The 72089-nt window shown below is 46.2% G+C and overlaps 2 protein-coding genes and 2 pseudogenes across 2 annotated transcripts; 3 read left to right on the top strand and 1 right to left on the bottom strand.

Moving 5' to 3' along the window:
* Positions 1 to 10901: 10901 nt before the first annotated feature.
* LOC136518844 (uncharacterized) lies at positions 10902 to 12685 on the top strand (annotated as a pseudogene).
* A 9659-nt stretch (positions 12686 to 22344) lies between these two features.
* LOC136518093 (uncharacterized) lies at positions 22345 to 24542 on the top strand. Its single transcript, XM_066511752.1, has 4 exons — positions 22345 to 22652; positions 22741 to 22844; positions 23991 to 24120; positions 24205 to 24542. Exons 1-4 carry the CDS (start codon positions 22512 to 22514, stop codon positions 24241 to 24243), a joined length of 414 nt encoding a protein of 137 aa, XP_066367849.1. The 5' UTR covers positions 22345 to 22511; the 3' UTR covers positions 24244 to 24542.
* A 21339-nt stretch (positions 24543 to 45881) lies between these two features.
* LOC136514826 (scarecrow-like protein 9) lies at positions 45882 to 47984 on the top strand (annotated as a pseudogene).
* Positions 47985 to 49336: 1352 nt separating this feature from the next.
* On the bottom strand, positions 49337 to 54268 carry LOC136515147 (uncharacterized protein At5g02240-like). The gene is made up of 8 exons (XM_066508827.1): positions 54097 to 54268; positions 53671 to 53942; positions 53534 to 53570; positions 53249 to 53346; positions 50438 to 50510; positions 49950 to 50007; positions 49742 to 49865; positions 49337 to 49635 (listed from the first exon to the last, which is right to left on the bottom strand). Exons 1-8 carry the CDS (start codon positions 54266 to 54268, stop codon positions 49516 to 49518), a joined length of 954 nt encoding a protein of 317 aa, XP_066364924.1. The 3' UTR covers positions 49337 to 49515.
* Between the last annotated feature and the right edge of the window lie 17821 nt (positions 54269 to 72089).

Genomic DNA, 72089 nt, shown 5'->3' with positions numbered 1-72089 from the left:
GATCATGACTATTATCTTCCAAGGGTAAGATATGCAAAATTTGAACTCATTTGGTTAAGACTATGAGATCAAGAAAGTGGTGCTATGAATAAGCTTAAGGAACAAAACATGTTGAGTTAATCTGGTTGGATTAAGCAAAATTGTAACTGAAACATGTTTGTTTCTTCATTTATGTGCATACCAAGGTCAAGAGGAAAATGATAACCACTTACCTTAAGATGTTACCTTCATTATTGGAGCGTGATGACACCATATAATGAAGGGTAGATGACTTGTGGTGATCTTCTCTTCCTGCTTGAAGGTTTCCTTGCTTGATCTATTCATGATCATTTTGTCTCATATGTCCCACTCCTTCTTTCTTATTCTTTTGTCATGCCATCTTTTTGTCCTTTCTTTTGTGGATCTTGGCATTGTGTTAGACCTTCTGCTCTACTCATTGTTTCTTCTCTGCAAAGGATTAGTGGACAACACGTACCTGAAAGAATATACAAATGATTCAAAGCAAGGATAGTGATGTCATAGAGCCAAAGGTTACCTTCTATGCTACAGAAAAGTTGGTTTTAACATTTTAATTTGCATAGAATCTTTATCCCATATTTTAAATAGTGTACCTTGATTGTTCACCACTACTTCAAATTTTCAACAAGGTTAAGGCAAAGATGTGTAAAATCATTTTGAAAAATACCTCAAACCTTGGTCTATTTCTATGAATGATCTCCTAATATTCCCAACAAAATTTGAATATTTTCCTGCAAGGGTTAGTCCATATATACAACCAAATTCTATACAAGTATATTTTGATTCAATAATCATGTATGAATAATATTCCAAAACATACTTGTAATAGAACAAGGAAGCTTAAAAGACTAAAGAGATTCATTCAAGTAAAAACAACAATATGTATGATGAACTAAGGGAGCATGATTATTTAGATTTTTATTTGTTAGTGATTTAGCAAATCAAGCACATCATGAAGGTAAAGATGATCAAGGCAAATTAACAACATGGCATAAGATGTTTTAAAGAACTCCATCCCCCAGACTTGAATTTTGCATAATGCAAAATCTAGCTTGGATGATAGAATTCTCCTATGACTGTGATTCTATATTGCATAATACTTGGTTGAATATACCTTATGTTTCCCTTCTTTTTGTTGAAATGATTAGTGACAAACATACCTGAAGGAAACTCGCCCGATGTACCTATCAGTGAGGGCTTCATGGCTTTAGGTCCATTGAGCCAGACCTCTTCTTGTCTTTAGCTTTTCTTTGCACCATCCAATTGCATGCTCTTCTTCCATCAACCTTTCTTGATTTTTGTTGATCCTTGGTTGACGAGTTGGGGTTCATTGGAGATGCAAACTCAAGTTCCTCCTTATCGTCTAACGGTAGCGATATACCAGCCGTCTAGATGATCACAGAAAGATCCTCATTGGTACTCACATGGAAGCTTCATCTTCAATGACTAGGGGATGTCTTTGGGCGACCATGGTCGTTTGTAGCCTTATGAGACATAGTCGTCAATGAACCATTGATTGATGATGCTTGTTGACACAATGATGCACGCCATGATGTAGTGGCATCTTGTTGTCTTGGTCCTTGTTGCTAACGCGTGAGCTAGTCCCTTTTAAGATGATGAAGGCAGGCATATGATTCCCGCATGACATGTGAAGTATGTGGCAATACTGGGCATTTAGGGAATAGTTGTCTTGAAACCCAAGACGATGTGAACTTTATCAACAACAACAACTACTATCATCCTCAACAGAATCAATGATGGAACCAGCAACAGAGGCCAAACTACCAATGTAACTATCAAGGTAATAATTATAATAACTTCAAGCAACCACCTTTGAGAGAATTAATTGCTGGCCAATCTAGACTTATGGAAGGATTATCTAAGAAGGTAGCTACCAATGATAAAATCCTAGAAAATATAAATAATAGAATGGATAACTTTGCTTCTGCCATTAAGAACCATAAAAGAAAGGGCAAAAACAAATATAGAACAATATGGTGGTACTAGGTGCAAATGATAGAGTTAGATTTTAGATAAAATTTAGAGGTGGTTTCATGTAAAAAGGAGTTAGGGTTTAAAAGTTATATAATTTAGAAGTTTATTCTATATCTATTTTACTAGGTAGAAATTTATATGCATTTTCTGGTGCATGAAAATATGTGCAAACTACATGATTAAATTCCCTAATGCATCTAGTTTATTTACAAATTTTCTAGGAATTTTTCTAAGCTAGGAAGATGTGTTTTTAGCTCTCTGTGTACACTAGCCGGGTGTACTAAGCGTTTTCTAGAGCATACCCCGCGTTGTGTGTGTGGTGTGTGTGTGGATGATAGGTGGGCCATCTCGCCACATCAGCGAAGACAGCGCTAGTGGCGTTATGTCCATGGGCCCATGTGTTAGTGAGAGAGAGAGGGAGAGACGGACGGGAGCCAACGATAACGACGACACCGTTCCACGCCTGGCCTGCCTGGCAGAGATAGAGAAGGGGAGAGAGGGAGACAGCGATGGACAGGGGTGACCGCTGTGATGCTGGAATAGGTGAGGGAAGGCCCGGGCTCATTGGAGTTGGTCACGCCAGCGGCGTCGGCCCTCGGTGGTGACAGGTGATGGGTGCACGGTGCTCGTAGGGTCACAAAGCGACCGATGGTGGGGTTGCCGTCAGTAGCGGGTGCCCACGGTGGCAGCGGTGGCTCGCCGAAGGGAACGTGTCAGCGCTGTATAGCGAACCCAGCCATATGAGCCTATACCATCGCAACCAATAGCATGTATGTGAGTGCGGGTGAGTGTTGAGTGTGGTGGGGGTAGTGTGGTGCCCTGGGTGGCCTTGCCCGCGATGGCCGATAGCCATGGCGGCTCGGTGAAGCTGGGTGCACGGTGGCAGCGCAACACAAAGAGGGCAATGACTAACTACCTAGCTTGCAATGGAGATAGAGGAGGGGCTATGGAACTCACCGGTCACTCCAATCAGCCAAGGACGCAGCGGGAAAGAAGAACAGGGGAGGTGGCACCAATGGCGCCGGTGAACTCCCGATTTGGGGGAAATTGGAAGAAGGTGGAGAGGAGGAGGGGAGTGGGGAAGCGGATAGGGAGATGGTGTGTTCCTGTCCTCGGTGGAGCTGATGGTGGAGAGGGCGAGGGGAGACTGTCGCCGGCCGGGCCTATTTATAGGCCAGCTAGGTCAGTTCCCGGCGGCGAGATATTTTCTCATGGCCGCTCTTATCCACCATGCGCACTCGTGGTCGACCTTGTCAGGTCGGTTCACCATAGCTAGTGCTTGCCCACGCGCATGGCAAGGTACCTTGGTGGCTACTCTGGTGGCTTGGCGCGGAGGCGACCATGGCATCAACGTTGACAAGCTCACAATGAGGGAGGAGAGGGGAGAAGAGGTGAAAAGAGGGGCGCCGTGGGGTCCTGTTGTCTCATCGTGTCTCCGTTTACCTTCGCTAGTACCAAGGTGGAGCGGGGTGGGGCGTTGACGCGTAGCTATGCCGTGTACGGCTGCTGGCCACGAGGTGGACGAAGGAGATGATAGGTGGGGCCCGGGCATCAGTGAGAGAGAGGGAGAAGGGAGGTGCCCGGGCGAGCCAGGCTGAGCGCTGGGTTGTGGCTGCTGCTACGCTAGCTGGGCTGGCCCACACGTGGAGAGAAGGAGAGGGGGAGGAGTAGAGTGGGCTGCTGCGGGCCGAAAGGGGAGAGGGAGAATGGGCCCGTGGGGCTTTTATCTATTTCTATTTCCTTTTCTTTTCCCAGCCTTCCTATGCATTGTTTAAATTAGCTTTTGAATTCAAATTTGAAATGCAAGTATGCAGTGAGTACCACCATATGTCCAGCAAGTCAAGCAAACATTTTCACACAAGGTTTCACACATGATATTTTTTTCCTATGTTGATTTATTTATAAATATTACCAATGTTGATTATATATTCTAGTTCCTATGCAAAGTTTTAAAAAGTTCAGATTTTTAGTGATTTTTAAACTAGGTCAAATTTTAGGGTGTTATACACGGCCTCGGGGCATCGGACCATCCGGCGGTCGGGTCCGACGCCAGTCTCAACCAGCCATGAGCTGCCACGCGTCCTCATTCAAATTCAGTTGACCGTTGTCGCCAATGGTCACACGATCGTGCTTACAACTCCATCGTCGGACTTAGCATCGGACACATCGAAGGCCAGGGTCCGACACACATGATTTTTACACAGAGAGGGTCCAGAACGTGTTTTTTTGGTTGGACCCCAGTCTAACACCAACCGTCGGACACAACCCTTGGTCCGATGCCTCCACTTGTCAGGCCAGTGTGTGCCGAGCCAGTTCCCGCATAGAGGAACAGTGCGCGCATGCCGTCCGACACCACCGTGCTGTAGGGTCCGACACTCCCACGCCCGAGCCCCTGCGCAAGGGTTAGCCGTCGAACCCAGCTAGAGGCCGGTCCGACACTCCAATGATCAGGGTCTGACGCCCCTAGATCAACTCCAACTTCACCACCCTTGATCAAATGTGCTAACCACCAAGTGTATCACCCTGTGCATGCGTGTTAGCATATTTTCACAAACATTGTCAAGGGTGTTAGCACTCACTAGAATCTAAATGCATATGCAATGAGTTAGAACATCTAGTGGGACTTTAATAACCGCATTTCACGATGAGTTTCACCCCTCTTAATAGTATGGCTATCTATCCTAAATGTGATCACACCCACTAGGTGTCTTGATCACCAAAACAAAATGGCTCTATCAAATTCACCTTTTCCTTGAGCCCATTTTGTTTTTCTCTTTCTTTTTTTCGAAGCCCGAGCTCTTGATCATCACCAAGGCTATCACCACCATCATCATGATCTTCATCATTTGGTCCACCACTTGGAATGTGCTACCCTATCACATGATCACTAGAGCAAATAGGTTAGCACTTAGGGTTTCATCAATTTACCAAAACTAAACTAGAGCTTTTAGCTCGTCGGAGCCGCCGCCGTTGTCCGATGGGGAGGAGCAGGAACTGGGTCACTAGGGAGCGTGGGGTAGCAATGGAGGTCACAGAGGGGGAGGGGAGGAAGGGGGAAGGCAGGGAGGGAGCGCCTATGTGTGGGCGGGGTGGGTGCGATGTCCATCGAGCGTGTCACGATAGTTAGCCGGAGTGTGGAGATGGGGGAGCAAGCGGCACAGTGGGGATGAGGATGAGGGAGTGCGGAGTAGGAGCGGATGAGGGCGGCCAAGTCATTCCATGTGCGGTGGGTCCATCCAAATGGAACGGACACCCACTGTATATCATTATTATCATTTATATTTAGACTTGGATATTGCCAGATGTGTTGAATACAGATACATACGGATAGTTTGTGTAACAACCCGAGTTCGTTACAACATAGGCAGTCAATTTTGGTCATCCGAGTGAGCAATCTTTCAAGATCTTATATAGATTCCTAATGCCTTGAGCTAGATCAATCATCAAGAGCCGACCAAAAAGGAACCCGTAACCATCTCCGGATAGCCATGATCAGGTTCATACCCTGAGCGATGGAGAGGAACCCAAATGGATTAAGAGATATCCTATTGACATAAAAACACCAACTCAACCTCAGAGAGCACATCAAAATATGGTAACTTAGTCTACAATACCTAGCCAACTAATGACAGAACCATTTGGGCAAAGACAGCAATCTACCGGATAGTCCAACAATGCCATCAGACCATCCGACAGATCATAGTGCAGCAGCAGTAAGTGGGAAATGAGTTGTTTGTCACTTAAGTGGGTGGGACCCACTTGTCAGCATGAATTGGGATAGATATTCCTCAGCTAAAGCCACTCTCTCTCACTCATCCTCCCATTTGCAACACTCACTCTCTCTCTACTCACTCAAGAATAAGCAAGAACCCTAAAAGCTAGAGAGGGGATAGATTGGAGAAGGGATTGAAGAAGATGAAGGAGAGGAAGAAGGGAAGCATCAGCAGCAACCCATGGACACCCTTCACCTCTCAACCCCTTCATGATGAGCTCAAGGAGAACCATCCTCTTTTCTTGGATTTTTCACCCAATGATCTAATCCATGGACTTTGATGCAAGACTGAAGACTTCTTGCTAGTGGTAGTTCCATCATGTGTAAGTAAGCTCAAGGAGTTCTTATCTAGTTCAATCATCCAATGATTTTGTGGATAGTCCTTTGAACCATCTTTTTGGTATATTGCAAGAGAGTTCATTTGGAGCCAAGCAAACTTGTGGATAAAGAAGCAAGAGTAGAGAAGGTTTGGATCTTCAACCTTTTCACTATGGAAGCTCTCAAATCTTAGAGCTAAGGCTTTTATCTTAATCTCATGGTTCATTCTCTAGTTCTTGTATCTCTAAGTTTGATCCTTAACCTATAGCCACACTAAGTAAAACAAGCTGCAAACCAAGCTATCTTGAGCCTAGTAAACTACCTAAACTATCCTAGAGATATCTTGCACATGCATAGATCATAGCTGAGCACATCTAGGCTTGGAACCCAAGATAACCAAAGAACATAGGTTCTATCGATAGTTTGATGGAGTGTCCGTCATATCGACGGAGTGTCCGATATCTCCAAAAAATTAGTCACCATAACCTTATATTCTATTGACATGAACCAGCATAGCATCCGCGGTATCCCACGGAGTGTCCGTTGAATCATAAAGACTTATAGCCAGTGAACCCAAAAGCACCAAGCCTATACCGGAGCGTCCGTCACCCACGATGGAGCGTCCAATGATTTATAGAGGACAGCAACCTAGCAACCCGAGGCCTTCTAGTTCCTACTAGAGTGTCCATTACCTCCGACGGAGTGTCCGTCAACCCAAGCAGAGTTCAACTAGAGCCAAGTCACGCCAAAACCCTAACCCTATGGAGCGTCTACCACCTAGGTCAGAGTGTCCGTCAAGTTAACAGTAAGGATGAAGTTGTCTAGCAAGCTTACCCAAGAGGTCAACAATACTAGGTTAAGCATAATTTCAAGAAGGGCAATAGTAGAGCCATTGGTAGAAGCCTATATCCTAAGTCCTAAGCCAAGTCTTGTTCCTAAGCGTTCCTCGGTTATCTTCAGCCTCGATCCTTGTTTTCTTTCAGGACCCGAGTAGCGTAAGGGATGTGTGTGAGTTGTCGTCTACAACTTTGAATTCATTCGAGCAACAAAACTAGGAAGGCACCCCACTACTATAAACCCTATTTTGGGTACTTATGAAGTCCCATTATGAGTTATGCATTTCATGTAGGTTTTGATAGTAATCTTGTTCACTCTACACTTAGAGTCACTCATTAATCTATTAGAAGCCTCTCATCTAAACAATGGGAATGGAAACTCGAGATGTCAATGGGGAATTCCCCGTCGGGGGTTACTGCCCTATCCCCATCCCCACAGGGGCAATTTTCCCCTGTCCCCGTCCCCGTGAAGGCTCATGGGGAGCCCTTCTTCCCCATCCCCGTCCCCACCTGGGGATTTAATCCCCGTGGGGATCCCCATCCCCACATCGAAGCCACGCTCGTAGAGAGGCTGGAGGCTAGCGTACGCGGATAGCACGGCGGAGATGACATGGGGCCTGAGGCGGAACTGATGGCGTGAGCCCGAGAAGACGGAGAATGCAAGGTTCGGGTGCGGCCGCGCGAGGGTGGAGGTGAGGATAGTGTAGGTGTGGAGGTTGGTGCTGGGTAGGTGGGCACAGAAGGCATAGAGCGCGTCGGCGAGGCAGCCCGTGGTGGCGTAGAGGGAGACGAGTTGTGTGAGGAGGACTGGGTGCGAGTGAGGGCACGCGCCAACAGAGATGAGGAGGCGGGCGTTGAGCTGCATGGCCACGCGAGGGTGGAGACGAGGACGGCGTAGGTGTGGAGGTTGGCGTTGGGTAGGTGGGCGCGGAAGGCGCGGAGCGCGTCAGCGAGGAGGCCCGTGGCAGCGTAGAGGGAGACGAGCTGCATGAGGAGGACTGGGTATGGGTGAGGGCGCATGCCAGCAGAGGCGAGGAGGTGGGCGTGGAGCTGCGCGGCATGAGCGCATGCGGCGCAGCACGGAGAGGAGGGCCGTTAGCTCACGGACGCTGCCGCCTCCCATGCTCATCTCAGCTGGAGGACGGGATGATCGGATGGGGAATTAGGGATTGAGGAATTAGGGTTAGGATGGTGCATTATATACCTCCGTGACTTACTGGGCCTTTACATGGGCTAGTACCGCTGCCTGCTGCATGCTTCGCGGGGCGAGTTGGCGGGGATCGGGGTCGGGGACCAGGCAACCATCCCCGTCCCTACCATCCCCGACGGGGACAACCTTCCTACCAAATGTTTCCCCATGGGGATTAATTCTCCTCCATCCCCATCCCCTAATGGAAGAATTCACCTCGGGGAATCAGGGATCAGGTCCCCATTGACATCTTTAATGGAAACGATTAATCGCTTATTGCTTAGTTGCTTAACAACGGTAGAAGATGAGCATGAGAAGGGAACTCATTCTCGCACGTGTACGATGCTTCACTTGGATAACTAATTACTAAAAATAATGAGGGTACAACTTGACTTACTTTACTAATTTGGCTAAGGAATAATATCACTAAAGGTTATGAACTTGAACACCACCTTGATAACTTCGCTCATGCGAGGGGTAGATCACTATGACTGTGGGATCTCAAGTGACATAGCTCATGGAGCAGTTAAGGACCGTTTATTAGGATACGTGAGTCCAAGTAACCACTTGTACAGACCACATGTCGTGGATGGGGTCGACAAGCCAAGTTACTAATTGCGACCAGTTTATCCATGAAACTGGCAAGGGGGTGGCGCTGGTCGGGAATGTCCGGGACATTGACCGGGCACCAGTCAAACCTTTCATAGGATACTCAGGCCGGTTTAGGGAAAGGTTGGAAGACGTGAGGCAACCCATATCTTGTGCACAAGCTATGGTGGTTAGTCCCATTCTTCCGTGTGGGTACAGTTGTACACCTCTATAGAGTTTGAAAGCCTGAACTCCTTTGGGACAGAACCATTTCATTGTTGGTAGTGTAAAGATGGAACATGGTGATGTTGCAGCTTATATGTGCTAATCACTCTTTGGATATCATACCTGGTTAATGCTAATGCCTTAAAATGAATAATGAGCATGTCATCTAAGAAACGCCATGTACTCTTCGCAAATGTACAAATACCTAATAATATTCTTTGGGGTTAATTGGATCCGTGCCATTATAATTATCACGTTTTTGAAGCATGCCATTACTATTCATCTAACTATGCCAGTGCCATTATAATTCCTTAGTTGTTTGAGACATGCCACTATGTACGTCCGACACCATCTTGGACCCACTATCAGGCATACAGGAGGGAGCCGTATTTTCGTATGGACCATTTTGCCCTCCCGCAAAAGGATAAGGGTACTGACGCTCGCCTTGTCTGTCCATTCTCTGTCCCCATTCCCCACTCCCTTCCCCAATCCCTAACCCTAGAATTGAGCGGCGACAATCTTCTTCACCGGCGGCGGTGCACTTGATCTCGGTGAAGTGGGCATCCTCGATCCATGAAGGTCGATGTCGTTGTGGCCCCGGTCTAGTAGGGTTGCAGCGGCCATGAAGAGCGGCGACATGCCGCCTGTGTCGGCGGCAGCGACGCCAGAAGACGCTGACCCTGGATCCAAGTATGTTCTCGTGATGTGGAACACTAACTCATGGTTGACTGTGGTGTGGGCTAACTCGGGACGATTATGCACTATAAGTAGATTTCAAAGTAGTCTTTTTCGCTGTTCTAATTTAGCTTAGACTGTTATCGTTCTCATTTATATTGTGCTAGGATTTCTATGTTTTCGTTAGAGATAAAAGTTGAAGCCTTTATGATGAAAGACAGTGATGGGAAAAATCATACTATAAGGGAAAGGTTGTTAAATGGGTTGTGGAGGTAGGCACGATTACATTTGATTTGCTGCTTTCTAGCCTATCTAGTGAGGTTAGTTGGAGCTCTAACCAGAAGGCCATAGTTTGGTTTTTTGACAAGACTATGGGTAAGGATGTAATGATTGTTAATGAAGTGTAGTTCCAAAACTTGTTTGAAATGTATAAGTTAGAGATGCATTGCCAAGTCATCTTAGTTGTGGTGGAAAAAACTATGTTGGAATAGCATGAGTTTGATGATTTAGAACCCTTGTGTGTTATTCCACCTAACTTAGATCCACACCTACCACATCCCACTGGTCTAGAACCACAGCCTAATCCACCAATGCAGCCTGAACCACAACAACGTAATCATCCAGAACCACAAGCTGATCCATCGATGTAGCCTGATCCATCAATGCAGCCCACTACTATAGAGCCTAAACAATCCAAAGGTGTTGCTGATGAAGTGCCTGACATCTTTGATAATGAAGAAGAGTATGTTGGTGTCAATGATGAGCATATGTACATTTCAATTGCACCTGCACAGCCATCTATGAATGCTACTACTGATTCATTTGTGCCTACTTATGATGCCAATGAATATGTTGCTGCTGAAGGAGCTATACCTCCTAAGGAAGAGATTACTGATGCAGATCCTGATGAGATAAGGGTCCTCCATGATCCAGAGAACCCAATAATAGAGAAGGGTGCCTTATTTCCTGACATAACAACCTTCAGGAAAGTAGTGAGGCACTATGCAGTGAAGATAGGTTTTGAGTTTGCTCGTGGCATCAAGACTGACCCTACCAGGTTTATTGCAAGGTGTAAACACCCTGATTGTCCTTGGCGTATTCATGCTTCAAGGATTCATGATTAGAAAACTATTCAGGTACATACTACTTAGTCATTCAGTTTGCTCCTGTACCCTTGTATTCATTCAGTTTGCTCCTGTACCCTTGTATTGATGGTTGCCTATTTTAGATTAAGGTTCTACCAGCACAACACAATTGTCCAACCACAAAGCTTGTTGAAGGTAAAATGGCTTCTCAAAGCTAGGTGGCAGATAGACTGATAGACTGGTTGAAGAAGAATCCAAGCAAGGGGCCCAAGGCAGCAAAGGAGAAGGTTGAGGGAGATTATGGAATAAAGCTCAAGTACAGCAAGGTGTATTCAGGCATGTAGCTAGCACTATAGAAAATTCATGGTAAATATGAAGAGTCATTCAAAATGCTATTTAATTGGAAAGCTCAGATGGAGATAACTTGTCCTGGTAGCATTGTAGAGATAGATGTGCAGAAAGTAGGCAAGAAAAGAAGGTTTAAGAGGATATTTATAGCTCTCAAACCATGTGTAGATGGGTTCTTAGCTGGTTGTAGGCCATTCATTGGTGTTGATGCCTCTAGTCTAACTGGTAAATACACTAGACAGTTGGGATCTGCTACAGGAGTTGATGGACATAACTGGTTGTATTACATTACATATGCTATTTTTGACTGTGAAAATGAGGACAACTTGAAGTGGTTTATGCAGCAGTTGAGAAGGGATGTTGGGAGCCCTCAAGGACTAGTGATTTGTACTGATGCATGTAAGGGCTTGGAGAAGGCAGTTGGTGTTGCGTTTCCTAAGGCTGAGTACAGGGAGTGCATGAGACATCTATATTCCAACTTCATGAAGCATTACATAGGAGATGTTTTCACAACTCATCTCTATCCAACTGCTAGGAGCTACACTAAAGGGCAGTTCAGGTGGCACATGCAGAAGATATATGAGTTTGCTCCTGATGCAATTCAGTACTTATAGGATCACCACAACCGAATCTGGTATAGGTGTGGGTTCTCAGAGGACAGTAAATGTGACTACCTGACAAATAATGTATCAGAGAGCTTCAATAGTCAGGTGAAGGACATGAAAGGGCTGCTCATATATGAGTTAGTTGATGGGCTCAGGGAGATGGTGATAGAGAAGAGGTTTCTTAGGAGAAAGGTTGGTAGGGAAATGAGTGAAGGCATTTTGCCAAGTGTTATAAAGGAGCTGAACCTAATTAGCAAGCACTTGAAGATAGTTAAAGTTGTAGTAAGTGATGATGATTTTGCTGAGGTAACCCTGATTGATGAATGGAACAACACCAAAAGGCACACTATGGACCTTATCAACCATAAATGTAGCTGCAGGGTATGGTAGATCACAGGAAAACCTTGCAGGCATGCACTGGCTTGGATCTTGTCCAACAGAGGCTTGCAAATCAAGGATTTTGTGCATGAATACTACTATGTTGATAGGTTCAGAGCAGCATATGCACATAGAGTTCCACCCATGCCTAATAGGGCTGACTGGCCTAAGGTGGAACTAGGATACAAACTATACCCACCTCAGCAGAGGAGAGCGGTAGTAGACCTTGAGTGGTCAGGATCAGAGGGAGTATGGAACAAAGGGCAAACAGAAAGAAAGTGAAATGTAGAAGGTGCAAAGTCTTTGGGCACTTTGAGAAGACCTACAAATTTGCTAAACCAACAGAAGATGATGATGGTATTGATCCGGCATCTACAGAGGCATCACTTAAAAGGTACATGTCTTAGTCCTGATTTGCTTGTGAATATACATAGGCAAGGATTGTTTAACTGATAGGCATCTGTTACAGGGTGAGAGAAGAAGATGAAGGGCCGATCAAGACACCAAAAAAGAAGAAGCAGAAGACAAGTGCAAATAAGCAGGAGCCAAAGAAGAAGAAGAAGACTCCTGTAAAGAGGAAGCTAAAGAAGGCTGCAAGTGCTCCTGAAGCAAGAGTGGTGAGAAGCCTCAAGAGCTGACTCGGCATGGAGTAGATGATGTGTTTTCTGTGCTTTTGCTAGTCTAAGACACCTGATGTGTGCTTTTGCTGCTCTTAAGTAGGATTGGTTGCTCGTAGATGAGTTTGGGAACTACGCACCTGGAATGGTGTCCTCTGTATGGATGTTAAGTAGGATGTTTTGGAACTATGCATCTGTAATGGTCGAATGTTGCCATGTTTACTTCTGGAAAGTTGCATCTATAATGGTCGAATGTTGCCATGTTTACTTATGGAATGTTGCATCTGTAATGGATGTTAAGTAAGATGAAAATGTTCAGTTCAGATAAATACATGTTCTGGGAACTAATATTTTTTCTCTACTTGACATGTTGCCATGTTTCTATTAGTTGAGTAGTGTGCCTGTAATTAGATAGGACTACATGTTTTGCTTTCTGTTCTGCATGCACGAGCACTAAATTTGTGGTCGTCGTGCACATAGGAGGTACAAGGCCATCATCTACTATAGCTTGTAGTGGTTCTCATAACTCAAAACTTGCAGCTCATTTCCCTCACTAAGTCACTTCTTAGTTGGTCTAAATTTTATTTACATGCTCACATGTACCATCAGAGCTCACAAACTTCAGATGCTTTGAAGCCCTTAGCAAAGTTAAAAGATTTCAAACTATCTGGGTACTAAAATTGATGGATTTGAGGCATATTCATAAACAAACTGAACAAAAGCATGGCAAACACAAGTGCTTCAGTTCAGATAATAGCCAGCTACATTCAAGGTCAACCGGAGTACATTCAGTTCAACACACTGCCAACTAACCTACACATAACTAAGGTCACAAGTAAACACTGCTGGAGACTTTCCCTTAGCAATCTCTTCTATAATTTCTTCCTTGGCTTCCATGAGCTTCAGCATCACTTCACCAAGCTCACCCTTCATCTCAGACACCTGGAGCTTCAACTAACACATCTGGAGTTTCAGGTCGCCATTGACCTCTGTAAGGAAAATGGACCCTAGGCCCATTTACTTTGGATTTTGGTGTTTGATGACCAACACAACCAAATTGGACTAATGAATTTGCAAATGTTTGTTTTATAGTCCAATAGGGTGCAAGACATGACTTGGACGAAGGTGACGTGATGATCCAATGATCAACACCTTAAGCAAGACCTTAGGAGCACAAGAAAAGACCCAAGATATCAAGCAAAGTCCAAGCATGAAGATAGGAACCAAGACGTACGCAAGATCGCGAAGAAACAAGCTCGCAGAGGTGACCGAACGCTGGACCAGACACTGGAAGCATGACCGGATGCTAGACCGGTGGCTCGGTAGACAGGTGACCGGACGCAAGGACCGGACGCTAGCAGCAACCGACCGGACGTAGGAACGCAGCGTCCGATCGAGTACAGAGAGGTTCCAGAGCGGCATATCTACGATCGGACGCGTCCGATGGCAGGCGACCGGACACTGGCCAGCGTTCGATCAGTGTTTTGCCGGCTCAACGGTCAGGATGACCGAACGCGTCCGGTCAGGACGATTCAGCGTCCGGTCAGTAGCAGAATTGCGGGAGTTCGACCCCAACGGCTACTTTCTCAGTGGGGCTTATAAATACAATCCCCAACCGGCCATTTGAGTAGTGTGGAGCTGAGGAAACATACCAAGGGTGTTGATACACCATTTTAGTGATCTCTACTTGCATAGTGCTTAGTGTTTCATCAGGTGATTAGCGTAGGTGCTTTGCGAAGTACTTAGGTTGATTAGACCACCGCTTATGCGCTTGCTCTAGGTTTAAGCCTAGTGTTTAGTGAGGTTTGCATACCTCTTACCACCCAGTGCTTGCGAGCATCATTGTTGTACATCGGAGGGGCTTGAAGTCTTGCGAGATCACACCAACCGCGTTTGTGGTGTGGCCGCCACCGTGTACCGGAGGGAACAAGGCCCGCGGCATTTTGGCCGGAAGCTTGATAGTAAAGACGGCGGGGAGCATCCGGGAGAGGCTTGCCGGAAGGCACGTCGGAGACCCACTTGCGGGTGGGGAAGGCCCGAGGCTATCCACAGAGTTACCCGACCAGGAGCTTGGCCCTTGCGAGGGATTCCTTGCGAGGGGCTCCAACGAGGACTAGGGGGAAGCTTGCGTGCTTCTCGATACCTCGGTAAAAATACCGGAGTCATCGATGGGAGTTTGCATATCTCTACCTTGCTCTTTAGCTTTCGCATTTACATTGATTACTTTACTACGTTTGCGGTAGAGATAGCAACACACTAGCAAAACCGTAGTTGCACATTTAGATATTTTATCTTTTGCATAGGTTTTGCTAAGGTTAGAAAAAGAGGCCATAGTTTATAGTTAGATTTTTAAGTTGCCTAATTCACCCCCCCCCCTCTTAGGCGTCATGGTCCCTTCAATTGGTATCAGAGCCGGTTGGCTCAATTTGGACCTTTGGCTTAACCGTCGTTGAGCCGATGCTATTTAGAGTGGTTGGGATGGATATCGCTAGGCCTCCGCACTTTGACGGCACTAACTTCCCATACTATAAAGCTAGAATGGCTTGTCACCTAGAGGCGGTTGATTTGGATGTATGGAGAGTTACTCGTGACGGGATGAAACCCATCAAGAATCCCAAAAAACCCACAAAGAGTGATGAAAAAGAAATGCACTTCAATGCTAGAGCTAAAAATTGCTTGTTTGAATCACTTAGTATGGATGTTTTTAACCAAGTATTCACTTTAAATACGGCACATGGAATTTGGTTAAAACTCCAAGAGCTCCATGACGGCACAAGCAATGTCTGTGAGCAAAAACATTGTCTAGCAAAGCAAAACTATGATTCATTTACTATGAATGATGATGAGCTTGTTCATGATATGTATTCTCGTTTGAATCTAATTATCAATGAGCTCCATTCTATAGGATTATTAAAGCTAGATGATGCGGACATCATGAGGAAGATCATCTCTGTACTACCACAAAAGAAATATGCAAGCATCATCACCATCCTTCACAACATGGAGGACTTGAGCAACATGACCCCAAGCATAGTCATTGGCAAGTTAGTGGCATTTGAAATGTCACGTAAGATGGGTCAAGAAGAAGCCTCTTCATCAAGCAAAGGCAAGGCTCTCGCATATAGCGAGAAAAAGAAGATGAAGGGCAAGCAAGTTGAGACAAGCTCAAACTCAAGCTCCTCAAGTGAAGATGAAGAAGAAGAAGATGAAGAAGAAGATGACAATGATGATGATGATGATGATGATTCAAGTGATGATGATCAATCTTCCTCCTCCACCTCCGACCTTGATGAAGAATCAATCAAACTTATCAACAAGGTAGAGAAGATGATCCAAAGGCTAAATGTCAAGGGTGTGCCCATCCAAATCCAAGATTTCATTTTCACAAATCAAAGAAATGAGTAAAGAAAGAGAGGATGCTATGGATGCGGCGAGTTGGGGCACTTTGTGGAAGTTTGTCCAAATAAGCCCACACCCAAGACAAAGAAGAAGGCATGCAAGAATCAAGCTCTCACGTCAATAAGGTCATGGGATGATTCTTCAAGTGAAGAAGAACCCCATCACAAGAGGTGAGGCCACAAGCACTCATCATCAAGCTCTTCTCGTGTGTGCCTTATGGCACGAGGTAATGGAAGCTCTTCCTCTAGTGAGAGTGATAGTGATGATGATATGCCTTCTTATCATGAAATTGTGCAAGAAAATCTTAATTATGCTAAAGCTTGCATTAGTCAACAAAAGAAGCTCAAAAGTTTAAAAGAAAAGCTAGATAGTTCACAAAAAGCATACAAAACCTTGCTTGAACAATATAAGAACTTTGCTAATCTTAATGTTGAGCTATCTACTAAAATTGAGAAACTTGAGGCTAGTGCAACAACAAATGCATGCACAATCAATGATGAGCAACTTGTAAAGAAAAATGAAAAATTAAAAGAAAAGTTAGCTATCTCACAAGAAGCATATAATAGTTTGCTTGCTAAAATGGAAACCATGTGCAAACATTGTGATGAGCTAACTAATAAAGTTACCAATCTTGAAGCCGTTAGCACAACCCCCACCAAGGCATCTAAAAAGAAAAGTTCTATCTTTAACTTGTCTAAAAAGGATGCTTCTACTTCTTGTAATGATTTATGTTTAGACTCACCTTTGTGCAACCAAGTTTGTATTGAGAAAGTTGTTGTAGATACATGCACACAAGAGGTTGCAAAGGAGAATGAGCAACTCAAGCAAGAAGTAGCTCGCCTCACCAAGGACTTGACTTAAGTGAAAGGCAAGGCGAAGCAAACCCAACTTTATCAAGATAACACCGTCAAGGGAGTGAAGAAGCTTGATGAAGGACAAACCGTGGTTTGTTACGTGTGCCACAAGGAAGGTCACAAGTCCTATGAGTGCAAGGTGAAGAATGGGGGAGGAGCAAAGAAGAAGGAGAAAAAGCAAACAAGCAAGCTCTCCAACACCTACACCAATAAGGTGGACAAGAAGGCCTCCACACCTTATCTCTTGAAGAAGAAGAAAAATGATAAGGTGGTAGCCATCAAGGTGAACAAGCAAGCCAACATTGGGGTCAAACGCTTTTGGGTGCCAAAGGAAATCATTTCCAACATGAAGAGCACCAAGAAGGTTTGCATCCCGAAAGGGAAGTGAGAAGTCCGTTGGATTTTGGGGAATTTGGAGACTTGGCAAAGTATGGGTGCATTTCATGGGGTGCATCATGATGGACAAAACCATTGCCAAGTAGGTTAGTGAACACTATGGACCCAAATTCCCCTTCCCATGTTAGGTAACTAGATTCAATTTACTTCATTGTGGTATTAGATTTTCCTACAATTGATATCTTTAAGCATCTAGTTACTCTTCATGCCTAGGTTTGCATTTGCATACTTACATCTTTTGTCATGCTTACACTAGGTATATCTTATGGTAGGCTTGCTCGGTTTCATACTTAACCCTTGGAGCAAACCTACATGGTTTAAAATTATTTAAAAGCACGACACATAGCTTGTCTTTCAAATTGTTCATCTAATATGTGCCAAAGTCTAAATTGTAGATAATCTCTCCCAAATATCATCTTTGAAAATGATCCTCGCATTCATGTGATGTCATCTTTCAAGTGGTATTTGATTCTAAAAACAATGTGCATGATTCCTACAAGTATTCCACGCTTGTGTGCACAAATTTAGGGGGAGGTTACTCTACAAGTTGGGTGCTTTGAGACTAACACCTTTTTCAAGCTTATCATGTGTGTAGTAGTCTCATTGCAAGGAAAATTGAGTCCCCGGAGCAAAGCATTATACTTCAAGTATCCACCACTTATTGCAAGTGGTAGAAATCAAAGTGGTTTCCACATGTGGTATTTCTAAACTAATTTCATCATGTTGATTTCATTTTGATATTTATATGCTTTCTCCATGCATTATATAGATTAAAATTCCCTTGTGCAATAAATTGCTAATCATGCATATACTTTCCCTTCTATCATATGTATGCATATATTTAGGGGGAGCTTAAACTATATAATGTGAGAGTCAAATTTTGTGATCTATTCCACTCTACATGCAAAGGATCACAAAGTTTGACCCTCCCTTGTGCTTAATGTCTTCCTTTTCGGTGTTTGATTCCAAAGGGGGAGAAATTTAGAGGACCAAAAGCAAGCATTACTTTGTATACAAGTAGTAATGGTCCGAAAAAAGGGAGGTTAGTGGATTATGGATTAGTCTAAGTAATGGGGAGATCTTATAGGAAACTAGACTTTAATCCATAATGGCACATGGGGACATTTGCAAGGGTAAGATGGTCTTCAATTGATATCTAAGTAGAATTTTTTAGCATCATATAACCTTGCCCCTTGCATTGCATCCTAGCAAGTAGGTAGTTTTTATTTTTCAAAATTTTATTATTTGCTTGCTTTGGTCGTGTTGTCATCAATCACCAAAAAGGGGGAGATTGTAAGGAAAATGGGCCCTAGGCCCATTTACTTTGGATTTTGGTGTTTGATGACCAACACAACTAAATTGGACTAATGAATTTACAAGTGTTTGTTTTGTAGTCCAATAGGGTGCAAGACATGACTTGGACGAAGGCGACGTGATGATCCGATGATCAACACCTTAAGCAAGACCTTAGGAGCACAAGAAAAGACCCAAGATATCAAGCAAAGTCCAAGCATGAAGATAGGAACCAAGCCGTACGCAAGATCACGAAGAAACAAGCTCGCAGAGGCGACCGGACGCTGGACCGGACGCTGGAAGCACGACCGGACGCTAGACCGGTGGCTCGGCAGACAGGCGACCGGACGCAAGGACCGGATGCTGGCGGCAACCGACCGGACACAGGAATGCAGCGTTCGATCGAGTACAGAGAGGTTCTAGAGTGGCATATCTATGACCGAACGCGTCCGGTGGCAGGTGACCGAACACTGGCCAGCGTCCGATCAGTGTTTTGCTGGCTCAATGGTCGGGACGACCGGACGAGTCCGGTCAGGACGATTCAGCGTCCGGTCAGTAGCAGAATTGCGGGAGTTCGACCCCAACGGCTACTTTCTCAGTGGGGCTTATAAATACAACCCCCAACCGGCCATTTGAGTAGTGTGGAGCTAAGGAAACATACCAAGGGTGTTGATACACCATTTTAGTGATCTCTACTTGCATAGTGCTTAGTGTTTCATCAGGTGATTAGCGTAGGTGCTTTGCGAAGTACTTAGGTTGATTAGACCACCGCTTATGCGCTTGCTCTAGGTTTAAGCCTAGTGTTTAGTGAGGTTTGCATACCTCTTACTACCCAGTGCTTGCGAGCACCATTGTTGTACATCGGAGGGGCTTGAAGTCTTGCGAGATCATACCAACCGTGTTTGTGGTGTGGCCGCCACCGTGTACCGGAGGGAACAAGGCCCGCGGCGTTTTGGCCGGAAGCTTGATAGTGAAGACGGCGGGGAGCATCCGGGAGAGGCTTGCCGGAAGGCACGTCGGAGACCCACTTGCGCGTGGGGAAGGCCCGAGGCTATCCACGGAGTTACCCGACCGGGAGCTTGGCCCTTACGAGGGATTCCTTACGAGGGGCTCCAACGAGGACTAGGGGGAAGCTTGCGTGCTTCTCGATACCTCGGTAAAAATACCGGAGTCGTCAACGGGAGTTTGCATATTTCTACCTTACTCTTTAGCTTCCGCATTTACATTGATTACTTTACTACGTTTGCGGTAGAGATAGCAACACACTAGCAAAACCGTAGTTGCACATTTAGATAGTTTATCTTTTGCATAGGTTTTGCTAAGGTTAGAAAAAGAGGCCATAGTTTAGAGTTAGATTTTTTAAGTTGCCTAATTCACCCCCCTCTTAGGCGTCACGGTCCCTTCAACCTCTTCTGCAATGGTTTCTGCAACTGATTTCTCTTCTTTTGTAGGACCTGAATTCAGCAGCTTAGGGTGATTGCAGCGCAAGTATTCTAGATGGGGTTCCTCATACCAGTAGTATGGACAGCTGCTGTTATTCTGCTTGAACAAACAATCTTTCTCAATTCGACAAGAAAAATAGATAACCCACAGATGAAGCTAAAGCCAATCAACCAACATACCGGGAAATGGTTAGGGCACTTGTAGTACGCATCATTGTTCTTGCTCCTGCATTTAATCACCTTTAGATGGCACTTGGGGCAGTCGATCCTAGGGAGGTCACCCTTCTAGGCCGAGTTGGAGGATGTGGCGCTCGTCATCTCCAGACAGCAATGGGAAGGGGAGAAGAGGCGCGCCTACTGCAGAGGATTGCTGCCGCTGTTCTAGGGTTAGGGATTAGGGAAGACAGTGGGGAACGGGGATGGCGATTGCAAACAGAAGGCGGGCGTCGGCGTCCTTATCATCTCGCGGGAGGGCAAAACAGACCATATGAAAATATGGCTCCCTCATGTACGCCTGACAGTGGGTCCAAGACGGCGTCGGGCATACATAGTGGCGTGTCTCAAACAATCGCGGAATTATAATGGCACTAGCGTAGTTAGACGAATAGTAATGGTGCGCTTCAAAAACGTGACAATTATAATGGCACAGATCCAATTAACCCTATTCTTTGCATCCACCAAATATCTATGTATTGGAATTAAGTCCTGCGAGTACGAAATATACTCACGGCGCTGCTGTTAAGTTGTTTTGCAGGTATTGTTGCCCCGGTAGATGCGAGGTAGCGCTCTATTCACCACTGCATAGTAGATCTTGGATTGGGCGAATCCAAGATGAGTTGCAAGTTAACTCTGATAAGAATTCGAGCGAGAGATTGAAGAGTTGAGCTAGAGGGAGAAACTAAAACTGTATAAACTATGTGAATCATGTATTTTCCTATAAGCATAATAACCTGGATAGTTGGGTATGATGTTAGATGTTATGTGTGTTGGTTTGCCACATGGCGTGTTCCGTGTCACTCGACCGTTACAAAGATCCTGAAGCTGTCACGTGCGGATCGGCAACGGCACGCACGGTAGTTTGCGTCTAGTTTGGTCAACGGATAGTCGGGTATACTAATAAAATAATATAGATCCATATAAGATATTTGACTTTGAGTATTCAGAATTAGATATGATATCATATATTAAATATTCAGTTTTGGATAGTACAAATCTGAAAAAGAAGTTGGATACGTAGGCTCAGATAAGAACGGGCCCAAACCTTCGTACCTCTAATGATTAGAAACTAAAAACGAGATCTTGATGTAATTTAGACAATTTTGATTATCATTTATTTGTACTTATGAGTTACTTCTACCGGATGGAGCTTAGAAATTGAAAGTAATAATTTCTTGGTTGATTGTATCCTTAACCATTTCTCTATCTTTTTTTTACACAAGGAACTCGCCATGAATCCACTAATTGCTGCCGCTTCCGTTGTTGCTGCTGGATTGGCCATAGGGCTTGCTTCTATTGGGCCCAGAGTTGGTCAAGGTACTGTTGTAGAGCAAGCTGCCTTGGCGGAAAATATCCATTCAATGTTTCACCCCTATATCAATAAAATGACATGGTGGAAAATCATTATAAATCTACATATTTTAGAGGCCATTTGGTAGGTGCTCTCAATTGGCTCTCCGCCACTTTAGCTCCACCAGCTCCCCACCCACAGAAAATACCATCGGTAGGGATTCTTCTCACTCTAGTTCCATGTGCGACTGCAGCAGAGGTCCGGCCATTGTTGTAGTCGAGGAGCCACAAGCAGAGGGCGTTGGATAGGCGGGATGGTGGTTCACCTCTTCTTGCTAGACCTCGCCGCCTCCTACTGTCGCAAAGAGATAGGCCTCCACCACATGGATCTGAGAAGACAACAGGGCATGACAGTTGGGGAGGCGAAGAGCGATGACGGTAGGAGGTGGCGATAGGAGGAGTACGGAGAGGCATGGAAGGAGAAGGTGAGGGAGACATGCATGAGCGGAGAGTGGAAAATGCATGGGGCTGGTGTTCGAGCGCTAGCCCAAAATCTCGCGGAACAAAGTGTTGCCAAACGAAACTTTATTTTATATACTTGTACCTTGTCCTGATCATTATAATGGCCATCCTTCAGAATCCATCGTCACCAAGTGGATAAGCGCTGTCAGCTAAGTTTCTAGAAAAAAAAATCTGAATGCAGATTTGAAGTCAAACTGTCCGGTTTGTATCGAATTCGTTTGTACTCCAAAAGTTGGTGTAATTTTAAACGAAAACGGTAAAATGCGGTCATCCGATTTGCCAACTGCTTTTGCGGTTTGCCTCGATTTCGATTTTTTCCCCCACGTGCGCCGCCGCCGCGACCGCCCGCGATCCCATCTCCCAACGCCCCCGCCTCGTCTCGGGGATCCCGCCGCCGCTCCATCCACTTCTACTCCCCCCACACGCAGCGAGCGGCAGCGAGGGCGAGGGATGGCCAAGGCCAGGTCGTCGGCGAAGCAGTCGCGCGCGCAGGCGCAGGCGCAGGCGCAGCAGTCAAACGGCGGCGGCGGCGGCCACGCGCTCTCCTCCAAGCTCGCGAGGTACCTCGACCCGGAGGCCTCCTGGGACAAGGTACGCCCCGCCCCTCGTTTCCCCGCACGCGCGCTGGTAGCTGCTGCCGTGCTGACGCTCTCGTCTCTGCTCGGCCGGGCTGTGGCAGGACCAACTGCTGGACGCGGTGCACTGGATCCGCCAGGCGGTGGGGCTCATCTGCGGCCTGCTCTGGGGAGCCGTCCCCCTCGTCGGCGCCGTCTGGATCGCACTGTCAGTCCCCCCTCCTAACACCTCTCTCTCTCTCTCTCCCATCTTGTCAAACTCCAGCCTTGCCGTGTGTAGATCTGTAGCTTCACCTACGCGCACAAAAGCGAAGCTAAGCCCTTTTGTACGTACATACACTTTGTAATTTGTGACAATTAGATTAGATAGATATCATATCGATTTTCTAGCTCTGGGACATTGCGATGGGCATGGCCACTGTTCAATTGATATTGTTTGTGTGATTGGAATTCAGGAGAGTGATTGGTTCCTCAATTTTGTTTGTCGGTTCAGGGACGTTTTCATCACTGCTACTAGTCACATGTGCGGTCAGATCTGCTGTCACCCCTTGCGTTTACTTGTGAGTTAGGGATCTGATTAGCTGGGCAGTAGCTAAATTTGAGAGTTTCTACCTCTGTATAACAGTGCGCTTGGGCTATTTTCGATGCCCAGAATTCTAGTTCCTGCTAAATGGTACTGCCGTGACACAGCTCTGGCGGTATGTAGCTGTCTACTTCAACGATTCAGTTCAGTCTTCTCTGTCGTCTTTGATGGAGTTTATCGCACTCTAGACTATCTTCGGGCTGTAAGTAGGAGGACATGGTTTTCCATAATGCGTCTTGGTCAGGACTGAGTGTACAAATACTTTTAAGGTGGCCTTAGCAAACATGAAAAGACTTGCAGAATAGAACCATGGGCCTTGTTTAGATTGAGGTTAGGAATCAGTATTTGGCACTGTAGCACTTTCGTTTGTATTTGACAATTATTGTCCAATCATGGCCTAACTAGGCTCAAAAGATTCGTCTCGTAATTTACAATCAAACTGTGTAATTAGTTTTTTTTTTATCTACATTTAATACTCTATGCATGTGTCCAAAGATTTGATGTGATGGAGAGAGAGTGAAAAAACTTGCGATCTAAACAAGGCCATGGTTGATTTCCTGCTAAGTGCTAAGTTTCAGATGTATGCTAAGCAAATGACATGCTGGTTGCTACGCAAAACAAATTTGTTTCCATGACCGAGATGTCATTATCCATTGCTAAAAAATTATGGCGACTTTTGGGTTTGATCTTTATAACTTTATTTGACCTCACCATGTGAACTTTTACTATGGTTGTATTCTAATATGACACATAATGCGGCCTCTTTTACAGATTTCTGACCATCTCGACTGGCATTATCTATTGGTACTACACATACCTGTTGAAGATTGACGAGGAGGAATATGGAGGCCATGGGGCGCTACTTCAGGAGGGTCTTTTCGCTTCGTTCACCCTTTTCCTGGTAACTATTCTATTCTACTTCAAAAGGAAAGGACCAATCTTGATTTAGTCATTGACATTTTATTTTCCTTTTTGTTGCTTGCAGCTTTCATGGACTCTAGTATACAGTTTGGCTCACTTTTGAGAGGCTCCTTGGGTGCACATACCATGTGACCTTTGTTCACCGTGTCAGCCAGAAGAGACTCACCAGGACAGTGTAGATTAAGGAGCATCTTAGAACGAGCATTGTATCAAAATGGTTCTGAGTTGTAATGTTATTTCCCAACCCCAGTGTAATTTTGGTACTATGGGATTAGTTCAGCGTGAAGTAGAACACTGCCTATGGATTCCTCAATCAGAGGGCAAAAATGTTGATCACTGGGTTTGCAGTAAAACAATATTCACTTGCATCAAGCTGTGAATTAATGTACAACTTTTAACACATGAATTGTTCTGGGTTCTGTTACAGGCGATTTTATGCAAAAGCAAGCTGTAAGGCAGCTTTATTTTATCAGATGAATCATATCGTCCTGTATGTATCATTGTGCTTTTTCCATTGGAGTTACTGATACGAGGGCATTTTGCCTTTGCGTAGGTTCCGATCTGTTTGGTCAGAAGCATCATTTCCATAAACCCAATGCCAGAGCTCTGTTCTAGAATATCCTGGTGCATGATTACTGTCAGAAATATGGTTAAGAGCTGCTAAAAATAATCTTCCATGGAAAAGTTTGCACCAGATGATTTGGAGATGGAGGTATGCCTGGCTACCAGATCTGCCAGCACCAAATGAACATGCTTTTGCAATGGCTTTGCCAGGATATAGCACCAGGTTTGAACAGCCTTGCAGCATGAAGAATTACTGATTTGCAAATATAATTAGACATGCCATTTTCAATAGCATATATGTATACATCTGCATTTGTTTCCCGGTGCCATTTCCAGACGTTTTTAGACTCCTTAACTTTACAAAATGGACTCATTCTTCATTCTTTACGAGAAAAGGATGGGAAAAAAATTTATTGGTTCAACCGTACCAACCAGGATTCATTTGTTTCTATCACTCTCCATTTGACACCATTAGCTGTACCTGCATCTTGTACGTAGTGTCGTCGACTGTCTGCCAGTCCATCATTACTTTACCGCTCTAGTTTTCATCACCAGAGAAGGAAAGGTTCATTTCTTTGTAGCTGGCCTGTTCGCTTGAACTTATCAGCCGGCTTATCAGCTAGAATCTACAGTATTTTTCTCTCACAACAAAACAGCTTCAGACGGCTTATCAGCCAGCTTTAATACCAGCCGGCTTTAATGCCTGCTGTTTACGCACTATGGTGAGACTGCATCTACTTTATCAAATATATATCTGCTGCTGACTGCCTTGTAGTTTGCTACAGATGGTAGCACCTGACTTGAGATCGATTCAGTGTATACACCGGTTGCCGATTTCATCTCAATCTGTGTCCAGCTGCTTGCATTTTTCTGTACTCGTTTTGTGTTTGCTTGGGACTTCAGTGTTTCTGTTCAACAGCAAGTTGTCCAGTAGCTGTTTTTCTCTCTTTCTGCAGATTGACAGCAGTAACAGTAGCATCACACGCCCAAACTGATCTCTGTTTTTATTCTGCAGCTTGTCACTTCCAAAAGTCTGCAGGTTAGCAGGCCGGCAGCAGGTGCAGCAACTAGCAACGGTGTATATCGTCCTGTATGTATCATTCTGCCTTTTCCATTGGAGTCATCGATACGAGGGCATTTTGCCTTGTCATAGGTTCCAATCTGTTTGGTCAGAAGCATCATTCGTTAATACCACTGCCAGAACTGTGTATATCCTGGTGCTGTGGTGCATGATTGCTGTCAGAAATACGGTTAAAAGCTGCTAAAAAATCTTCCATGGAAAAGTTTGCACCAGATAATGGAGATGTGGGTATGCCTGGCTGCCAGATCTGCCAGCACCAAATGAACATGCTTCTGCAATGACCCTGCCAGAATAGAACACCAGGTTTCAACAACCTTGCAGCTCGAAGAATTATTGATTTGCAAATTTAATTAGACTGTCATTTTCAACAGCATATACTTCCTCCATTCCAAATTACAAGACATTTTGACTTTTCTAGATACATAATTTTTATATGTACTTAGATATACAATATGTCTAATACATAGTAAAAATAATATATCTAAAAAAGCCAAAAAATCTTATAATTTTGGAATGGATGATATATATAGGACTATGCACCTGCATTTGTTTCACAGGTGCCATTTCTAGACGTTTTTTTGACTCTCATTAACTTTAGTAAGTCGACTTATCTTCATTCTTTACAAGAAAAAGGATGAAAAAAATATGATTTTTGACTGGTTCACCCATACCAACCTGGATTCATTTGTTTCTATCACTCTCCATCTTATACGAGTGTCGTCGACTGTCTGCCAGTCCATTATTAGTTTATTACTCTAGTTTTCATCATCAGTGAAGAAAAAAGGTTCATTTCTTGGTGGCTTGTGCCTGCTGTTACGTAATATGGTGTGACTGCATCTACTTTATCAAATATATATTTTCTGCTGACTACCTTGCAGTTTGCTACAGATGGGACACCTGTGGGCAAAATGCTGAAACTTGGAGACGCATAAAAAAAGTATATGCATCTCTGCTGTCCATGAAATATAATCAACTGCCAAAACAAAATAAAAAACCCTACAGCACACAGGAAAGTTTGCCATATGGGTGAACAAAACCTTCATGTGTATAGTATCATTCTCATTTTTTGGGTGAACAGTTATGACTTCATCTATATGGTCAACAAATTTTGTAAAGCATTAGTAGGCCTATTGTTAGGATATAAATCCATCATATTATTCACATTAACCTTCATGCTAGTTAGGTGGGCAGATGGATGATATTGTCAAACTCCTTCATGGGCACGGAAACCTAACCAGCTGATCTCATCAAGTGGTCTCTCTCTTTGGTCTTTGCTCCCAATTTTTGCCTGTTATCGATCTTCCAAGCTGCAGAGTTAAGTTTATAGAGAGGATGAGAATATAGTCTGGACCATTCTCTGTCTGCATCCTGGATGTCGACATCCCCATGGGCGGTGTTGCTTGAGAAGAAATTAGAGAAAAACAAAGGGCAATGGGAGGTGATAGCTTTGCTTGGTTTACATTGATGCCAGTCTCACTGTTCAGTGTAACAACATCAAAGGGCACCTCAAGTCTTGTTAGTCAAGATTTTTTTTATGTCTATATAAGGCTGCTTGCATTGCTTGGAGTCCTATGCAACAATCGGTCCTTAATCGACACAGACAGGGAAAAAGTGTACCCGAGCTATGCCCTGTTAGCCGTATGACACAACCCCTTACACCCACCAATACCCAAACCATATCCCTGCCTGGTCACCAGTTACCTTTACCATTTTATCATGAGTGATCATATTTTATTACCTATTTGCGAGTAATGGCAGGTTACTCACGCTACCGATATCCTGAGCATAGCAGCTACTCGACCTGTGCTATTAGGACTCATGGGTAAATATATTTATGCATGTAGTTTCCATAAAATGCCTGTAACTTAAATGCACATCATAGATATATATTCAGTGATCATTTAAAATAGGGGTTATGCATCGGGGCTTGCCTTGGGCAGGCGACAGGTCAGCAAGGTCAGCACCAGCAGGCTCCGGGGCTCCCTCCTGCACGAGGATCTCCTCCTCGTACTCCTCAATCACCTCATCGTACTCCTGTTCGTCGACGGGCACGAATTCTACCAGCTCGCGATCTATATGAAATGATGATGCCATGCTTAATGATATGACAACAGCAACTCTTAAAATTAAAATACGTCGATTTAACTACTAAGCTAGTGATACCGACCACGGTGCTAAGCTACCTATCGTTACCGATAACAAGTTTGAAATATGACATTCATTATTATTATATCAACTACATGTATTCTTACTCCTAATACCGATTTACGCTATATACGATAAAACAAGGGTAATAGCTACTACATCTAGCATCCTACTCTAGGATTACAAAATTTACAGCAAGTATATACCAACCTAGTGAGTCTACCGTAAAATTTTTATAGCTAAAACTATTACCAATTTATCACTAGAATTCCTACAATTATTAATCTACATAATACTAAGCCCTTTAGTTTGAATTTATGAAACTACCATCGTCACTGCTAACTGTAACCAAACTGTACTAACAAGTAGATGATAATTTTGCAAACCTAACAAAATTGGTTTTACTATTTTTGAACCACTACACAATTTACTACAAATTATCAAAGTTCAGCTTGAAAACTTAATTGAATAAACGTTAACAAATTCGCTGGGAAAAATGAAAACCACTTTCGAGCTCGTGGCCCCACCTAGTGTCGGCTCGGCCCAAACCAAATTCCTACCTACGCGCGCGCGAAGACACCGGCGCGGCTAAGCTAGGCGTGGCCCACGTGCGCCAACGGCCCACGAGAAAGCAGACCCATGCGCGCGCCACAATATGCAAAAGAGTCCTCGGGTTCTCATCAAATGACAACGCGGTCCATTCCACTATTCCCTCCTCTCACTGACTCTCGCACTTAACCCCTTCGCTTACTCTAAATTCACATAGCGACGCCCCTGGCCGGACTAAACAGAGCCACGACCTCCCGGCCAGACGTCGATGAGCACCGACCCCGCCGGCACACCCCAGCAACCCCGCGAGCTTCCTCGTGCTACGCGAAGTGGATTGAGGTAACATATGCCCAAAATGGCGTGCCACGCAGGCGTGGCCACATGCCACGGCGGTGACTGGCCACGGTAGCCCGACGCCGACGAAACCACCTACTCAAGTGCCTCAATTGCTACTTGGGGACCACCAGTAGGCTGCGTTAAACAAAGTAGCTATCCTAATTGGTTCACTACTACCTTCAATCACGTTGGCCACGAAAACGGCATCTACTGACGTTCGCCGGGGACGGCCACGCGCGCCGTTGAACTTCTGCCCTAATCGAGTCGACCAGCTACTCTAGGAGTGAAAGAACCTCACTAGCGGTGTGACAGACGGACTAGGTGAAGGCGCGAGACTCGGCAAGATGGTTGGCCACGAACAAGGGATCACGCTGGTTCCCGGCGAGCACAGCGACGGTGTCTCCGGTGACCCGCTGCTCCGCCGATGACACCACTGCACGATTGCGATACCCAGTCAACTATTACTCACGGCACGGCCTAAATGAAACAACAAAGCGTCCCACAACGCCCTGGCCGTGTGCCCGCTCTGGCGGCCATGGCGGACCGCTGCGAGGGAAACGCCCCGTCTCACCTTGCTGAAGGCCGAATGAAAGCCGAGGCGGCTTCACTCACACGACAACTATTTGGGCTAGTAGAGGGCACGGTTAATTGGAAAACGGTGTAGTGGTTGAGGCCAATTTCAGTGGCGTGCTCTAAAGACTTATGGCGGCCGGCGGCGACATAATTTCAAAAATGGCGTCCTTCCTTTGTACCTCTGCCACAGAGACCGATTTGGCGCGACACTGTCCTTCCACGACCACCACACGTGCACGAAACACAGACAAGGGGCAGCGCCTCGATTTGGTTGCTTGGCGTGGCTCAGCCGGCCGACGACCTTGCAGGCGAAATGACCGGCGCCCCTGGCGTGGCCTTGAGCGTAGGCGTGAGAACGCGACAAGCTGGACATGCCCACGCGCGCACACTGCCGTCGTCAACGGGAGCAGTATTCGGACGGCAGCGCCAGACAGTGCGCGATGCGAGCGACGCGACGCGAGCAGCCGCCACGGTGGACGTAGAAGGGGAAGCAGAGCCGCTAGTCATGGCCGGGCCAAGCGCGCGCCGTGCCAACGCAAACAGCAGGGATCCAAACTGGCAGTGCCAGGCCAACGCATGGGTGAGCAGTACCCAGACGGCAGAGCCAGACAGGGTGCGATGCGAGCAACGCGACATGAGCAGCAGCCACGGCGGACGCAGAAGGGGAAGCAGAGCCGCCAGTCATGGTCGAGCCAAGCGCGTGTTGCGCCAACGCAGACAGCAGGGACGCAAACCGATAGTAACAGGCAAACGCGTGGGTGCACGCACGTAGACACGACGGCGGCCGGCGCGCCAGCGCAGCGTAGCCAAGGCAAGGCAGCGGCCGAGACGGCTAGTGCAGCGGCTCGCGCGCGGCGTGCTCGCACGAGCGCAGCAGTGGCGCCGCGGCTAACTCGGTAGGTCTAGCTGGCAGCCAGCAGCGGCAGTAGCAACGCTAGGCAGAGGCGGTGACTGCGGCTGGCACCGGCTTAGCTGAACCATGTGACGTGCACGCTTTTTAAAGCTGTTGCCAATTCCTGCCCGATGGTCCAAACGCCAAACCAAATCATCTATACGCAAGAGGGTACGTAGGGCTATCGACCGAAGCCAGGACATTGCGCCACTTCCTAAGCCGATCGCTCTAGAAAAATTGCCAAAGGTGGCTTCGTCGACCCAATTACGGACTTAACGTGAAACGAACAAACCGCGATGGTTTCGCGTCGAATTCAATTTCCGAGCCTCCTAATATGCTAGCTAGCGAACCTCGTCCTCGACCGCACATATTTCATCGTCGCCTACGAAGTACGTACTACCAACTCTATGAAAGTTCGCATAATCGTTCTATAGCATTTTTGTTCGATAAAAATTCAGTTAAAATACTAAACAATATTATGTGACATGAAACGTAACATTGATTTCTTGTTTCGTATAAATGTTTCAAGTGCCGTACATTGATTTATACTTCCTGTTATACACATTTGCACATAAGTAAGATGTTCATGCAGTGTTTTAGCAAGAATAGTATAATGTAACACCAAGAGTGTTACAAATCTACCCTCCCTAAAACAAAATCTCGACCTAAGATTTTATGTGCCTAGTGTGAGAAAGAGATAGGAAATACATTTTTGGCATAGCAACTACCGATCAGAACCAGAAAGGAGGTGGGGGTAATGCTGCAATAGGTAACTCTCTTGTTCCTAGATGGCTTCATCCTCAGAATGATTTTGTCACTGCACCATGTAGAACTTTACTACTCTATTCCTGGTCACTCTCTCCTTCTCATCCAAGATTTTTATAGGGTGCTCTACATAAGTCAAATCTGGCTAGAGGTGAAGCTCTTCAATTTCCACAACTTCATCAGGAACACGTAGACATTTCTTCATTTGCAATACATGAAACACATTGTGTACCGCAGATAAAATATCAGGAAGCTGGAGACGATAAGCAACGGGGCCACACTATTACAACACCTGGTACGGGCCCACATACCGAGGGGCTAGCTTGCCATAGACACCAAACCTATGCACCCCTCTCATAGGAGACACTTTGAGGTACACATAGTCCCCAGCTGCAAACTCCAAAGGCCTCCTTCACTTGTCTGCGTAAGACTTTTATCGGCTTTGAGCTGCCTTCAAGTGGCTTCGAATAATGTTTACCTTCTCTCGAGCCACTTTTATGAAATCAGGCTCAAAGTACCTACGATCTCCCACTTCAATCTAGTTCAGTGGCGTTCTACAATTCTACCCGTATAGAGCCTCAAATGGTGCCATAGGGATGCTTTCTTGGTAGCTGTTATTGTAAGAAAATTCAGCTAACTTTAAGCACTTATCCCACTTCTCAGGAAAAGAGATGGCACAAGCCCTCAACATGTCCTCGAGCACCTGGTTCACCCTTTCAGTTTGACCATCAGTTTGTGGGTGGTATGCTGAGCTTCTAAGAAGATGAGTCCCCACACAGTGCTGCAGTTGCTCCCAGAAACAAGAGACAAAGATTGACCCTCTATCAGAGATGATAGTAAGGGGAACTCCATGAAGGGTCACAATCTGATCGAAATATATCTCAACATACTTCTTGGCTATATATCTAGTGTCCACCGGGATAAAATGGGCAGACTTGGTGAGACGGTCCACAACGACCCAAATAGAATCAAAGCCCGTGGAGGTGCGGGGTAAACCCACAATGAAATCCATGGAAATATCCTCCAATTTCTAAACAGGAATGGGCAAGGGCTGCAAATATCCTGGGGCACGCATATGATCTGCTTTAACCCTACCACAAGTGTCACGCTCCACGACGTATCGGGTGATGTCCTGCTTCATGTTAGACCAGCAGTACAAGTGGCGCAGATCATGATACATCTTGTTACTGCCAGGATGAATAGATAGTTTTGAATGGTGAGCTTCATTCAAAATCTTTCTTTTTAGCTCTTCATTAGATGGAACCACCAATCTACCCTTATATCTCATGATTCCATGTTCATCAACACTAAAGTGAGGGCCACGCCCTTCAGCCATCAACTTCCTAATGTGAGGAATCTCCTTGGGGTCTTACTTTTGCTCCCGAATAATCTACTCCAGTAATTCTGAGGTCAATGCAATGTGAGCCAACACTTCAGCATGGTCGAGAGACAAAATTGTTTCCTCAACCTGATGTGACTTTCGGCTCAAAGCATCGGCCACTATATTGGCCTTTCCTGGGTGATAATGGACTTCCAAGTTATAATCCTTTATCAATTCTAACCATCTCCGTTGCCTCATGTTCAGCTCAGACTGGGTGAAAATATTCTTGAGGCTCTTGTGATCTATAAAGATATGCACTTTGTTGCCTAACAGATAGTGCCTCCAAATCTTCAGAGCGTGGACCACAGCAGCTAGCTCTAAGTTATGGGTGGGGTAATTCACCTCATGCTTTTTTAGTTGGTGTGAAGCATAAGCTACCACACGCCCATCTTGCATAAGCACACATCCCAACCCCGTCTTCGAGGCATCACAGTATACATCAAAAGGGCCTATCAATATCCGGTTGGGCCAACATAGGAGCAGTGGTCAGGAATGTCTTCAGAGTTTGGAAAGCTTCTTCACCGGCTGGGCTCTAGTCAAATTTAACTTCCTTTTGGAGCAGCTTGGTCATTGGCTGGGCTATCTTAGAGAAATCAGGAATGAAACGTCAATAGTATCCAGCCAGACCAAGGAACTGGCGAATCTGATGCACAGACTTGGGAGACTTCCATTCCAATACATCTTGCACCTTGCTGGGATCTACAGAAACGCCTTCAGGTGTCAACACATGCCCCAAAAACTACACTCGATCTAACCAAAATTTGCACTTGATGAATTTAGCATACAGCTTGTGCTCTCTTAGTCGAATTAGTACTATCCGAAGGTGTCAGGCATACTCTTCATCATTCTTGGAATAAATCAGGATGTCATCAATGAAAACTACCACAAACTTATCCAGCTCCAGCATGAAAACTAAATTCATCAGGTACATAAAGAAGGCAGGAGCATTGGTAAGACCAAAAGACATCACTAGTTACTCATACAACCCATACCTAGTAGAGAAAGTTGTCTTTGATATATCATGTGGCCTGATCTTGATATGATGATAGCCTGATCGGAGATCTATCTTCGAGAACACCTTGGCACCAGCTAATTGGTCGAACAAAGTATCTATGCGGAGTAGAGGATACTTGTTCTTAACTGTTACCGCATTAAGAGGGCGGTAATCTACACACATCCATAGAGTACCATCCTTTTTCTTCACGAAAATAGCCGGGCAACCTCACGGTGAAGAACTAGGACGGATGAAACCTTTGTCCATCAACTCCTCTAGCTGTTTCTTCATTTCAGCTAGTTCCCTTGGAGCCATGCGGTACGGGCGTCTAGAGATAGGGGCAGTACCAGGCTCAAGCTCAATGGAGAATTCTACCTCTTTGTCCGGTGGCAAACCAGGAAGATCTTTGGGAAAAACATCTGGGAACTCACATACTACTAGAATGGAGGTAAGATCAGGAGTGGCTTCAGCATGGGCAGCAACAATCAAGACTAGATCTGAAGGTACAATAAGAGACATCCTATCCTTAGAAGAAGGAAGCTGTAACTCCACACTTCTCCTCTTCATATCCAATACTACCCCATACACCCGCAACCAGTTCATTCCAAGAATAGCATTAATGCCTTGCCCAGGCATGACCATGAACTGTAGGCGGTAAGTATGGGTGGCTAATACCAAACTTACTATATCCGTGCGGGTGTTGATGAACAATTGTGAACTCACAGTACGGATCTTATAGGCATACGGTATAGCCATAAGTGGTAAGTTGTGTCGCTCTACAAACCCCATGCTCATAAAGGAATGTGATGCACCAGAAACGAACAACACCAAAGCAGGATGGGAGTCGATGGTAAACATACCAGCCATCACCGACTCATGCTGCAAAATCTACTCAGCATCTGTGAAATGCATCTGGCTGGATCTGCTGGGCACTTTCTTCTTGATTATGGTCCTCTTGACAAGCCTGGAGTTCACTGATGGTTGAACGGACTGAGCTGGCTGGTTCTGGGGACAAGCTTGGGCATAGTGGCCATCTTTGCCACACTTGAAGCAAGCACCTGGCTTGTTCCCAAACCCCTGACGAGGTGGGACTTGCTATCCCTGAGACTGCTGGGGCTGCACCTGCTGCGAGGGTGCACGATACTATGCGGAGGAAGTTTGCGAAGTCTACGGGGGCTGCCGGAACGAAGGCCCGCCTGATGATTGATAGGGCCCCCGCTGGACAACCTGTATCTTCTATGTATGAGGGTGGCTAGAGAATCCTACTGCCACCTGCTTCCTCTTCCACTTGGCCTGAGACTCCCGCTGAAAACCCTCCATGGCAATGGCGGCGTTCATCAATGCCCCAAAAGTCTGATAGTTCGCCGTGTGCAGCTTCTCTTGAAGGATGGGAGCGAGACCGTGAAAGAAGCGATCCTTCTTCTTGTCATCAGAGTCCACATGGATGCCAGCATACTGAGCCAAGTGGTTGAACTTATTCACATAACCCATCACTGTCATGCTCCCCTAGCTCAACTCTAGGAACTCAGTCACCTTCTGGTTGATGAAACCGGCAGGGATAAAGAACTCTCGGAAAGCGGTGGTGAACTCCTGCCAGGTTGCTAGATGATTAGGTTACTCCATGGCATGGAAGGTATCCCACCATGCACTTGTGGACCCTAGAAGCTACTGTGCTGCAAAGCGCACCTTCTGCTTGTCGGCCACGTCGAGCAACAGAAACTTTTGCTCCAGAATGCGAAGCCAGTGCTCCGCATCTAGGGGCTCATTAGACGGGGTGAAGGTGGGTGGGTGGGTGAGTCTTTAGGAAGTCCTGGTAAGAGGACGGTCCCTCAGGACGGTGGGCACCACCCCCATTCCCACCGTTGCCCCCGGGGCCTCCGTGAGCGAGGCCCGCGACAGCTTGTGCCATTATGTCCATGGCACGAGCTGACTCTCGACGAGCAGCCAACAGCTCCGCCATCATCTCGGCATGGGTCATCGGAGGCGGCGGTGGCGGAGGAGCCAAAAGTGGAGCCCCATGGCTCTCCCCATTGGGCTCATGGGCCTAGCCACTCTCGTCGTGGCCCTCGCCAAGACCATGAGCCGCCCCCGCACTGGTGCTCCCACGTCCAGACCTTAGATTCATCTGTAAGAGATATGAACCATCCATAAGAACACCCTCCCGATCAGAATCAAGGGATTAGCGAAATGACAACACATTTATTAAAGCATTCCGTTAGTTAGTCCTATCAATTTACTAATTCAATTATACGTGAAGGGGGATTTTAGTTGAGGTAAGATGTTATTATTATGATGCATGCTTCGACCTATACATTCACTCAAGCCGAAATATAGCGGCATTCGCAAAACTTTTCGGCACATCGCACACTCACTTTCCGTATACTAAGCGATTTCTTACGCAACATAAGTTAGTGTACCTACAGAAAATTGATTAGATAAAACCAGTGCCGCTATCCTAGATAGACCATATTGCTAGGGCTCATACCTATTTAACTTAACTTAATTGCATCATACATTTCGCAAAGCTTTTGTTGGTCAAATTTTTAGTTTTGAAAAAAAGAGTGATGAAACTCATGACCATTATTGGCTCTGGTACCAACTGTGGTAGAACCACCCGAAATAGCACACTTACGGAGGCGCTCGTCTTCCACTAGACACTAAGCACCCCGAAAGCAAGCTACAGCGGACGGTATCCGTCGGGCACACCCCAAGGGAGAACCCGAAAGATCCACATTTTCCCCAAGGATCCAATAATAAGAACAAGTTACAATACTTGTCCATTTCATACATCAGAGTTTCTTAAAAAGTACATTATTACATACCAAGTATCAGAGTGCGGAATGATAAACATCAGAATTTAAAAATATATATCTATCAATAGGGACGAGGATCCGTCTGAGCCCACCAGAAGAATCATCCACACAAGGTACTTCTCATGCATCACCTGCAACAGGGGTAAAATAAACCCTGAGTACACAATATACTCACAAGACTTATCTGACTAGTGAGAATAATTTTCCGACTCCAAGGAATATGATAAGCTTTATGGTTTGGTGGTTTCTTTTGGTAGAAAGCAATACTAATATTGAGTACTTATTTATGTATTATTATGAGCCATATTAAGTTATCATCTAGTCAGTCTATATAAGCACTTGTTCTACTTTCAAGCAAGAGTTGAGCAATCCGTTCCATTTCTTCTCCTTTCAACTTTCAGTTCTTACTACGGTGCTAAACCGCAGACAAGCCGTACTGGATTTCCCGATGATTCGCGAATTAATGTGCCCAGCTGGGTGCCCCAAAAACACACGCCCCGCTTGTACCCTAGGCACAAGCAGGACTAACCCATCACTCTCCTGTCCCGGGTGTCCAGGTCCCCGTCCAAACTTGGACTCCAAGCCCCCACTCCTGAGTCCCGGACACAGTGTGGTGCAAGGACCTCCACTATCTCCGCCTCCAATCAGTCGGTCCAGAAAGAGCCGGATCCGCGACAAGAGAGCAACAAGTCTTCCCTACGCCCATACCCAAGTATGCGCTCGGGACAATAAATCTGTGACTTGCCTAGAGTCATATGCAACGACTGGTCCTTAATCGACACAGACAAGGAAAAAGTGTACTCGAGCTATGCCCTGTTGGCCGCAGGACATAACCCCTTACACCCACCAATATCCAAACCATATCCCTGCCCGGTCACCAGTTACCTTTACCATTTTATCATAAGTGATCATATTTTATTACCTATTTGCGAGTAACGGCAGGTTACTCACGCTACCGATATCCTGAGCATAGCAGCTACTCGACCTGTGCAAGTAGGACTCATGGGTAGATATATTTATGCATGTAGTTTCCATAAAATGCATGTAACTTAAATGCACATCATAGATATATATTCAGTGATCATTTAAAATAGAGGTTATGCACCGGGGCTTGCCTTGGGTAGGCCATAGGTTAGCAAGGTTAGCACCAGTAGGCTCCAGGGCTCCCTCCTGCACGAGGATCTCCTGCTTGTACTCCTCAATCACCTCGTCGTACTCATGTTTGTCGACGGGCACAAATTCTACTAGCTCGCGATCTACATGAAATGATGATGTCATGCTTAATGATATGACAACAACAACTCTTAAAATAAAAATACGTCGATTTAACTACTAAGCTAGTGATACCGACCACGGTGCTAAGCTACCTATTATTACCGATAACAAGTTTGAAATATGACATTCATTATTATTATAGCAACTACAGACATTCTTACTTCTAATACCGATTTACGCTATATACGATAAAACAAGGGTAATAGCTACTCCATCTAACATCCTACTCTAGGACTATGAAATTTACAGCAAGTATATACCAACCTAGTGAGTCTACCATAAAATTTTTATAGCTAAAACTATTACCAATTTACCACAAGAATTCCTACAATTATTAATCTACATAATACTAAGCCCTTTAGTTTGAATTTATGAAACTACCATCGTCACGGCTAACTATAACTAAAATGTACTAACAAGTAGATGATAATTTTGCAAACCTAACAAAATTGGTTTTACTATTTTTGGACCACTACACAATTTACTACAAATTATCAAAGTTCAGCTTGAAAACTTAATTGAATAAACGTTAACAAATTCGCTGGGAAAAATGAAAACCACTTTCGAGCTCGTGGCCCACCTAGCGTCGGCTCGGCCCAAACCAAATTCCCGCATGCGCACGCGTGAAGACACCGGCCCGGCCCAGCTAGGCGTGGCCCACGGGAAAGCAGACCCGTGCGCGCGCCATAATATGCAAAAGAGTCCTCGGGTTCTCATCAAATGACAACATGGTCCATTCCACTATTCCCTCCTCTCACTGACTCTCGCACTTAACCCCTTCGCTTACTCCAAATTCACATAGCGACGCCCCTGGCCAGACTAAACAGAGCCGCAACCTCCCGGCCAGACGCCGACGAGCACCAACCCCGTCGGCACACCCCAGCAACCCCACGAGCTTCCTTGTGCTACACGAAGTGGATTGAGGTAACATACGCCCAAAATGGCATGCCACATAGGCGTGGCCACATGCCGCGGCGGTGACTGGCCACGGTAGCCCGACGCCGGCGAAACCACCTACTCAAATGCCTCAATTGCTACTTGGGGACCACTAGTAGGCTGCGTTAAACAAAGTAGCAGTCCTAATTGGTTCGCTACTACCTTCAATCGCGTCGGCCATGAAAACAACATCTACTGACGTCCGCCGGGATGGCCACGCGCGTCGGTGAACTTCTGCCCTAATCGAGTCGACCAGCTACTCTAGGAGTGAAAGAACCTCACCAGCGGTGTGACGGATGGACTGGGCGAAGGCACGAGACTTGGCAAGATGGTTGGCCATGAATAGGGGATCACGCTGGTTCCCGACGAGCACAGCGACGGCGTCTCCGGTGACCCGCTGCTCCGCCGACGAAACCACTGCACGATCACAATACCCAGTCAACTATTACTCATGACATGGCCTAAATGAAACAATGAAGCGTCCCACGACGCCCTGGCCGTGCGCCCGCTCTGGCGACCATGGCGGACCGCCGCGAGGGAAACGCCCTATCTCACCTCGCTGAAGGCCGAACGAAAGCCAAGGCGGCTTCACTCACACGACAACTATTTGGGCTAGTAGAGGGCATGGTTAATTGGAAAACGGTGGAGTGGTTGACGCCAATTTCAGTGGCGTGCTCTAAAGACTTATGGTGGTCGGCGGCGACAGAATTTCAAAAATGGCGTCCTTCCTTTGTACCTCTACCACAGAGATCGATTTGGCATGACGCTGTCCTTCCACGACCACCACACGTGCACGAAACACACACAAGGGGCAGCGCCTTGATTTGGTTGCTTGGCGTGGCTCGGCCGGCCGACGACCTTGCAGGCAAAATGACCAGCGCCCCTAGCGTGGCCTTGAGCGTAGGCGTGAGAACACGACAAGCCGGACACGCCCACGCGCGTGCACTGCCGTCGTCAACAGGAGCAGTACCCAGACGGCAGCGCCAGACAGCACGAGATGCGAGCGACGCGACGCAACACGAGCAGCAGCCACGGCAGACACAGAAGGGGAAGCAGAGCCGCCAATCATGGTCGGGCCAAGCGCGCGTCGTGCCAACGCAGACAGTAGGGACCCAAACTGACAGTGCTAGGCCAATGCGTGGGTGCACGTGCACAGATGCGATGGCGGCCGGCTCGGAGACGCTCGTGGCGCGCCAGCGTAGCAGCGCAGCTAAGGCAAGGCAGCGACCGGGACAGCCAGTGCAGCGGCTCGCGCGGCGTGCTCGCACGAGCGCAGCAGTGGCGACGCGGCCAGCTCGGTAGGTCTAGCTGGCGGCCAGCAGCGGCACTAGCAACGCCAGGCAGAGGCGGTGACAGCGGCCGGCGCTGGCTTGGTTGAACCATGTGATGTGCATGCTTTTTAAAGCTGTTGCCAATTCCTACCCGATGGTCCAAACTCGATGCCTTGGTGCGCCTGTGGGCTCGGTGTCATGGATGTTAGAGTGCCTATGCAGCTAAGATATTGGAGAATGCAGGCATGGTTGGGTGTAATCCAAGTCAAGTTCCAATGGAGCCACGAATGAAATTGAGCAAGGTGAGCACTGCTACTGCTGTTAATCCTACATTCTATAGAAGCATTGTGGGCTCCCTACGATATCTAGTGAATTCGAGACCAGACCTGGCGTATTCAGTCGGCTACATCAGTCGGTTTATGGAGGCACCGACAAGACAGCATATGGCAGCTGTGAAATGAGTGTTGAGGTATGTTGCCGGTACCCTGCATTTTGGCTGCCATTATACTCGGAAGAAGCAGGCACAGCTCATCGGCTACAGTGACAGTGATCTGGCCAGCGATGTTGACACATGGAAGAGCACTACTGGAGTCTTCTTCTTCCTCGGCAACAATCTCATCACTTGGCAATCTTAGAAACAGAGAGTTGTGGCTTTGTCCTCCTGCGAGGCTGAATATATTGCTGCAGCTACTGGAGCCTGTCAAGCAACCTGGCTAGCGTGGCTTCTTGCAGAGCTCAAGGGCGAGAAGACTAGCGCAACCACACTAAAGATCGACAATCAGTCCGCCATTGCACTGAGCAAGAACCCGGTGTTTCACGACCGCAACAAACACATAGATGTTAGGTACCACTACATCAGAGAGTGCGTCGAGGAGGACCGGGTGCCACTTGAGTCCATCGGGACAACAGAGCAGCTGGCGGACATGCCGACGAAGGCCCTTGGCAAGGAATGCTTCTGCTGGTTGCGCTCTAAGATCAAGGTCATTCATGTAAAGCACATGCACAAGAATTATGAGGAGATTTTGTTAGTAATCTTGTGCATGTTAGATAGGACTGCATGTTTCTATTTTCAGTCAATGCATGCGCGCGAGCGCCGAGTTGTGGCTGCCGCGCGTGTAGGAGGCCGTGGCGCAAGACTCGCTCGCCCACGAGCCTGGGCATGCAGGCATGGCCGGCGTTGCGGAGCGTGGGGATGTACATGCTGAACTCCCGCGATGTGCGCACTGTGTGATCATGCTGCTCTACTGTACTTTCCAATAAATATGAAAGCTAAGAGCAGAAAACGCTGCGCTTCTCTGGCAGCACCAAAACCTTCTGTGTCCAAGTGTTCTTGCGTCAGTTGAGTTTCGTGTTCGCCGCCGCTCGTGACCTCGCCACCGGCTTCCACTGCCGTCTGGTGACTAACAGACGATGACGCCTTGGGCACCACAAACCTCCTTGGAGGTGTCGCTTCTTAACATCGTGCTTCTGCGCCAACATCGCCGGATTCCGGGCGAAAGCCCCGACTTAGATGCCTCTAAGGCCAGCGATGATGGCGTCTATGGTCGTACCCTTGGGGATCACCTCCTTCCTGAAGGCGTCGCTGAAGAATCTCCTATGGCCCATCGCTTGTCCCATGTCCGTGGTTCCTGCCATTGGCCATCGTTGGAGTTCCTTGCTGAGCCTGTGTGTGCCTTCATTCTACTCGCTTGGGTCTGTCCTACAGCTTTTGACCTTGCCGTCGTCGTCTGGCTACCGCTATCTTTATTTGACGGATGATTTGTCGTCGTTGTCGTTGGTCTCCTCTCAGGCAGATGCTTTGCTGCCGAGATTGTCATGGCCGCTCCTCTCTATGAATACCTGTTGTAAGAGGGTGTCTTCTCTTCTTCCCCGGCGGATGCTTGGCCGTCGACAGAATTCTTGGCGGATGCTTTGCCGTCGTTGGTTCTTGGTCCCCTCTCTGGTAGATGCTTTGCTACTGAGAGTGTGTGGACCCTCTCCTTAGCGGATACTTAGCCGCCGTGGTCGCTTGGTCTTCGTTGGCAGATGCTTTGCCGCTGTTGCTGCTAGATGCTCCTATGCCTTATCAAGGTTAAGGATGAAAACGGTACGGAAATATTCCGTACCGAACCGCATCGTTTTCTACATTTAATCCGATCGAATTCGTATTTTCGGACAAATTCAAATTTGGTTCGAAATTCAAAACACCAAATTCAAAATCGGAACGAAAACGGTTTAGATATTTTTTCGACCGTTTTCTACTTTTCTACTTTTAATTCGAAAATATCCCGAATACAAAATTTGGTTTGAACTTTTCTACTTTTAATTCGAAAATATCCCGAATACAAAATTTGGTTTGAACCGAATTTGGCCCAGTACAGACAGCCCAGTCCACTCACTGATTGTGCCCTCAGGCCTCAGCGTAACCCAGCTACAGTTTGGTTGTGCCCTCCCTCACTGGTGTTGCGGCGTCATATATAAGCAGCTTGATGCCTTGTCGCTGGTTGGGACGTCGAGGTGGTACTAAAAAACTAGCATACTCACACACCACTGCTTATACTTGCTTAGTCTGAGTCCCCATCCGCATGGGCCCAATGTGGTTGGCCGAAGCCCATGAAGCACACAACAGCCGAGTATGCTGCCTGCTTGGTGCTCGGTCAAGTTTAATTGTTTTATATTTACCACCACATTTTCTTTTTTATTTTTTGTATGATTTTTGTATGTATAAGTCTAATATCTCGTGCTCAAAAAATATTGGCTTAGGTATGCATAAGCTATGTAAGCTATGACAATGCAACTCAACTTTAAAAAAAACAATGTGCATTGTATATGAACTATTGTTAATTGTTATGCACTTGCTACTACGGGGCGGTATTCTGTATTTATTTTTCGTATACCGACCGTGTTCGACGTAATTCCGCTCGAATTGGTTCGTTTTCGAAATACTCGATTTTCCGTAAGTTCGCGTTCGTTTTCGTGTCCGGCTTTACCGTTTTCGTTTTCGTTTTCATATTCAAATGTAAAAGTAGAAAACGGTTGAGGGGTTTTCCGACCGTTTCCGTCCGTTTTCATCCTTAATCAAGGTGGATGTTTTGCCACCACGGCTTTGTCTATCTTGTAGGCAACCCTTGCATTTTATTTTATTGCAGGCTCAGTTGTAGGTCTTAGGTGTTGAGGGCCATCACTCTTCTTTTTTCTTGTTCCTATGTTTATTCCAGGTCACTCATCACTACCTTGGTGGTTTGTAATCTGTGCTATGAGAGTTCTCTCATAGTTGCATCGTGTAATTCACTCCTCTTAATGAAAAACGGGTTATATTCCCCGATCGCGAAAAAAAAAGTTCGGTGATTATACCCTAGTAACTTGTTTTTGGTGCTGCCCGGTCAATGCCTAAGGCCTAGCTGTTCTAGTAGCTAGTAGTGGGTAGTTCTGAAGCTATTATATAACAAGTGCAAATGTAACTTTTGAAACCCTAACAGTAAGCTGTAACAAACTCTTTATTCCTTCTTAGTGCAATGATACACAGTTCTCCCACGTGTTTGAGAAAAAAAAACTTTTAGTTGAGACGTCTTATCTGTCTTCTCAGGTTTGGAATGCCACAAATGGATACTCATCTATGCTCAAATGACCATGCTAAGGGCCTACTTTTTACTTCCTTTTTTTTAATTTATACTTCATCTTCACATAGAAAAAGAAGGCACAAGACCATACCAGTGAATCACTAAATTTCTCCTAAAAATTTTATAGCTCATAAGTGATGTTTACTTGTGCAGTTATAGCTGTAAACCTTCAAATAGCTGAAAAAGCTTACAAAAGCTGGACTTGATGACTTTTGCTCCTCAAGGATCTAATATTCGCTTTCTCTGGTTGGCGGTGCAGCACCATCAAAGGCGTTCCAAGGGGTTCACACAAAGGCCTCAATAGTCTGATCATCCTAGTTGCTTGGGAATTATGGAAACACCGAAATGCTTGTGTTTTTGAAGGTGCTAGGCCTAGCATAGAGGTGCTGCTTCAATATGTGGCCAATGAGTTTATGGAGTATGGCAGTTGACCGGAGCCTAGGCATTACATGACTTCCTTGCTAGGTCGTTGGTCCTGGATCACTAGGTCCTTAGTTGTTTGAGGCTGCTGGTCGTGTTTTCCTAGTTTATTTTCTGGAGTGCTGAATTAACTAAACCTACGGGACAAGCCAACGAAGTCTTGACAACTCAACGCCATAGCCACAGATGAATTGCATAGTTTTATAATATGTAAATTGAACATGAGAATATAGAAGTACCAGGGAAGGACACAAGGAACAAAAGATGCATGAAATCGATAGCTGGAATTTCACGTTAAAAAAGAATCAATAGGTGGAGTCATACAGTTCAAGTTCATCACACAAATGTGATACACACATATACAGATGTATTCTGATTTAATTTAATTTATAGTTATCATTACCCAAAGCTACTAAGAAAATCTTTCTATGACAGCTTTCTACATCTTCACGTTCCAAGGCATCTGAAAGGCGTACCCAGTGCAGAGAGCTCCCGCTCTGTGCGGGGTCATCTGGGCAAAAAAAAAAAAGGGTGCTCATTCTGGCTGAATAACAATGTTGCCTAGTTTGTGACAGAGGAAATGTACCCACAAGACATATGGAAAACTCTGTCAGCTTCATGCCAAGAAGATGCTTACAAGAACTGTAACCCATCCATACAGAAAAATGTTGAGAAAAAGATGGCAAGAGGCAAAGTACAAGAGAAGCACTAAATAATTTTCTTAATTGCATCAACAAGAAAAGCTCATAATCAGCACAACAAGAAATCGCAGTCTCTTTCTTAAGCACCAGACAACAACCAATACTCTCCATGTCTTTAAAGCAAGTTCATTTCATGGGTTTTAACCTTCTTCACCATCCACTAGGGCTAAGAGAGATTGAAGAAAGCTAAGCAGGTGCTTCATCAGGTAATTTTCTGCCATTCACATCAATCAACTAAGCAGAAGTGTTATTTATAATTGCATCTTTTTTTAGTACAGTCTGTTTGAACTTTGTGTTCCTATGCAACTTCGAATTTCATCTCCTAAATTTTGGAGCCTTTTCCATGTGTGCCCTTATAAAAGATCGCAATCCTCTTTGTGCCCCTGGAAAAATTCAGCGGTCTTCAGCGCCACTACTCCAACTTTTTCGGGTCCTCCATGCCACTTCCGTCAGTTCAGGCTCTAACGCCGTCAAATTGCTGGTGTGAAAAGACGAAAATGCCCTTAAGTTCAAATATGTTATTAATTTTTTTTTGCGCATCTTAACGACTTCAAATGAAAAAACTCAAAACTAGAAAGTTGTAGATCTCGTCGAGATCTATAATTTTCATATAAAAATTATTTTCATTTAATTTTGCAAAAAAACTATGATGATTTTTCTAAGATATATTAATCATATTAAATCATATTTTTTTTGTGGAATTAAATGAAAATAATTTTTATATAAAAATTATAGATCTCGACGAGATCTACAACTTTCTAGTTTTGAGTTTTTTCATTTGAAGTCGTTAAGATGCTCAAAAAAAATTAATAACAGATTTGAACTTAAGGGCATTTTCGTCTTTTCACACCTGTAGTTTGACGGCGTTAGAGCCTGAACTGACGGAAGTGGCATGGAGGACCCGAAAAAGTTGAAGTAGTGGCGCTGAAGACCGCTGAATTTTTCCAGGGGCACAGAGGGGATTACGATCTTTTATAAGGGCACACAGGGAAAAGTCTCTAAATTTTGACGCATCAACATTTTTCTCAACAGGAGATACTCTTCCAGAGTTCCAAGCTTATAATAGCCAATGTATGACTTTACAAGACAAGTAAGCACTACATCTATACACAACATTATGCGGATAAAACAAGATCGCTAGAACATTTAGAAGAATTATTCTACGTTTCATGCAATAGATAAAGTTGTGCTTCTGATGCTTAGTTGGTCTTGCAAACAACATGTAGCTGCCAGTGAACTTTGGGATTACTTCTGGGGGTGTTGCTCAAAAGGAATTCAATGATTGATAACCAAATGCATATTTTTTAATCAATTTCCTAAGGGGCACAAATAAAAAAAATCACCCAACTTAGGAGGAACTTATGTGGCATTGTAAATAAGAACTTATGTGGCACTGTAAATTAGACGTAGGGACATAAATTTGAGTCGAACAGGACTAAAGCTGTGAGGCACAAAGTTTCAAGCTAGCTAATGAGTGAGCAGGACTTTCACTGTTCTGTTGACGGAAGAACTAGCAGCATGCTGACCACTTTTATCCTTTTTTCGCTGTAGTTACTAAACAGGACATCTCAGTTGTGAAGGTACTTTTTTGGCAATTATATTTTGGAAGGAAAATCCCTCTACGCATGGCCAAGAAACAAAAGTGAAAGGTGGGATCTATCTTTTGTAGATCATACACTTTTCAAGAAAAGCTAGGTCTAGTGGAGCTCTAACACAATGGGAAGTCCTGAGTATTGTGAGATAAACTCAAATATGACTCTCGACTACATAAACCGACTGTTAATGGAGGAGGACACTGATGAGAAGGCCAGCATATACCAACAATTTGATGCACTTCAGGCCATGGAGAAGCCATTTTATGATATTCTTGGACAGACATATTCATCTTCACCTAAGGAGACAATGATCAGTAGAGATACCCAAGTAGATTGTCCCCAAGACAATTATAGTAAACAGGCATGCAGTGGTAGTTTTGTCAGTGATATTCTCGGGCCACAAGGTATGCACCTGGTAGCCAATGATTGGACTTCTGAATGTGACCGTTTGTCTTTGCAAATTGAGAGAGGTGCTGAGGAAGCAAATAAGTTAGTTCCCAGTATTGTGAAATTGGTTGATCTGGAAAGTAATGGCCTTTCTGATTCCAATCAAATGATAGAGGCAACAATTGGACAAAAGAACAAGCATGTAGGCAAAATACGAAGCCATCCTCATGTGGACTTGGAGTTTTTGGAAGCAAGGAACAGTAAGCATTTGCCATCTTGGCCAGTGAAACAACCCGGGATGAAATGTTTGACAGTGTTCTGCTCTGTGATTGGTAGTTTAATTGTGATGCTGCTCATCTTAGAGAAATCAAGGCAAAACAAGCAAATAACAGTTCACATAATGTTCGGAGAAAAGGATATGGTCAAGGGCAAGTGAAGTCACGAGTTAAGAAAAAAGAGGAGGGGATTGACCTCAGGGCTCATCTCATGCAGTGTGCACAAGCAATAGTAGTAAACAACCTTGCATTTGCTAGTGAGCTACTGGAGGCTGGCACTTTACTTTGCAAATGGTCTTGAGGCACGCTTGGCCGGGACAGGGAGTCATGTGTATCAGAAACTGATGGAGAAACGAACAAGGGCCAAAGACATGTTAAAGGCCTACCGCCTTTTCATTGCAGTGTGCCCTTTCTCTAGGGTAGCATACTACTTCTCCAACCAAACAATAGCTGACCTATCGAACGGACGACCAAAGGTGCATATCATTGATTTTGGCATCACACTCGGCTTTCAGTGGCCATCACTAATCCAGCGCTTTGCAAAACGAGAAGGTGGCCCCCCTAAGCTTCGTATCACAAGCATAGATGCACCTCAGCCAGGTTTTCGCCCCTGTGAAATAATTGAGGCGACAGGAAAACAGTTGGCTGAGTATGCAGAAATGTTCAATGTACCTTTTGAGTACCAAGGTATCGTCACACAATGGGAAGATATCTGCATGGAGAATCTCAATATTGACAAAGATGAGGTGCTTATAGTCAACTGCATGTACCGAACAAAACATCTTGGTGATGAGACAGAAGACATAGATAGTGCAAGGGATAGGGTACTGCGTACCATGAAGAGGATCAACCCAGAGGTTCTCATTCTTGGCATTCTGAATGGGCTCTACAGCTCCCCATTCTTCCTGCCACGATTCAGAGAGGTTTTGTTCCATTATTCTGCGCTGTTTGACGTGCTCGATGCAACTGCTCTCCAGAGTCATGAAGATAGGATACAGATAGAGAGGGATCTGCTTGGGCCAGAAGTACTTAATGTTGTAGCGTGTGAGGGTGCAGAAAGGATCAAGAGGCCAGAGACTTACAAACAGTGGCAAGTGAGATGTCTCAAGGCTGGGTTCAAGCAACTTCCTGTTGATAAAGCAATCCTGAAGAGATCAATAGATGAAAAAAACAAGCATTATAATGAAGACTTTGTCATCGACGAAGATAGCAGATGGCTGCTACAAGGATGGAAGGGGAGGATAATGCATGCGGTATCCTCATGGAAACCGAAAGAATCATACACTAATTAGTAAGATCCAAGTAGATATTTTGTGAGCAAGCCAGCTAAATTTGTAATGATGGTGTGAGGACCTTTAGACAATCTTCAGCAGAATGCTTTAGGTTTCACAAATTACTTCTCATGTTTGTGGATATTAGAGACAATCTTGGATAAAGACACGGAATTTTTGGCTTTTACATATCCTCTAGTCTAGACTCTCATTTGAACAACTGTACGTGCCACATTAAACAAGGCAAAAATGAGTTTTGGGAAAGAGGTGATGGGTAATATTGGAATGAATAGATATAGCAAGTATGAGCACCCTGGTCTATTGATTCAGGTTCTCCCCACACCTTCCCTATCTACCCTCTGATTGCAACTGGTGTCCCTAAGTCTAAGTGGCTACTCCGGCTATTGACAAGATTTGTCGAGCTTTTCTTTGGAAAGGGAGATCAATGGAGGTGTCCATCTTGTTGCCTGGGAAAAAAGTATGTATGCCAAGAGAGCTCGGAGGGTGGGGTATACGTAATCTTGTAATCTTCTATGGGGTCTATGGATGTGCTGGTTGTGGCTCCAAAAAATGTAACCTGATCAACCTTGGGTGGGACTGCAGTTATGTTATGACCAGCATCCCCTATGCCAGGCGCAAGCCCAATAGTGGCTAGGGGGCCGGTCTGTTAAGGGGCTTAGAGGCCCAATTTATCACTTATTTGGTATTTTCTTAGAGATAGATATAGTTCCTTAATTATAGCATCTATAGGGAAGGATAAATACTTGTAATCGGGATGATTGGAATTAAGCACAAAGCAACAATTAAGTTGATGACTTCCCTTGGGAGCTAGCCGTCCCTGCCCTCTCCCTCACGTGAACAGTGCCCGTGTACTGTAGCACTGCGGAACTTTAGGGCTGCAGCAGCAGCCGCCGCTTTCGCCGCCACGGCCCCTCGCCGACATCGAGAGTACAGACCACGTCCTCCCCTCTTCCACCCCTATAACCTGCGCAGCAACACCGGTAGGGCATCAAGTCGTATCAAGTTACCCATTCATGTCAACACTTCAGCATTGTTTGCTTCTCAATTACTGCTTGGATAATGGTTGTAACACGCTGTTTTGGTCCTTTTGGACTGATTACTGGCTTCATGGTCACTCCCTCATAGAGCTAGCGCCTGCCTTGGTTGCATTCTGAGGAGGGTATTCAATCAGAGAGCTGCTGTCCAAGCCCTAGAAGACCAAAGACTTGGAATCTTAACACAAAGAAACGCAACCCTACTGTGTGTTCAAGAAAAAGAAAGCATGAGTGCTGACTTATCTTTTGAACATTATGGATAACTTGGCAATCTTATTTGATACGAAAATTCATTAGCATTATGTGCAGAATCCACTGTCTAGACAGGAAATGAAGCAAAAAATAGCTAAAGAGAGAGTGAGAGATTAAATCCAACATGGGGCAACGGTAATATTTTATGAACTTAATAAACAGGAAACTAACCTGACTCAATACACATTTCATAGCGCTTTATAAAAGAATGCCCTCAATTTCTTGGCAACGACAATCTTATCTTTTTAGAAGCGACTATTAACTTGTGCAAAAAGTGCCCTAAAGTCTGTAGTTGGCGTCCCTTCACCTTCTGGTTTTGATGCCAGATCAAATGCCTTAAACTTTGCCTCTTCGAATAGCAAGGCCTGCATAGGAAAGTCACAGATCAATCAAACGCTAGAGTTAGCACTTATCACAAGAGCTTGAGAAAAGCATGGATCTACAGTTGTGTCTTCCACTGTACGAAGCTACCTGTATGAAAACTTCTGCAACATCAGCCCTGGCAATAGTTCTTGTTTCTGTTTTCAAGATCTCATCATCCTTCCCAACAATCAACTCTCGCAAGCCACCATCTTTATCTTGTAAACCGCCAGCTCTGCAAGGAAAAGAAAAACGAACAGTATATTACCAACATAAGCATTCACAGTTATAGCTTTAGCAACTCTCCTTGTGTTACAACCTTATAATTGTATATGGAAGACCAGAGTCCACTAGGTACTGTTCTGCCGCTTCCACACCTGAAAATTTAGAAGAAAATTACTAGCAACAACAACAACAACAACAAAGCCTTTAAGTCCCAAACAAGTTGGGGTAGGCTAGAGTTGAAACCCAACAGAAACAATCAAGGTTCAGGCACGTGAATAGCTGTCTTCCAAGCACTCCTATCTAAGGCTAAGTCTTTAGGTATATTCCATCCTTTCAAGTCTCCTTTTATTGCCTCTACCCAAGTCAACTTCGGTCTTCCTCTGCCTCTCTTCACGTTACTATCCTGACTTAGGATTCCACTACGCACTGGTGCATCTGGAGGTCTCCGTTGCACATGTCCAAACCATCTCAACCGGTGTTGGACAAGCTTTTCTTCAATTGGCGCTACCCCTAATCTCTCACGTATATCATCGTTCCGAACTCGATCCCTTCTTGTATGACCGCAAATCCAACGCAACATACGCATTTCCGCGACACTTAGCTGTTGAATATGTCGTCTTTTCGTAGGCCAACATTCTGCACCATACAACTCACTCTGGGCATAATTAACCGAAGACCGAAGACCGAACCGAAAAGACCGAGACCGAGACCGAAAAGACCGAGACCGAAAAGTTCGGTCATGAGTTCGGTCCTGGCTCCCAACTAACCGAAGTAATCACAGCTGTTGATGTCCCCTTGTATGTCCGAGACCGAAAAGCATACACCAAGGGATGTCCCCTTGTATGTCCCTTGTAACCTCATCCATCACTAAAGCAAACAAATAAGGGCTCAAAGCTGACCCTTGATGTAGTCCTATTCTAATCGGGAAGTCATCCGTGTCTCCATCACTTGTTCGAACTCTAGTCACAACATTGTTGTACATGTCCTTAATGAGCCCGACATACTTCGTTGGGACTTTATGTTTGTCCAAAGCCCACCACATAACATTCCTTGGTATTTTATCATAAGCCTTCTCCAAGTCAATAAAAACCATGTGTAGGTCCTTCTTCTTCTCCCTATACCGCTCCATAACTTGTCTTATTAAGAAAATGGCTTCCATGGTTGACCTTCCGGGCATGAAACCAAATTGGTTCATAGAGACCCGCGTTATTGCTCTCAAGCGATGCTCGATAACTCTCTCCCATAGCTTCATAGTATGGCTCATCAACTTAATTCTCCGGTAATTTGTACAACTTTGAATATCCCCTTTATTCTTGTAGATCGGTACCAATATACTTCTCCTCCACTCATCAGGCATCTTGTTCGATCGAAAAATATGGTTGAACAGCTTGGTTAACCATACTACAGCTATGTCCCCGAGGCATCTCCACACCTCGATTGGGATACCATCCGGTCCCATCGCCTTACCTCCTTTCATCCTTTTCAACGCCTCTCTGACCTCAGATTCTTGGATTCTCCGCACAAAGCGCCTATTGGTGTCATCAAAAGAGTCATCCAACTGAAAGGTTGTGTCCATATTCTCACCATTGAACAATTTGTCAAAATACTCTTGCCATCGATGTCGGATCTCATCCTCCTTTACCAAGAGATGCTCCCTTTCATCCTTAATGCACTTAACTTGGTTGAAGTCCCGTGTCTTTCTCTCACGAACCCTAGCCATCCTATAAATGTCCTTCTCTCCTTTCTTCGTACTCAAATGTTGGTAAAGATCCTCGTACGCTCTACCCTTTGCCACACTTACAGCTCGCTTTGCAGTCTTCTTTGCCACCTTGTACTTCTCTATGTTGTCCGCACTCCTGTCATGGTACAAGAGTCTATAGCATTCTTTCTTCTCCTTAATAGCCCTTTGGACTTCCTCGTTCCACCACCAAGTATCTTTAGCCTCGCGTCCCCTTTCTTTGGTTACTCCACACACCTCTGAGGCTACCTTCCGAATGTTGGTTGCCATCTTGTCCCACATATTGTTTATGTCGTCTTCTTCCTTCCAAGAGCCCTCTTTGATAACCCTTTCCCTAAATACCTCTGACGTCTCCCCTTTCAGTTTCCACCACTTTTTTCTTTTAATCTTAGCTTGTTTATTCCTATGGGCACGCACCTGAAAACGAAAATCTGCCACCAAAAGCTTATGTTGAGAAACAACACACTCCCCTGGTATCACCTTGCAATCCAAGCATGCTCGTTTGTCCTTTCTTCTTGCGAGGACAAAGTCAATCTGGCTACAGTGTTGTCCGCTACTGAAGGTCACTAGATGAGATTCTCTCTTTCTAAAGAAAGTGTTGGCTATCATCAGGTCAAAAGCTACCGCGAAGTCCAGAACTTCCTTCCCCTCCTGATTCCTACTACCATACCCAAAACCTCCATGAACTGCCTCGAAACCTGCGCTTGTAGTACCTACATGTCCATTAAGATCTCCTCCTATAAAAAGCTTCTCACTACTAGGTATAGCTCTAACCAGACCATCTAAGTCTTCCCAGAACTGTCTCTTAACACTCTCGTCGAGGCCTACTTGGGGGGGCATACGCACTAATTACGTTCAATACCATATCACCAACGACAAGCTTGACTAAGATAATCCTATCTCCTTGCCTTCTCACTCCCACCACACCATTCTTGAGGCTCTTATCAATCAAAACTCCTACTCCATTTCTATTCGCGACTGTCCCTGTGTACCAAAGCTTGAAACCTGTATTGTCCACCTCCTTTGCCTTCTGACCCTTCCATTTAGTCTCTTGAACGCATAATATATTTACACGCCTCCTAGTCGCGGTATCAACTAATTCTCTTAACTTACCTGTAAGTGACCCTACATTCCAACTACCTAAACGGATCCTAGTTGGTTCGACTAGCTTCCTTACCCTTCGCACCCGTCGACTCTGATGCAAAGACCCTTGCTCATTTTTCACTACACCCGGGCGCCGATGTAGCGCGCCACTAAGGAAGCGACGACCCGATGCTTGGTTACTTGACACCATGCCCAGATCACGACACGGCGCGTCACGGGGGTGACGACCCGGCCCTTGCCCATTTAACACCATACCCGGGTTCCGATATGGCGCGTCGCTAAGAGGGTTACGCCCCAACGATTTTTCTTTCGGGTTTCATCTCCATTTAAGTGGCTAAGTTTTTACATTGGCTCGCCACGCCTAACACAACCCTCCTCCTTTACCAGGGCTTGGGACCTGCTATGCTGGGACACCAAAGGCGCCCCACCATAGGCGGAGTTGCCAAACAATACAGGCACGCAGATGATGTTCTCATGCACACAACACATGTGCATGGACAGACAAACATAGAATAGAACAAGTTGGAAGAAAAGCTAAATATGCTATGTACCAGTATATTCGCATTTCCTAATTTGTTTAGTGGGCAATTGATGTCTGTTCCTCCCATGGATCCCACCAAAACTATGTGCTTTGCACCAATGCTCTTAGCTGCGTAAACATGCAAGAAAAAAGAGCTGAGAAAAAAAAAAGGTACGTTTGCCAGAAAAAAAAAAGAACAGCTTCACCGAACAGTCATTTTGAAACGAACAGTAGTTTAACAGATTAGCATAAAAACACAGGTTGCCTATGAAGCTTTAATAAAAGACATATATGCAAGACAAGGGGTAACATTTACCGGCATCTATTTGATTCTTTTGGCCTATCCAATCCACCTTGAAACAGAGACAAACAACACAGAGCATTAATTCCAAACAAATTCAGGAACTGACACAGCACTGCAATGTAAGCATTATATCAAACAATTTCAGCCACCTGCTCAGGATAACTCCCTTCTTCAAAGTAAAACTCAGGCCGGCCCCCTTTGCTGGGATCAAACCCCGGCTTCATCTTGGGGACCGCGCTGGTGAGGATGATGAGCGCGTCGATTCCCTCAATCGCAGGAGCAATGCTCTCGGGGTCTCTTATGTCGCCGATGAACACGTCATCACCGCCTCCGATTTTGCCCTTGCTCTCTCCCGTCCTGACTAGGCCTCGTCCCACAAACTGGCCTGCCCTCTCCTTCAACTTCTTGTACACAATTTGGCCTGGGTTACCACAGATGGGAAAAATTGGATTTTTGCAATCGGAGAGATGAATCAGCAACAATGTGAACCGCTCTAGGCTCTATCAACGGCCAAAAGCCGAGAGCTTTGCCTACGGATGAGAAATGCCAAATGAGCGGAACTTCAGGAAACCTACCTGTCCGGCCGCCGGCGCCGGTGACGAGCACGGTGCGCGGCGACCCACCGCCGGCCGCGGCCAGCCCGGCCCTCCTGGGTCCCCGCCTCGCTGAGATAACCTGGCAGGGATGCCGTAGAGGTGCGCCCGTGAACGGAGAAGCCAACCGCACACACGCCGCCGCCGTGGCCATGGTTCTCCGCCGTGGCCATGGTCTCCTTCTCGCTTTCGTGCCGCAGGTTGCGACGGATGATGGCCGTTGAGGCTTGTTGGGCCGCATGTGTGAGTGGGCCAAACCCACTTCGAATTGAGCCTGTTTTGTCAGGATCAGGGGAGTGTGCTTCGTTGCTGGAAATAGCCCAAAGATTGGTTTTGAGAGGATCTTGTCCTTTAAAAATATGCTCGGACGCTGCTTCCTAGGGCTGCGGACCGGCTCAAAAATTTCGGCAACCTGCTCATTTGTACCAAATCGATCCGACCCTTCAACGGCTTCTAAAAAAACTAGACGATACATATTTCTCCACTTCACTTCGCGGCGTTCTCCACCGCCACATCCACGCTGCTTGCTCGCAGCGGTAGCCTCCACCGAGTCGGCGAGCCTCTCGCTGACGTCGGGGTCTGGCCACTCGCGTGGTGCCGCTAGCTGGCCGGGCCAATCCAGAAGCAACCGCACAGACGCCCGGACGCCACGTGTCGCCAGGCGATAAGAAGAAGGGGTCGTCGCTGGCCGGGCCCAAGCCAGGCACAGGCGAAGCTAGCCGCTGCCAGGTCATGCCACCATCCTCGGTCATCGGCGGGCCGGAACCGGCCGTTCCCCTTTCTGCTCTGCGTCGTGCGAAAGAATGGTGAAAACGCATGTTGCAAGCATATGTTTCAATTGTTTTAAATGTTTCAAAACACAAGTGTTTCAGTTGAATGTTGCAAAAGTAGATCGGGATGTTGCATATGTTGCAATGATTGTACACGTATGTTGCAAGTGTCTGTTCCCGATGTTTCATTTGTGTTTTTCAGATGTATGTTGGAAGTGTGTTTATCTAGATGCACACATATGTTGCAAGTATTTTATCACTACTACACTCGCACCTTTCACAGCCGCGTTATAACCCACATCGCAGTCCAATTTTGGCATCGGCAGTAAGCTGTCGGCAGTGATACTCATAGCCCTCACCGTCGGTATCTAGGACCGACTGGGGTGTACACTACACCGTCGTATTGGCTTATCATTTGTCCGTGATAAGGTCCTTACTTCCGTTGTATTGGAGTACGACCCGCGTATGTGGGTATGCACTAACACCGTTGTATGGCTTATGATCCGTCCGTGATCATATCCTTATTCCGTCGCATTGGAGCATGACCCACCTGTGTCGAGGCGAACATCACCATCACTTTAGCGTATGATCCATCTGGTCATAGGGTATGATCACTATCGCGTTGCAGTACGATCCGCCCGTGATGATCCTTTAGTCGGTGTCGGGTTACTAAATGATTCGGCGTTGATGCACTACTAACCCCTGCTGCATCAGACAAATAGCGATGGTGATGGCCGTCTGCTTCACCAAAGACGAGTGGTACGGCGGTGACGACAAAACAACCAACGGCCCACAACGAAAAGTACTTGTTATAATCATTACACATTACTCATCATGTCCACAACGAAGAGTACTTGTTATAATAACAATGCTCGACACTAACATAACAATTATGTCAATTGATGAATTAACACAAGTGGTACATAGATAGCATAATAAAGGTTCTGCTCCCTACAGACTTACGTAACTAAAATCGAGGTAGATATGCTCCGCTCCTTTAGATTGGCACTCCTTGATCAGCATGGAACCCCTCTTCTTCCTCCCATAGCCATTGCAGAAAAATCGTTCAAAAGCACAGAGACTTCAAAAACTGCACAATGCAAAGCAGCAGGATTAATAATATTCAACATACCATTGGTTTAGTTAGCAAGCCAAAATTGGACTATATATAGACTCAAAACAACTCCCTACCTGAACAAAGACATATCATAACAACAAAATACAACATATGCACTTTTACTGCTCTGCTAATGACTCCGTGAACAAGGAAACATAAGGCAGATAATGAGGTCCGTTCAAATAAATACTCTAGGTACTTTTAAGATAGCGGACAACCCGGGCAGGGAGGACATGAACTTTTTTTGCGGCTCATGTCATATGACATTAGTGTTCTAGGTGAACTGCAATCACTCTATTGTCCGCATTGGCAGCCTCGGAACCGAGTAAGTGTTTGAGAAGCATATTTCAAGTGTTTCATCTATTTTCAGACGTATGTTGTAAGTGTTGCATCTGGATGTTTTAAAGTAGATCAGGTGTTGCACATGGGATGCGCGTGGGAAACAGAAGGGGCCGCGAGTAGTCTCCCCGCACAGTCTGTCAGCGCAGGCCCCGCATGGGCGCGCGAAACGTATGCGTGAGCGGAGGCGTGCTAACGCAAGCGCAGGCGTGGAGTGCAGGCGTGCGTGTGAAAACAGAGTGCAGCGTGGAAGTCCAGACGCGGTGCTTCCGTTCAGACGTCCGCATGCTAGCACTACCATTAAAATATCACTTTTCGTAGATTATTATTCAGGGCCTATCATCAATTAAACACATCCGATCCTAAAAAAACGGAAGATCAATGAAACACATCCGATCCCCAAAAGAAAAAAAAATCAATGAAACACATCCAAGTTTTTTTATATAAGAGAATTAATGTAGAGCCTGGAGTTACACCTTAATAAATGTGTGTGTTGGTATGAAGATTTTTAAGTTTTGGAAAATGGTGGTTCGAAAATGAAGGTTTTAAAGCCTAGAACAGTTCCTGTCAAGGTGAGAGTAGTATGGGTATTTGGCCAATATAAGGTAGGAATTTTAAGAAGATCAATTAGAGGTCTGGCGATCAATATAGTTGTAGTGTTAAATAGATAGAAAGTCGGTTTTGCCGAGGAATACTAGTCAAGATCTCATCTATGAATCTTGAGAGTTAACTACGGATGAAACGGCTAGAATGAAACAGATTGCTAAAGAACTTGGTAAGATTTGGGCATTGGAGTAGGAAATTAAAGGTAGACAAAGATCAAGGTATAAATGTTTTTGAGGGGGTAGAAACACGGCATGTTTTCAGTTTGTAGCAAATCAAAGAAATAAAAAGAAAAAAGTTGAAATTCTAGAGGGTCTCAAATTCTAGTGGAAGACCAAAGGTATAATAAATATAAGAAAATTTGGTGTTTCTACCCTTATTCCAAGCTTTAATGGTAATTTTACCCCTCCTTTTTTTAACTTTGTGTTTTTTACCCTCGTTATTTTTACGTGAAGCCTCCGTCTACACCTGCTTTGTAAACACCATTGGTAATGGTCGGATTAAATAGCAAAAAAAAAAGATAGGTGGCCGAAAAGACAAAAATGCCCCTGGGGCCTTTTCCTACTCGGCAAAGTCGCACGACACGGTCTTGGTTCGCAAGTCGCGGTTGCTGGCTTAGGGTTCAAGCGGCGCGGCTCCCGGCGGCGCGCCTCCTTCTCCCCGTCGCCCTCCCCATCTCCCTGCCCTCCACATTCCTCAGCTCGCGGCGAAGACCGCCGGCGGCGCTACGGGGGAGGGGGTGCGGGAGCCTCTGTGGGCGCTAGGGAGGCACGCGGCCACACCCTGGCGACGAGCGGGAGGCCGCGCGTCCAGCCCCCGACGGCGCGTGGGAGGCACGCGGCGAGCCCCCTGCGGCTCTCAGGAGGGCGTGGCCACCCCCGGCGACCAGCGGGAGGGCGCGCAGCCACCCCCGGCAGCACGCGGGTGACATGCGGCGAGCCCCCTGCAGCGCACGGCTCGCCCCGGCACGGCGCCGCCGGCTTCTGTGGCTTTGCGCGATGGTCAGTCCTTCCGGTCCTGTATCTGTTTGGCAAAATGTTGGTTTTGTATCTGTCTTTTCAGATGAAACTGAATATGCATTTTTATGATTTGTTTTCATCAATAAACAGATTTGAAGAGTTTATCGACCGGAGACGTTCACTTGTAATGCAAAAAAATGTTCGTGTAGGTTGACAAAACAGCCACTAGTTGTATTGCACTTCGTTGTAATCTTCAGTAGTCAGTTTATGCCTGGCATGTGTATCCAGCGGAGATTTCTAGAAACCTATACTGCTTAAATCTTCGGCTGGGCGCGCGGCGTCCCCGACCCGGTGTCCCCGCTTAGCAATGTACTTGAGCTTCTGTAATATCTGGACTTGGGCCATGTTTAGTTTCACCAAAATCCAAACTTTGACACTATGCAAAAATAAGATTCTCCGTCACATCAAACTTGCGGTACATGCATGGAGTACTAAATGTTGACGAAATCAAAAACTAATTGCACAGTTTGGTTGTACTTTGCGAGACGAACGTTTTGAGCCTAATTAGTCAACGATTGAACAATTATTATCAAATACAAACGAAATGCTACAGTGCGCTACAATAAATCGGGCGGCGCAAAGTTCGGCGAACTAAACGCGGCCTTGTTGGAGTTAATTAGAAACGGATCTCCAAGGAACAAGGAAAATGCTGCTGGTGTTGCCAGTTATGGTGCATCTATGCAATGGCAAGCAGCAGCAGCATCTTGCTGAAGCACAGAGGAGGCCAGGCATCGTTGAGCGCATGCAGATATGCGAATTGTGTGATATAATAATTTGTGTTTGTATGAATTTTGGCATAAATGCTATCAAATTTTTGCACATATTTATAATAATAAAAGGAACACAAGAATTATGTGTGATTTTGTTACCAATATCTCTAGCAAATCTATCAAAACTTTGGTCATGAAATAGGGGTAAAATCACAAAAATCTCTAACAAAACAGAGGTAAAATTACATGGGCAAACTTGTCTTTTGTCTAAAAGTTAATATCGTTAACATGACTTCACGGAATAGGGGTATACTCTTCCTTCGTTTTGAAAACACAAAGGTAAAATTACAAAGTTAAAAAAACAAGGGTACAATCACTATTTCGCTATAAAATAGGGATAGAAACGCTTAAGCCTCTAAATATAAAGGTGAATTTTTACAAGAACTTCTTTGCTTTCTAGGAGCTAGGATAGAGGTAGTGCTAGGCTAGATACTAGTTTCTGTACTAAATCGAGAAGGTTACTAGAGAGGAAAAGAATGATGAATCACTACCGGAGGCCGGGGCTTTGCCGAGTGTTTTTACACTCGGCAAAGAGCCCTTTGCACTTGGCAAAGGCTTTGCCGAGTGTAGCACTCAGCAAAGTTCGTTCGGCAAAATTTTTCTCGGCAAAGGGTCTTTGTTGGGTGTTTTTTATCCGGGCACTCGGCAAAATAAAAAAATAATTTGCCGAGTGCTTGGGGCGGCACTCGGCAAAATATTTTCAGCCGTTGTGGCGCCGGCCGTTAACGGTTATTTTGCCGAGTGCCCGACCCAGCACTCGGCAAATTTTTTTTAAAAATTACTTTGCCGAGTGCCCCAGCCCAGGCACTCGCCAAAGTTTTTTTTTTATTTTTTTTTAAAATTACTTTGCCGAGTGCCCCTGCCCAGGCACTAGGCAAAGTTTTTTTTATTTTTTTTAAATAATTTCTTTGCCGAGTGCCCCTGTTTAGGCACTCGGCAAAGAATTTCTGATTTTTTTTTAAAAAAAATACTTTGCCGAGTGCCGCGGCAAGGCACTCGGCAAAGAAATTATATATTTTTTTTTGAAAAATCTTTGCCGAGCGAGTGCCTTGCCCATGGCACTCGGCAAAGACCCCGAGAATTGCAAAAAAAAATTTTACATTCCATTGTAACAGACAAAATATATATATATATATATATATATGTATATATATATATATACATATATATATATATATGTACATCAATCATCACATCTATATCACCAACATGCATTATATATCACAAGCACACGCATATTTAATAAATTCATCGAAAATCCATCACAAATGCACCAAAGTTCAACATCACAAGTTTATTATTACAAGTTCAACATCACAAAGTTCAACATCCCTACTGCGGCGACGGAGACTGCAGGTGTGGCCCCCCGGACTGCGGTGAAGGACCGAACTACGGCGAAGGGTTGACGCGATCAGCCGCCGGTGACACGGTAGCGGGATTGTTTGAACCCGCTGACGGAGGCTGCACAAAAAAGAAGAGATTGCATGTGTTAGACTCAAAATTGAAAATTTCAGCAGCACCTCCCCTGCATGGGGAGGTTTCCAACCTGCAATAAACAACGGCACGAAGGCCGACAATCCCAACGGCACGAAGGCCGAAAATCACAATGGCACGAAGGCCGACAATCCCAACAGCACGAACGCATTAAACTTTCATACTCATAGGAGTGAAGTGTCGAACCGGAGCTGGAGCTGGAGCTGGCAATTGCACTTGGACACCCGATGCTTGCCCGATGGTTTGCATGATCTGATACATGTCCGCCATCTGCTTCTTCGTGGCCTCCAGCTCTGCGGTCAGGTGCGCTTGCGTCTCCCTTGTCTCTGCCAGCTCGGCCTGCAGTGTTTCAATCACATGTTTCAGTATTGCAAATCTGATCAATGTGTGTAACGTTCAATGTACGACGAGTGAAACCGGAATTACCTGAAGTTCGTCGACCCGCGACAGTGTTGGAGTAGGCCGTGCACGTATGGGAAGGCTTCTGGCCGTGCTCAGTGCCCTCACATCGGAGAAAGAGGGTGCAGAGCTCGAGGAGTCAGCGCCATCTGCAATCCATAACCGCCCGTGCTTCCTGCCTTGCCCCAGCCTCACGATCACCTCTGTCTCAAGGGGCTCAGTGCTCAGATTGTGATCTGAGCCACGGAGCGCCCTAACCGCCTCCGCGTAGTCTCTGACCTTAGCGTGGACGCTCGGGTCAGAGTAAGCCTGGGCAGTGGCATCCGGGTTGAAGACGACACCAGATTTCACCGGGCCCATGTGGGACACAGCCCATGCCCCAAAAAATGTGGACAATCCAAAACAGAAACGCTCGTAGATATGCAAAGACCTGCATAACTCCGACCATATCTCTTTCGGACGGGAGACGCCTAACTGGGATCAGCGACCTAAGACCATGATACGAATAGAGGGGTTATACCTAGGGTGCCGGTGAGGTCAGGCTAGCGGGGCTGTGGCGAGTCGGTGCAGTGGCGCCGCGACGCGGTGCAGGCAGACCCGCAACGCTAACGAAGACAATCGGGGTCACCGAGGTCCCTCCGCCGGGGCCTCCTCCTGCATAAAAAGGCAATACATTAGTGATAATTGAAAATTTCGGCAGAACCTCCCCTACACGGGGAGGTTTCAAAAACCTGCAAAAAAGATCGGCATGAAGGCCAACATCCACAAACAACGGCTCGATGGCCGAAAACCACATACAACAACTATTACTACTAACAAGGGCTCGATGGCCAACATCCATTGCACGATTTGAATAGAAAGGGAAGGGCGAACCTAGTGTGCTCGTTGACGGTGGGCGGAGTCGGGAGCGGGGCGCCGAGGGCACGACACCGCCACTAACGAGGGGTGGACAGCGGCCGGGGCTCCTCCTCCCTTTTTCCTCCTCCCTTCTCCTCTCCACCACCCTTCTCCATCTTCCTCCTCCCTTCTCCTCTCCTCCCTCCCTTCTTCCTTCTTCCTTCTTCCTCCTCCCTTCTCCCTTCTTCCTCCTCTTCTCCCCTTCCCCTCTCTCCCTCCTCCCCTGCTCCTCCTACCTCCCCTGCTCCTACGGGCGGCGCGGCCAGGGAAGGGACGGTCGGGGACACGGCCGCCGCTGCCGGAAATGGCCAGCCGGCACCAGCCAGCCACCTCTGGGCAGCCGAGGCGAGGGGGGCCGGGCCGCAGGGAGCTGCCGGGGCGGGGCGCGGCCAGCGATGGGTGCGGTCGTGGGAGAGGCCAGCGGAGGGCGCGGGTGCGGGCGCGGCCGGCGGCGGGCGCGAGGGCGGGGCTCGCCGGCGGCGGTGATTCACCGGTTAGGGCGCGGCAGCGGCGGGGGTGGGCGCGACAGCGGCTAGGGTGGGCGCGGGGGAGCGGGCGAGTGGCTGGGGGTGTGACTTAGGGTTGGGCCGCACGGGGGTTGGGCCGGTGGGCTTTTAGTGCCCAGTTTTTTTTATTTCAACTTTGCCGAGTGCCCCCCATGGCACTCGGCAAAATATTTTTTTTATTTTGGGCCCAAATTTTTTTCTGGGGCCTTGTGACAGTATTTCAAACTCTATTTTAAAATTTGGGACAATTTTGACTTGTTTTGATATATTTCATTAGTTTATTTCGTTTCGTCGAATTTTTCGGGATATTTCAAATTTGAACTGCAGGTACATGGAATAATGGACTTTGGTCATCCAAAAATTGATACTCATGATATTTAGGGTATGTTTAGGCCGTATCCAGGAACTCACATGAAATCTCGAGCATCTCGTTGACGGAACATGTCGAGGTACTTGCCGGAAATGTGATTTTAAATTATATAAAATGCAAACGAAGTCCGAAAATCGCGAAACTTGTCGAGGCGTCGTGTTATCGCATGTGGAGGCTGTGGTAAAAAATGAAGAAGGTTTTGAGCAAGTTGTGACGTCGGATGCCAAAAACCCAGACATCTCCACATGTGAACACGACGCCTCGACAAGTTTCGTGATTTTCAGACTTCGTTTGCATTTTATATAATTTAAAATCACATTTCCGGCAAGTACCTCGACATGTTACGTCAACGAGATGCTCGAGATTTCATGTGAGTTCCTGGATACGTCCTAAACATACCCTAACTATCATGAGTATCAATTTTTGGATGACCAAAATTCATTATTCCATGTACCTGCAGTTCAAATTTGAAATATCCCAAAAAATTCGACGAAACGAAATAAACTAATGAAATATATATAAAAAAGTCAAAATTGCCCCAAATTTTAAAATAGAGTTTGAAATACTGTCACAAGGCCCCAGAAAAAAATTTGGGCCCAAAATCAAAAAAAAAATTATTTTGCCGAGTGCCATGGGGGGCACTCGGCAAAGTGGGCTTTGCCGAGTGCCGGCCCAGGAGGCACTCGGCCAAATATGATTTTCAAAAATATAAAAAAAATTTGCTGGGTGCCTAGCGCTGGCACTCGGCAAAATAAGTTTTAAAAAATAAAAAAAAAATTTGCCGAGTGCCCAAGGCTTACACTCGGCAAAATATGTTTTTAAAAAATAAAAAAAAAATTGCCGAGTGCCTAGGTCTGGCTCTCGGCAAAATAAGTTTTAAAAAATAAAAAAAATTGCCGAGTGCCTATCTCTGGCACTCGGCAAAATATATATATATTTTTTTAAAAAAATTACCGAGTGCCATGGGCTGGCACTCGGCAAAATATGTTTTTAAAAAATAATAAAAAAATTTTGCCGAGTGCCTGGGCTAGCACTCGGCAAAATAAGTTTTTAAAAAAAAATTGCCGAGTGCCGCCCATTAGGCACTCGACAAAATCTGACGGCAGGTGGCCGCCGTCACGGGTCGGCCACCTTTTGCCGAGTCTGATCTTTGCCGAGTGCCGCGGCACTCAGCAAAGCCCAGTTTTGCCGAGAGCTAGGCTTTACCGAGTGCCTGACACTCGGCAAAGCCACCTTTGTCGAGTACTTTATTTTGCCAAGTGCGGCACTCGGCAAAATATTGCTTTGCCGAGTGCGCCGATAAAAAGCACTCAGCAAAGTCTCAGGCACTCGGCAAAGTCTAGTTTTCCAGTGGTGAATTGTTGTGCTAAAGGGGCTCCAGGTCTAGATGGACTATCTTTTCATTTTACTATCCTTATAAGAAACTATCAAAAGTGATCTAATCAACCCATTTAGTGATTTTAGTGAAGGGAAATCAGATCTTTTCATGATAATTTTTGCCATGTTAACCTTAATTTCCAACAAAGCTAAAGCTAGGAATATGTTAGCTAATAGGCTCAGGAAGTTAGCTCAGCCTCAGAGGTTGCTTTCTTCTCAACAAAGTGCTTTCATCAAGGGCAGATTTGTCCCGGAAGTGCAACAACAGCACATGGGATTTTTTATAGTGTTCACAAATTGAAAATCTAAAAATTATTTTGAAATTAGATTACATAAAAGCATATGACATAGTTAGTTGAGATTTTCTTGTTGACATCCTAGAATCTAAATCTAAATGGAGACGAAAGTAAGTTCTTCAAATTTGGTAAAGGCCTTATACAGGGGACCCTATCTCTCCTATTCTTTTCAACTTTGTTGGTGATGTCTTGACTAGAATGTCAATGAAGGTAGCTAGAGCTAAGTTAGTATAAGGTCTTATATATGTTTGATTTTAGACATGATGGTGTTATCTCCCCAAAATATGTAGATGATACCAATTTTTTGTTGTTGTTGATGATAAGGATCACTTGAAGAATCTAAAAAAGGTATCATGGTATGGGTTTAACAAATTTCTGACATAAAGGATCAACTTCCACAAAAGTGAGATTGTTCTTCCAAATGTACATATATAGGGAGAGTAGATGTTTGTTCCCCGTAGCTGGCTTGATAGAATGTGAAGAAAGAGATTGAGGGAGAGACCAAAAGATGGAGTTCCAAAGGTGCACACGTGGAGGGGAATGGACCTGCAATGAATAGTTTTAAAACTTCATGAACCTATAAATCTACTTTTGGAGTTGATGAATCTAACTGAAACCCTGTATAAGTAAATGGACCCCAGTGCATCTAAGTCAATTATTTTTGGCCAATAGAAAGCATGATGCAATTGGGGGGAGGGGCTTAAGGAGGTGCCTCTCTCAATGACTTACGTCACCCGGTTGAATATCCTTCACGCGTTATCATGGGCGGACCTACAGTTGTGCCCGGGTATTCCCGGGCATACCCATCATTTTTGGGAAAAATTTTAGTAGTTCTTAGAGGTATATACATGTACAATATAGTTAAGGTCTCAAAATTGCAACTCTTCACTATTTTCTGCCTGTAATTCGTATCTAACTGAAAAGCAGCCCACAGGCCACACCTAACCGAATGGCCCAATGGCCCATCTGGCATTCCCACTCCCTAATCTCCAATTCCCCACTCCCCAAACCCATCAGGAGGCTGCCGTAGGGGTAGGGCAGCCAGCAGCTTGGAACGTTCGAGTTCGACGAACGCGGAATCCACCACGCCGCCGCCGGGCCGCCCGCCCGCGCCGCCGCTCGCGGCGCCGGCGCCCCCCGTCCCCCTCCCTGCCGCCCTGCTCCCCCCGGCAGCTGCGGAGCCAGAGCTGCTCGCTCGGCACGACCCGAGCCGCAGGAGCCGGCGAGCTCAACTGCTCTAGTACCTCGATTTGATTTTTTTCATTTAGAGCTAATCAAAATTCAAATTCCTTTGGCCTTTGCTATGTTCAGAGGTAATCAAAATTCAAATGTCTTGGCTCTTGTGAACTTTTTAGGTTGATTATCCAAATATTTTTTTGTCATGGGCATAGCCTACTCTAAAATCCTAGGTCCGCCACTGCGCGTTATAGATTTCGTGACTATACCATATGCGTTACTACTAAAGCGGCGCAGGCTATAGCCTATAGCCTATAGCTGTGAAAGGCGGTTGCTTATAGATATGGTGATGGATGCTGGAGGCGGCTAGAGATACACCATGTAACGTACGCATGCATCATGCCTATTACGCCTGCTCTAGTGCAATGGTAAGTCCATCCATACTAACTTACCTGTCATCATTGCGCGGGAACTAGTGAACTACCATAGTGCCTGCACATTTGCGGCGGGGGACTCGAGAGGCGACGACCGAGATGACGAGAGAAGCATGAGGGACGATCCTTCTCACGCGCGCCACGGACCGACGACGACATCGGCGCCCTGGAATTCCTTGGTTTGGAATCTATAGCAGACATGGACCCCTACTTTCTCAACAGAATGCGCGCTAGGGTGCCCGGTGTTGCTGCGCTGTGGGTTTGTCTCCAGGCTCAGCTGTTGGGGGATTCAGTTACTGGTGGCTACTATTAAAGGCCACGCCCTCGGGCACAAGTGACACTGCCCGGTGGGTCCCCCAGTTTCCTTCCTTCCTCTCCTCACTGAATTCGATGGAGGAAGGCCGCGAGGGGAGCGAGAAGCAGGTGGAGGCGGCGAAGAAGCTGGCGAGGAGCGGCAGCAAGAGAGCCGGGGCGAGGAGCTGGCCGACGCCCGTGCGCGGGCACGGGCACGGCAGGAGGTGGTCTTCGTCGACGGACCTGGACTACATCGAGACGGCGCCGGCGGTGACACCCACGCCCACGGCGGGCGGTGCCGCCGCCGGAGCCGCGGTGCTCGGCAGGAGCTACTCCACCACCGCCGCGATCGCGGTCGCCGTCGACGGCGGCATGAAGCAGCAGGAGCGGCAGCAGGCAGCGCCGGAGGGCGAGGGGGAGGGGGAGGGGGAGCAGCGTCCGAGGAGGCGCTGTGGCGCCGGCGCGCGCCTGTCCCGGAAGATCAAGGAGCACCGGGCGCGGTTCTACATCATCCGCCGCTGCGTCGCCATGCTCGTCTGCTGGCGGGACGCCGACCACTAGCTAGCTTGCTTTGCTCCGCCGGACGTCGCATCGATATGAATATGATCCACCAGCAGCAGCAGCGGACGTCGCATCGATTTGAATATGATCCACCAGCAGCAGCAGCAGCCGCCGCCGGCATTCGAATGCATGTCGTCTTTGACCGTGACTGACTGTGAAAGTGAATCATTGTTCATGTACCTCCGTTGCTTGTCTCTTGTTATTCATCTAAGTTTGCGATAGACAAGGCTCAGTTCATTAATTATTCTCGCGAATTGATCCATCGATCCTGATGAATGTGGTGCCAATGAAACATGCAGCACATATGCATGGTTTGTCAGTGTTTTCACTCATCAGAATTTAATCATAAACAACACTAAACTGGCTTAGATTCTTTTCGATAGAATTAAATAAACGATCAGAAAATTTGGAGTAAAGCGACGAGAGGGGTCGTGTTGTTGAAGATCAATCCCTAACGGTAACAGATCCGGCGGAAAGAAATGGAAACTGTGCAATGCCTTTCTCCTGGGTTTCATACGTGGTTGTTTGCACTGGACTAGACAAAAATGCATGCATGCATTGAACTGTGCTGGAATGGAAAGTAGCTGGCCGGCTGACTGGCAGCAACTGAACGACAGAACGAGAGTAACCGCATGCAGGTGAGTGAGTTGTGCACTCATGCATTTCATTTTACTGTTTTACAGGTAAGCCGCGACATTTAATTTTTGCGTGACGTTGTGATCAAATGTGTCGTGTGAACTATGTAGCCATTTGGAGCTGTATATAAAAATTGAACTATGTGACGAAGAAAATAATATAGGATATTTTCCTATATTTTGTTTAGGAAAACAATCGAGCTTATGCATATAGGTAGCCATGGAGTCTAGAGCAAACATAAATAGTATCCTTGTTCCAAACTGCGATGTTGCGATTAATGAATGTACATGTTACACCGGCATACTACGGTGTAGGATTCGATTATTAATTCAGGGGAAAGATGAAAGGCGATACCAGCGTATGTACTTGGTGGAGAAGAGGCCGTCAACGGCGGCCAAGGCGAGCCCGGTATTGGGCTCTATCTCACGGAGCTCCACGCCGGCGTTGATCGACCCTCACTCTGGACGTTGCGGTGCAGGCGAACTCCACCCACAAGATACACACCTTGGCCATGGCCCCGAAGTTCCTCCTCTCGCCATCCCTTCTCATGCTGCTATCGCTAGAGCTGACCTGGCCTGCCCGTCTCGCCGCTAGTGATTGGGGTGCCTCACTTCCCCTTCTTCTTAAAACGGCTCCGCCACCAGCAACACGACATCGATGTCCGCCCCAACGCACATTAGTTTGGGCCCACCACTATCATGGACTCGACGGGCATGGAAAGAGGCACGGAATAGCCTTGGGATAGCATGAGTAGGCACGAAAGAGACTAGGTTAAGCGAGAGGCGTCGGCAACTAGGAGGGGCGCGCCTATGCAACAGATCCCCAAGAGCGTGTGAAAATGTAACATATTGGTCTTAGTGGGGATTTCTTCGTGTTTTATCGAGTTGGTAACGGTGACAAACACGTTTCATTCTGACGAAACTCGGTTGCTCTCTTTCCTCGTATATATATAGTTAGCAAATTTGCTGATGTGTCATAGCTTTAAATGAGAATGAAACTATAATGAATCTCTACTCAGACTGGTCAAACTACATGGTGTATGCATGCTAGCTATCACCAGTGGGCCAGGGGACACGGACCAAGAGATTCAAGGGGGTGATTTCCATGTGTGCTTTCTCTCCACCTTGTCTCGTTCTATTTTGTTCTTGTTTCCTCCCTCTCGACCCTCACCTTCTCCATCGGTAATTAAGTAGGTTGTATCAGTGCTTGAGCCCTCTATTGCCTTAGTTGATCCAACCCTGGCTATCATCCAAAGGCGACACAACCATGCGAAGCGGTGCTGGCTAGATGAGACGCTAGACGATGCAACAAGGTGAGCGGCATTGAAGACAAGGGGCGATTTTGTGGCAGAACCGTCTAATCTAATACCCTTCCAAGGGTACTCGTCTTCCATTAAATACTAAGTATCCAAGAGAGAGCACTAAACTATGCAGTTCTGTCGAGCACACCACAAGGGAGTACTCAAAAATCCACATTTTTCTCATCTAGATCATAAATGAGACGATAAAGCTTACAACATTTTGTCATTTCTTACATCACTTAATACAACAGCAGAATTTAACAAAGTTATCAGAGTTTTCAGCGGAAAGCCAAATTTATGTAATGACAATTTCAAACACTAACATGAGGAGCATCTATATACATGGAATGATAACAGATTGTAAGTCTTTTCTTTGTAAAACATTTATGGTGAAAGTTATAAATAACTCTATGTCCGCATCATAAGGAAATTCTTGCTGAGCCCACTAAGAGGTTTCCACACACAAGTGTCAGCCCTAGTATTCACCTGTCACCTGCAACAGGGAGAATAAAACCCTGAGTACTCGATTATACTCAGCAAGACTTACTCGACAGGAGGAAAATAAAAGACTCTAAGGATATGCAAGGCTATTTGGCTTGTCGGTTATTGTATTACAGGAAGCTTTATTAAACGTGCATCCTTATATTCAAACTTTTATTAGTAGTCACCATTAGTTCTTAACTAACCATTCTATGTAAGCACATATGCTACTTTCAAGCAGGTGGTAAGCAATTAGAACTATTTTACCATCTTTCATGTTCTAGTTCTTACTACGGTGCTAGATCATAGCCAAGTCGTACCGTCACGTAGAAACGGTGATTCGTGAATCAATGTCACCCAGCTGGGTACCCCAAAACACACGCCTCGCTTGTACCCCAGCACAAACAAGATCAACCCGTTCCACTCCTGTCAAGGGGTCTAGGTCTCCGTCCAAACTTGGACTCCAAGCCCCCACACCTGAGTCCCGGACTCAGTGCGGTGCTTAGACTTCCACCTTCCCCGCCTCCAATCAGTCGGTCCGGAAAGAGCCGGAACCCACAACAAGAGAGCAACGAGTCTTCCTGCTCCCATAAGCAAGTATGTGCTCAGGATAATAAGTCTGTGACCTAACTACCATCCACAGTAATGGACGGTCCTCAATCGACACAGGCGGGACAACTGCAACAGAGCCTCGCTCGGTTGTCTAACCAAGTCCAAATCCAAAGTATGGTCCCGCCCGGTCTCCAATTATTATCCATATATATTTCATATAATAGTAATATGATAATAGTAATAACAATATATTTTCTATCTCTCGCGAGTGACAGGCAATCACTCTACTTTTGTCGGAGTTCTATAGCATAGCATTCTACACGATCCTGTCATACTAGTAAGACTCATAGGATAATGATATATATATATATGCAAGTGGATTTCATTCAACTCCTTTAAACTTAATGCACAAGCATAAAAGAAAGTGCAGAATAATAGGAGTTATGCACCGGGGCTTGCCTGGGTAAGATATAATCACAAGTTAGCATTCCCTCGTAGCGACACGATCTCCAAGACATCATCTTCTCAGCTACTCCGATCAACTCCGCGATCCGTCGTAGTTCCAATCATGATATTCGCGGATGCAATGCAGAGACGTAAATAATCAACGACAACCGCAACTCTAAAATATGATTACGCCTCGGAAGCTAACGAGCTAACTCTACGACTAACGTACTAGGCTATGTGTCTACATTATCGATTAAAACGTTCTTTCCCAACAAATCCAAGGTTTTGCTTTATTCCTTTTATTGATTTAATATATATTCAAACTAGGGCTGTTTAACTATCCTAGCGAACCAAATAATTTGAGGCTCCAAAAATTGCAGGGAGCACCTAATGATACTACAAATTTATGGTAAAAATTTCAGAGTCAAAACTATCCCCAATTTACCAAAATAATTCCTACAAGTTTGTGTTTTAACAATATTAAGTGTTTCAAATTAATTAGATTACTCTTGAAAATTCTATAAAGCTAGGTGAACAAAATATACTTGTAGATAGATCCTGATTTTAGGAACTTAATAAAATTAGATTCACAATTTTTAGACATCTACACAAATCTATATTGAATTTACAAATTTACCTTAGAAACTAAATTAGAAAACGGTTTAGAAAAAGAAAAGGACCAATGGCCAACGATTTGGCCCAGCAGCCTAAGCGGCTGGCGCGGGAGCGGCCCGTGGCAAGAAGCCCGCGTGCACACCCACACTTTTGCAGAAAAACCCTCAGCCCCATAGATTATCATGCGGCGTCACTGAGCATTATTACGCCAGAGACGAGCTTTGCACTAAGGATCCCAGATGTTTCCGCCTTCACCACGGGAAGGTCCCTGCTCTTCCCCGCATTCACCGACATGGTGACCGGCGACATGGGCGGCTGCACTAAGCACTCAAAGCTCGCTACGACGGGGGTAAAGAGCCGACCTCTGCCTACATCTAAGCGCACACTCCTAGGTGGCGGTTGGGAGCTTAACGGCGCACTACCGAGAGCTAGCCCTAGCGACGGGTGGAGCTGTGCCACGGCGTGATCATTCCGGCAGCCTAATGGACTATCGAGGCAGTGGAGGTAACGGATGAGCACCAGTAGTTCACCAGAGTTTGCGCTGCGGCGGCTGTTGAGATGGAGGAGCGATGAGGCGACTTGGCCACATGCGCTCGCACCTCACGACGGCATGCTGAGCGTGGCACCAGCGCGTCACCGCACCGATGGTGGACTTCCTAGACAAAACAACACGAGCACCAAGTGGAGGGGGTCAAGGCGAGCTTATGGTCTCAAGCAATCGAACTATTATTGCTCCAATCCTACCTCTCTCCCTAGTTCCAGGTCACGGCGGCGACCATGGCCCGTGATGAGCAAAATGCACAATTGACCGTCGATAGCTCTTGGCCGGGGGTGGGAAACATGGAGCGCTTAGTGGGCTTCCAGAGCCACCTACTGGCGCAAAGAATCGGGTTGCGGAGGACCAGAGCTAAGCGGATTGGAGGGTGGCTAGGCAACCTCTGGCCGTGCCATGCCGTGGAGAAGCACATGCGCGTGGGTGGACGGCTTAAGACGGGCCAACTCTGGTCACCTGTTGCGACACGGGCATGTGCACGCGACTGGTGAACATGAGGCTTGGCGCGATACGCTGAACTCGGAGTGAGCGGACCCGAGCCGAGCTCTCCATGGTGGCTAGCGGGGCAAGGCAGGGCAGGGAAGCGTCCCGTCTCTTCTGCGGTCGAGCCACCGATTCGACATGGCGGTAGGGATCCAAAACATGGACTAGCATGATAGGTAGAACGAGGGGTGGGGTGAGCACCATGTTGCCCATGCGCTACAGCCACACCCACGGCGCGGACCGACGGCCAGCAGCGTGCACGCACCACCCTCAGTAGCGACCGCGCCTAGGCGGTCGGCCATCGCAAGACCTAAGCCGAGCAGCCCTGACCGAGCAGGTGCTGACCCGCGGTCGTAGCCGGCCACGGCGTGCTCGATGGCCGCAGCGCAGGCGTGCGTGGTGACCGCGCCCACGGGAGCCAAACAACCGAAATGTAGCGTGCACGGTTTTTAAAGCGGAGCAAAAATTGCTAACGATCCCAATCGAA

This window comes from Miscanthus floridulus, chromosome 17 (genome assembly GCF_019320115.1).
Source record: "Miscanthus floridulus cultivar M001 chromosome 17, ASM1932011v1, whole genome shotgun sequence".
NCBI classification, from domain to species: Eukaryota; Viridiplantae; Streptophyta; class Magnoliopsida; order Poales; family Poaceae; genus Miscanthus; species Miscanthus floridulus.
Note: the sequence above shows the minus strand (reverse complement) of the source record. Positions and strands in the feature narration are given on the sequence as shown.

Coding starts and splice junctions, on each gene's coding strand:
- LOC136518093 (XM_066511752.1), top strand. CDS start 22,512: ATGGCCAAGGCCAGGTCGTCGGCGAAGCAGTCGCGCGCGCAGGCGCAG. Junction 22,653..22,740: donor CGGAGGCCTCCTGGGACAAG/GTACGCCCCGCC, acceptor GGGCTGTGGCAG/GACCAACTGCTGGACGCGGT. Junction 24,121..24,204: donor CTTCGTTCACCCTTTTCCTG/GTAACTATTCTA, acceptor TGTTGCTTGCAG/CTTTCATGGACTCTAGTATA.
- LOC136515147 (XM_066508827.1), bottom strand. CDS start 54,268: ATGGCCACGGCGGCGGCGTGTGTGCGGTTGGCTTCTCCGTTCACGGGC. Junction 50,511..53,248: donor TAGGAAATGCGAATATACTG/GTACATAGCATA, acceptor AATTATGCCCAG/AGTGAGTTGTATGGTGCAGA. Junction 50,008..50,437: donor GCTAAGTGTCGCGGAAATGC/GTATGTTGCGTT, acceptor CTAAATTTTCAG/GTGTGGAAGCGGCAGAACAG.